Source organism: Nuphar pumila, chromosome 17 (genome assembly GCF_984573655.1).
Source record: "Nuphar pumila chromosome 17, dmNupPumi1.hap1.1, whole genome shotgun sequence".
Classification (NCBI taxonomy): domain Eukaryota; kingdom Viridiplantae; phylum Streptophyta; class Magnoliopsida; order Nymphaeales; family Nymphaeaceae; genus Nuphar; species Nuphar pumila.
In genome coordinates, this window is record NC_143265.1 from 72,635,103 (window position 1) to 72,707,191 (window position 72,089).

At 37.7% G+C, this 72,089-nt stretch overlaps 1 protein-coding gene across 4 annotated transcripts; it reads right to left on the bottom strand.

Moving 5' to 3' along the window:
* Positions 1–31,603: 31,603 nt before the first annotated feature.
* On the bottom strand, positions 31,604–37,174 carry LOC149812200 (patatin-like protein 2). 4 transcript variants are annotated; one of them, XM_089993394.1, is made up of 7 exons: positions 36,968–37,174; positions 35,899–36,080; positions 35,590–35,776; positions 34,637–34,798; positions 34,213–34,515; positions 32,351–32,422; positions 31,604–32,077 (listed from the first exon to the last, which is right to left on the bottom strand). In XM_089993394.1, the coding sequence occupies exons 1-7, from the start codon at positions 37,100–37,102 to the stop codon at positions 32,069–32,071; spliced, it is 1,050 nt and encodes a 349-aa protein (XP_089849520.1). In that variant the 5' UTR covers positions 37,103–37,174; the 3' UTR covers positions 31,604–32,068. The 4 variants fall into 4 exon arrangements, with proteins under 4 accessions (XP_089849520.1, XP_089849517.1, XP_089849519.1 ...); XM_089993391.1 differs by having other exon boundaries at positions 32,250–32,422; XM_089993395.1 differs by lacking the exon at positions 31,604–32,077 and adding an exon at positions 33,068–33,126 and having other exon boundaries at positions 32,275–32,422.
* Positions 37,175–72,089: the final 34,915 nt, after the last annotated feature.

Consider the following 72,089-nt stretch of genomic DNA (forward strand, 5'->3'; position numbering starts at 1 on the left):
GCTTGTAACTCTGTATGCAGTGCCCTTACCATCTTCTGAGCCATTATCATGTCAGGAGTTTCCAAGGTTATGGATTACAGAAGGGCTTGGGCCCTCACTATATAGGTTTAAAATAATAGGGGTTGTTTTGATCATTGAGACGAGTGCTAGGGAAACATGACCTTTGAAAAATGTGCGAGAAGAAGTACGGTAAACAGTACTGGTCAGGCCGAATATGCATTCGACCGGGTAAACAACACACAAAGCAGACACGTCCTAGGACAACTATTGAATAATTGGGTTGGTCAAACCCTCCCGAAAGCATTTAGGTTGCACCAAAATATGAATACAGACTTGGTGCAAGCTAAAAAAAAAATTCAGCCACACGACTACAAAATCGTTGGGACTGTCCTCCAGCTCCAAAAGACACAAAAAATGTCCTGGGGGACGCAATCACATTTATCCTCAGGATTCGACATAGATCAGTGTTGAGACTAATCTAAACACCACTCATGATAAAAAAATTGATGCAACTGAATAAAATAAGATTCAAAAAATAAATATGGGTGTCAAAACAAACTTGTATAAAAACCATAAAGGGTGTGGGCTCTTGCTGCATCATAAAAAAAATGACTGGATGACATGGTTCTCGAGATCGATGCATGAAAACTGAGAAGGTTGCATAGGATCCGAGGGTGATGTTCTGATATCACTATTAGGATTCGAACTCCCATGAAGATCAATCTTGCATATCCGAGTTCATTGACGGGGCACAACTTGAGAGAGATGTGTGCATGCACTGCAAAAGGGTTGGGAATGGCCTGGGCAGTGGGCGGGTTCACTGCAACAACAAACATGAAGGAGGAGGCATGTTCGGTAGGTAGGACATGCTATTGGCAGTGGTAGGCATGAGGTCGAGCATATGTCTCAGGGAAGGGGACATAGTCATGGCTCAACTAGCACTAAGAGGGAGAGAGGTGTGTCCCCGGGCTGAGGCATGGTGTGGAAGGCGGATGGCATAGGCGACAGTAGGAAGGGAGAAAAGCATTTCGTACTGACCGATGACAAACGTAAAAGGCAAACGTGTAAGGAAGAAGAAATGTTTCCTCAAGGAGCAATCACACACACGAACAAGAACTAAGAAAAGAGAAAATTCAATAATCTTCATTGAAAATAAATTAAACATGATACACCTATATGTAGATTTACAAGAGGACAAAATAGTAAAATACACATGCACAATCTCACCCTAGATGGGAGTCTAGGGTGGGCATCCCATCAGAGTTGCAACCTAGATAGGAGTTCAGATTGAACAAGTTTTCTCAGAATTGATCCAGGGTCTGGGTATCTTAACTAGTGAGATCGAGGGTTGGGGCAGAGCCGGAGCAAGAAAGGGTCTGTAACATAGTGGAATCAAGTAGCATCATGAAATAAAATGCAATGCATAGGATAAACAAGCATACATAAAAGTAAAAAAATATGTAGAAAGAGATAATGCCAAAAAAAATGTGCTTACCAGAAAAAAGAATGTCAAGATAACATAAATAGGTAAAATAAGAAGCAATTATATTTACAGGTAAAATATGAGGTTCATATGTTATATTGGCAAAGTTTGTCTGTAATTGCATGGTTCCTCACATTTGCAGATCTCCTAGAGGTTCATATCCTAAAGGGAGTTTCACATGGTTCCTCATGAATTTTGTATTATATATGCGAAACTCATAGAGTATTTGTGAAATTAAGCAAGTTTTAATGTATTTGCATGACATACATGTGAATTTCTATATTTTGCATGGGTGTTGTGAAGCATACCAGGGTACAACAGTTTAAGGAAAAAAAATTTGCATGGGGGTTACAAAACATAGAAGATGCACATGTTTGATGTGCGAATCTATTTTGTTAGGATAAAAACTAGCCATATTCACATTTAGTTTATGCAAAATTCAGGATTTCTGTGGAAACATCATGCGAATACAGTTTTTAGTGAGAGGTTAATTACAAGATCCAAAGAATAGTGTTGTATCACACAAAACTCAAAAGTAAAACACTACAAGAAAAATGTTAATTAGCGACAGAAATTGGTGACGGATTATTTCCATCGCAAAGTTGAGACTGATTAGCGAGAGAAAAGTAGTCGTCGCTAAAATTGAAATTTGTTGCAGAATTAGCGACACAAACATTCTGTCTCAAACTCCATCGCTAATTAGCGACAGAAAAGTTTTGTGTCAAACTCCATTGCAACTTAGCGACGGATTAGCGACAAATTTTTTTGTCACTACGGAAGTCGCTACTTAGCGACAGATTTTGACACAAAACTTTTCCGTCGCTAATCCATCGCTATTTTTTGATATAAGCCCGCCTAAAGCACGAAATTTACTCTCTCTGATTTCCCCCAAATCGAGTTCTCAGTCAGAGAACCCTAACCCTCCGCCTTTGCCTCCGTCGGCCGACCCCTTAGCAGACGGCGGCCCCTTTGCCTCCACTGGCCCTCCCTGCATCTGGCTATCTGCAGCCGGCAGCCCAGACAGAATCCACCCCATCGCTGCTTTCTTCTCTGAGCCCCGATCCTCTCCTCACCGGAGGTCACCACGTGGCTGCTCCCTTCCCTTCCCTGAGCCCCGCCGCTTCTCCCTTCCATTTGCAGCTAGCGACACCCTCCACCTTCTGGCCTGCCTCAGTTGTCTCTCTCTCTCTCTCTCTCAGTATTCCGCTGTCTTCCTCTTCGTCTCTGTTGCCTTTGCCTTCGTCGTCCGACCCCTTAGCACATGGCAGCCCCTTTGCCTTCGCCGGCCCTTCCTGCATCTGGCTACCTGTCGTCGGCCGACAGGCACAACCCCTTCCTCTTTGTTTCCTTCTGTTTTTTGGCCGACAGACAGAGGCTACCTATCCTCTTTTTTTTTCTGGCTGACAGGCAGGGGCTGCGCCCCAGCTTGTCTCCCTTTTTTGACCGCCAAGCAGGGGCACCCCTGCCAGTTTTTCCTATCGGCAGGGGAGACACCCCCTGATGCCTTTGACAAAGAACGAGGCACACCTCCCTCATCCCTTTCGGCAAGGGCTTTGCCCCTATACTGCCTGGGTGTTTTTGGCATGCAGGGGCAAGGCCCTTGCCCCACCAGTTCCTTTTTTTTCGCCAAAGAGGGGTCGATTTCCCTTCCTGCCTTCTTTTTCTTGGGTTTTAAGGGAATGACTCAACCCCTCCTATTTTTCCTTCTTCGTAAGGGAGGGGCCGAGACCCCCTCCCTATTACTTGGGTTACGAGGGAGGGGTTCAGCCCCGACTGCGCCTCCCCTCTCACTGTTGCCCTCGTCCCTCTTCGCCGTATATAAATGTGCATTGCAATATATAAATATGCATTGCAAGTACATAGCTGAGCTAATTGCATGATGCTTAGTGCTAAGCATCACATGCGGCAAAAAATGCAATGCAAAAAGAAATAAGAAAAAAATGCAAAGGCAAAAGCAATGTAAATCGAGTAAATACCCATGGTGAATAAGTGATGCAAGAGCATCACATGTTATTTACTTTCTTGGATACAACACTTTTCTGTTCACATACTCACTTAGTTGTGGATATCTAAGTCTGCTTTGCTGGAGTTTAGAGATCATGTTGAGCATGATTTGAATATATGAAAATAGAAGTGCTCTTATTTTTGTAGTTTGGAGTCCATGCTAGTCATGGTAGTAGTTAACGAGATATTGGAGTGTGTTTGCTACAGGTACATGTTTGACATTATTATGATATGAATGATTGAATGTATTGCAATGTTAGACATGATTGTATCCTTGCTTGCATAAAGTTATTTTGAATTAATTATGACTTTCATGTAAAATTGTATTATGAAAACATGCTTAAATTGAATGTATCATGTTTATGAATGTGATTTCATCTTTCTAAATATCTTTGTGATATATATATATATATATATATATATATATATATATATATATATATATATATATATATATATATATATATGTGTGTGTGTGTGTGTGTGTGTGTGTGTGTGTCGTGTATCATGTATCCATGCTTGCATGGAGTTATTTTCAAATTTAATATGCCTTTCATGTGAAATTGTATTATAAAAATATGCTTAAATTGAATGTATCATGTTTATGAATGTGATTTCATCTTTCTAAATATCTTTGTGATGTATATATATATATATGTGTGTGTGTGTGTGTGTGTGTGTGTGTGTGTGTGTGTGTGTGTGAATCTTGTATCCATGCTTGCATGAAGTTATTTTTCAATTAATTGTGCCCTCCATGTAAAATTGTATTATAAAAATATGCTTAAATTGAATGTATTGTGTTTATGAATATGATTTCATCTTTCTAAATATCTTTGTGATATATATATTCAACAATGCAAGATAAATTAGATATTTTTTTCATCATAACATTCTTATGATTCTCTTTTAACTGGTTAGGATAATATTTGTAACATCATAGGACAAAATGACTGCAAATCATGAATAAATATACCATAAGATAATTGACAATGAGGTATCGCTTGAATATATGGATGGTGTTGACAATTTTATTGAATTTGCAATGGCAAGTATCAGTACATTGGATTCCATCAGTCGGATCAGGTGCCCCTGCACGATGTGTAAGAACAATCGATTTGTAGAACCTCATGACGTTAGACATCACCTATACATGAAGGGTTTTGTGAGTGATTATCAGAATTAGACGCTTCATGGTAAAAAAATTTAGAACAATTTTGACGCAAGGGTGGATGTGGTGCACAATAATCTGTATGTGAATTTGATATATGATGTCGCAAAACTAGAACTGGGTTCTATTATGGGTCCTAGTAATGTACCAACTTGGGTAGATGAAGAAGCAGCAAACGATGTAGCTAGTAGATTTTATGACTTACTTAGAGATGCTGATGAGTCACTTTGAAATGGTTGCGAGAGTCATACTATCTTGTCTGCAGTTTTTCAACTACTGAATTTGAAGTCCGAGTATAATTTGAGTCAATCATGTTTTGATTGTCTGTGCTCTATTGTGAAGAGTATGTTGCCCAAAGATGAGAAATTGTCACAAAATTTCTATCATGCAAAGGGTATGGTCAACGCTCTAGGTATGTGGTATCAAGAGATAGATGCTTGTCTAAATCATTGCATGTTGTATTTCAAAGATCAAGAAAATAGCAGATCATGTCCATCACGTAGGCATTATCGGTTCAAGTCAAACACAAGAGATAATGGTAGCACGAGGTCAAAAGAAGTGTCATACAAGTCACTCCGCTACTTCCCTCTCACCCCTAGATTGCAATGATTGTATATGTCTTCGAGGATAGCTAAACACATGAGATAGCATGCAAATAAAGTTCAACATAATGAAGGCAAGATCACACATCATGTTGACACAGAAGCTTGAAAGCACTTTGATCATACTCATCAGACCTTCGCAATAGAAGTGAGAAATGTTAGGCTCAGTTTATTTACAGATGGATTTAATCCATTTGGGGGTAGATCAACTTCATACTCGTGTTGTCCAGTATTTGTCACCCCATACAACCTTCCTCCAAGCTTGTGTATGAAACATTAAAATCTTTTCTTGTCCCTATTGATCCCTGGTTCGACCTCTCTGGGCCAAAATCTTGATGTATATTTAAGGTCATTGATTGATGAACTGAAAATACTGGGGGATGACGGTGTTCTCACGTACGATGCCCACAAAAAACAAAACGTCAATATGAATGTTGTTGTTCTATAGACAATCAGTGACTTCCCTGCATATGGTATGTTATTTGGTTGGAGCACACATGGGAGGTTGACATATCCGTACTGCATGAAGGATAAAAAATCTTTTATATTGATGCATGAAAAGTGGTCGTGCTAGTTTGATTATCACCGTAGATTTCTACCCCGCCACCATCCGTTCCGACAATAAAATAATGTGTTTCGAGCAGGCACAACTGAAATGGAAGGTCCACCTACATGGTTGTCTCACATAGAGATTTTAAGGCGACTATGATACTTTCCATATGAACTGACAGATGCCTGTAGCTTGACGCCCTTCCTTAAATTTGAGAAGGATCACAATTGAACAAAGAAATCTATATTTTGGGAACTACCATACTGGCCGACCTTATTGATACGACATAATTTGGATGTGGTGCATGTGGAGAAAAATGTGTTTGATAATGTGTTCAATACGATAATGAATGTCAAAGGAAAAATGAAGGATAATCCAAAGGTATGTATGGATTTAAAAGTAATATGTAATAGACCAAAATTGGAACTCAAAGAGTACAATGGCAAAGTACTGAAACTAAAGGCAAGGTACGTGCTTGAACCAAATCAAGTAAAGCAGGTATGTCAATGGTTAAGACATTTGAGATTTTCAGATGGATACGTTTCTAATATTGCTTGGGTTGTGAAGATAGAGGAGGGATAATTATATGGGTTGAAGAGCTATGATTGTCATGTCATTATGCAACGGTTGATTCCACTAGCATTCCATGATATGTTAGACAAACCTATATGGGGGGTATTATCCGAGTTGAGTAGATTTTTTAGAATATTGTGTGCATCGAAAGTTATAGTAACTGAGGTAAAGAATCTCAAGAATTTTGTCATCACTACTATTTATCGGCTAAAGAAGATATTTTTGCCAGCATTTTTTGATGTTATGGAACATGTGATCATAGATTTGCCATATGAACTTAGAGTTGGTGGTCCTGTGCAATATCGTGGATGTACCCATTTGAAAAGTATATATATTTTTTATATTTTTCTCTTCAATGCTATTAGAAATTTATTATATTACAAGATGTATATTGTTGATAGATGCATGTTTGACCTCAAAAAAAAAGGTTCAGAATAAAGCAAGAGTGGAGGGTTCTATTTGTGAGGCATACACTTTAGAAGAGATTTCAAATTTCTCATTTATTTACTTTGAAACTCATATTCCAACATGTTACACTTGCCCACCTTGTAATGATGATGGAGAACAATTTGTTGTAGCTGACAAACTGTCGATATTTCAACCACTTGGGCATGCCTTTGGCAGTTGTCGGTCAAGACTCTTGGAAGATCGAGAGCAAGATATAGCACAAATTTATATCCTTTTTAATTGCTCAGTGATCAACCCCTACATCGAGTAAGTATACTTAATATGTAACACTAAGTTCTATACGTGCGTACATGGTTCGGTAACATAAATATTTATTAAGTGCAGACGATTTGATCTGGAGTTGCGAAGAGAACTTCCACATCTCACTGATTCAGAAGTATAGAAACAACGTGAAAATAAGTTTGTGACATGGTTGAAAGAGTTGGTAAGGACGATGACATACATTCTTTCTGCCAGCATGGGTAATTGCAGCATGGATGACTGCAACTGGTGAACCAAAAAAGGGTCGTGTGTTCGAGTTTGAGAGTAACATGGACACCACACCAGTCGTTGGCTCCTACAGTCAAAGCTCTCAGAGTTCTCTTGCCAGCATCAACTCTCAGTGTCCGATTGACCCTGCTAATTCTTGGGATGGTGTCCTCCAGCTTGTTAAGGACACAATGTGTGACTTTTTACATGAAGTCATTTCCGACGTTGTCCGTAATGAGTTGTGCAACTTTTTTTTAGACAGAAGAACTTCGTCTGCAGGTGCCTGTCAGGTATGAAAGTTTCATGTTAATTGTTTCATGTCGTTAAATTTTAAGCTAGTATATGCATGATTTCATCATATATGAGCATGATTTCATCATTATGAAAGTTTTTTACTGCATTATAACACATATATGTATGATTGAATCACTATGAAAGTTTTTGGACAACCTTAGAACACATATAAGCACGATTTCATCACTATGAAAGTTTTTTTACTGCATTATAACACATATATGCATGATTGAATCACTATGAAAGTTTTTTGACAACCTTAGACCATATATAAGCATGATTTCATCACTATGAAAGTCTTTTGACAACATTAGAACACATATAAGCATGATTTCATCACTATGAAAGTTTTTTGACTGCCTTATAACATATATATGCATGATTGAATCACTATGAAAGTTTTTTGACAACCTTAGAACACATATATGCATGATTGAATCACTATGAAAGTTTTTTTATAACCTTAGAACACATATATAAGCATGATTTCATCACTATGAACTTGTTTGACTACCTTAGACCATATACAATCATGATTTCATCACTATGAAAGTTTTTTGACAACATTAGAACACATATAAACATGATTTCATCACTATGAAGGTTTTTTGACTGCCTTATAACACATATATGCATGATTGTGATACATAACACATTTGTTTGACACCTTATAAACCATATATGCTTGCTTGAATCACTATGACATTTTTTTGACAACCTTAGAACACATATCTTCATGATTGAATCCCTATGATTTTTTTTGTCAGCCTTAGAACACATATATAAATTTTGTTAATGTCCTTCACTTTATTACTAGCTAGTCTATGTGTCATTCATCCATGTTACTTTGATTGCCTTAGATTAGGTGCATTTCATATAATTTATTTCATTATATTTTGTTTATCAATACTAACCTTTCGGTTCTCTTGTAGGATGCTGGAGATAATCAGTGTAGAAGAGCTGATGGAGGCATGGATGAAAGGGTAGATCGAGACAATGAAGAGGATGATGCTCAGAATCTTGGCGATGATTAGATTCATGTGTTGAATTTGTTGCACCTTGTTGTTCTAAACGAAACCCTTTGTATATGTTCACTTGTAAATAATTAGAACTTGGCAAAGATTATAGTGGATCATTACATTTTTTCCCTTTGTAACTTATGTTAAATTTGTTTCACCTGCTTTGTATATATACTTTTTATGTGTACTTTATTTTTTATACACAGGATATATAAATTGTATGACGAGAAATTTTTTCTCGATATTTATATTTCAAACAATTTTTTTTTTAAATTTTTACGATGGATAATATCCATCGCCAATTAGTATCAGCCTCTAATTTAGTGACGGATATTTATCCATCGCAAAACTGAATCGGCCGATATTTTGCGATGGATTGTAATCCATCGCTACAATAGCGACGGATGTGTATCTGTCGCAAAACCAAATCTCTGTGGATTAGCGACGGCCTCACGATGGATCATGGCATTCACTAATCCGTCGCAAATTAGCGATGGAAGTAGCGACATATATGTTTCATCGCTAATTAGCGATTAGGAAATTGCGATGAAAGTTATCCGTCGCTAAACTGTTTAGCGACGGATTTGTGATGGATTAGCGACGGATTACGTCCATCGCTAATCCACGTATTTCTTGTAGTGAAAGCACATATTTAAAAGAAAATTCACATATTTGCATATTTGAGAAGAAATCTGCATATCTGGAGGAAATTCGTTTGTGCGAAGGGTAAAAATATCCTTTTATAGCTGGACATTTGTGAATTTGGACATGGGATGGATTTTGAAATTTGTGGAGCATTTCAGAAAACACATCATTTTTATCGTATAGTATGATCATTTTTATTTTTTAAAAACAGCGTATTGAGTATCCATCACGTGTGCACGATGGATGCTCAGTGCGAATGTGTTTTTATTAAGCACGAAAACCATTAAGCAGCACTACCACTCACTCACTATATATATATATATATATATATATATATATATATATATATATATATATATATATATATATATATATATATATATATATATATATATATATATATAGTAAGAGAGAGAGAGAGATGGTGGACATGATGCCATATAGTGATACGCACTATAGTTTGTATATATAGATCTAGCCACCAAATATTAGGACCATACAACTGCCTCAAAAATAGTTTATTAATTTCTATGTTAGAAGGTTTTACCATGTCCATAATACTACAAGACTCGATTCTTGACACTCCGAAAAAACACTGGCTCACTTTTGTTAAGATAAGGATGATTTAAAATACAACATGCTGAACATTCTAAAGATTAGCTTTTCCTTTTGGAGAGATTAGATCTATGTAACGCTGGACCACAAATATATATATGGAGAGAGAGAGAGAGAGATGACATTCACCACTAACAGCAGACATCAGAGTAAGATAAGACACGGAACATCGACGGATCAACAAGAATTTCAAAAGAAGGCGAAAAGCAAAGGCCTCGTTAATGCCTTGCTTTCTTTGACGTTGGTGAAAGGGAGATGTATCACCATACTTTATTCCTACCTTAAGACTCACGCCACTTCCTGCTTTTAGAAACATTATAACGTTTATGCCGTTCTACATGGACTGTGTTGGGGCCCACTGCGACACTGTTAATGGAGATTGATGGTGCTCCGGTTGATCCCTTCTTGTCGTGAGAAACACTATCTACAAATTTTCTGCCTACAAATTTTCTGCCTACAAATTGGTGTTTTCAACTATACTTTTTGAAAGCTTTTCCTAATGTGGAAAGCGCCACGCTTCGCCCAAATAGGAGAAACATAGGAATTATGCTTCCTGTTAGTAGGAAGCGCTTCTTATATAATGGGAAAACTTCAAAAAAAATAAAAAAATTGTCGGCCAGAGACCACCGATGGTGAAAAAACAAGTTGTTGGCTGGTAAAATGGCCGGGTGGTACCAGTCCGGCAATGGACCAGCTGAAAAATGGCTGGACTCAAATCACATCTTTAGGGTACATGGTGGGGGGTATGGGAGAGAGAAAAGAGGGAGTTGAGGGTGTGAAGACGGGGCGATAAACCACGTTACAAAGCTGGGGTTCTCCTTTTTTCACTTAGCCAGGTTTGGACCTGAGTAGTCACTTGGGGATGTGGGAAGCGGGAAGCAAAAGTGAAAAGCGAGGCACTTCCAAAAGTTTAAGAAGCGGAAAGTGCGGGATGACTTACAAGTGAATCAGTAATCATCTCGAAAGCGACTTAGGAAGCGAACCGGAAGCGACCTAAGAAGTGAACCGGAAGTGATGTCCTTTTTGAAGAAATCATAGTTTTGAAAAGATTTTTAAATGAAAAGCATGTGAAAACCAGACATCAAATAATAAAAACCGGTTCTCACTAGTGGTAGAGACCGGATCAAACTCAGGGAACGGGAATACTTTGTATTTCAAACAAGCAACTAAACTATTCTTCATTGCCAAAATGAAAAGTACGAGGAAAGTTAAGCTACTTAATTAACTATTACAATGAATGAATACCCTACGCAAAGGGCTTAAAAAGACTTTATTATAAACCTAGAATTAAATTCCTAAATTCTAAAATAAAAGCAAAAAGTCTTTTATATTTGTGCTTTTGTGTCACTCGATCACTTCCGCTTCACTCCTATGCAATCCTACACAAATCAAAAGAACACGAACAACACAAGATACTAATAGGAACTATACTACACAAAGTATGCTAACTAAATGCTAAAACAATGAAAGATAATGTTAAAAAAAATTAAATGACAAGTAAAACTATGTTAAATGCTAATTGTTTCAAATCAGTAAAGTAATCTAAGAACTAACAATTAAGCTAAACAGGTAATAGTTAACACTAACAATTTCAACTAAGCTAAATGACAGCTAACAACTAACAAGTAAATTTTCAATTAACAACTAACAATTCAACTAAGTTAAACAACAGCTAACAACTAACAAGTAAATTCCTAACAGCAAAACACTTAGTTAACAAACAACAAAACAGGAAATCGGATATTGAAAAACACATGAAATTAATGATTTAAAAAAAAGCAAGAAATTGAAATGTAAAACGGGATGTAAAACAGGAAATTATTGAATGAAGAAAATAGGAAAATCAGGAAATGAATTTCAAGAAATGAAAACAACAGAAATCTAACAAATGAACAACAAAAATTTAATGAATGCAAGACATTAATACATGAAAAACAAAAACTTAATGCGATGAAAAACAAAAAGAAAAAAAAACAAAGAAATGAGAATGAAGAAATCGAAAATACAAGAATTCAAGACATGAATGACTAACAGGAAATTAAAAATCAAAGAATGAGCAAGAAATGAAAATTGCGATGAATGAGTATGCAAGGATGTTATGCAAGTTAAATAGTAAAAGCGAAGAACACGATAATGAATGAAAGAAACAACAAAAAAGAAAATTAAATGAAAACAGGAAATATAATGAACTAACAAAGAAGTAAAAAAAAATAGGAAATACATATCATGAATGACATAGAATTTACTAAATGCAAAACAGAAAATCGGATGATGAAAAACAGGAGATCGAATCAATGAAAACAAGAAATGCGATGCTGTAAAAAACACAAACAGAAAATTAAGGAAAGGACAAGAAATCAAAAAATGCAGAACAAGAAATTTGAAACAGCATAATAGGAAATCATATGCATAAAAAAAATAGGGAACCAGATGCATAACAGGAAAAACAACGATTAAAAACAAACAGGAAATCCGATAATGAATCAAAACAGAAAATTACGATGAGTCAAAACAGGAGATCAAATCAATGAATGAAAAGCAAGCAATCGAGAGATAAAAAAAAACATAAACAGAAAAACAAAGAATGAAACAAAACAGAAATATAGGAAATCAATGAATGAATAAACAGGAAATTAGATGCATAAAAAGACATTAGAGCATGCCGAAAACAGAAAATAGCGATGACATGAAAAAACATACAGGAAATTTCAATGAAATTAAATGAAACATGAAGTGCGATGAAACTAGTGCAGAAATCAACATCTGATATATTTTTTCATTTTTTTGAAAACAAAATTAACTATTCTAGAATGTACACAGAAAGAAGATAAGGTAAAGAAGAAGAAAAGAAGAAGAAGAAGAAGAAACATTCACTTACCGTATAGATTGGGTTGGGAAAAAGGTGTTGGAATCCTCCTTCTTGCACCGCCGCCGGATTGCATCACTCCACAAGAAAGAAAAAAGAAGAGAAAAAGAGGGAGAAGGAGAAGAAGAGGCAAGAAAGAGGTGGAGAGGAAGGGGAAGAAGAGAGGGGCTTTGCAAAGGAGAAGACAATCATTTTTCCCCTTTCGTGAAGTTTAAAAATGCATTTGGTAAGTTGTTACACGATTTTTCACCTAAGCTCTCTTATTTTTTTGAAAATTCTATTTAAAACCTCTCCTAAAAAAATTATTTACAAAACACCTCATTTAGATTTTGATTTGAAAAAAATCTAAACTAACTCTATTTTAATTCTAATTTTTTTTTTATTTTTAAAAACTAAACCTACTATATTAATGACAATTGTTAATATATACACTAAATTGCAAAATAAAGCTAATTTTCAAGCATTTTCTATTTTTTTATCATTTTAGCACATTTACTCGAAACTAGCATAAAATTAGGTTTTTAATATGTTTTCTCATGAAATCATGCATATTTTAATATGAAATAAACCCTAAAATATATGCATGATCAAATACCCCCATGCTTATGTTTTGCTAGTCCTCGAGCAAACTAGAAAAATGCAAGAAATACAAACTATCACTAACTCACTTTCGTAGGAATCACAGTTGCATTTAGCATATGCAACAAGTTGTTTCAACCCCTGGGTTACCCCAGTGGACGAGTAAGGTCTCGTGAGGGTTTGCAGTGATGCTACCCACAAACATCTTTGTCATGTATGCATAATATCACATATCTTCACAAGTAGTAGGTAATTAAAGACTTTGTTTTCACAAATATTTCATGTTATTTCAAAATCAAAACATAATTAGAGTCTTTTATATACCACCACAGAAAATGATTTTCTTTCACTTTTCTAAATATCACAATTATTTATGTTTTATTCTTGAAAAATCTAATAAAAACAAGTTATTATTTATTTATCCTCACTCATATGTTTCCTGCACAAATTTTCTCAATCACACTTCTAAGCAGTGAACTTTTTCTTTTTAAGCTCTTTTCTTTTCTTGATTTTCAATTTTTCATGCTTTTTTTTCGCACTTATTTTTATTTTATGGCTTGCGTATGGTCTGCTTTTATGCCCTATGCAATGCTAATATCTTTTATACTTTTTCAATGTATACCAAAAAGATATCAACTAAGATACAAAAGTGACTTCCTTCATTTACCTTTTTGACTTGAGACTCAAACACTTCAACTTGTGTCTGTTCTCTGCTACTAAGGATCACAAAGTTTTCCACTCTCTTTTTTAAAATGAAACTCAAATACTTCAACTTACGTCTAAATCCCATATACTAAGGATTGTGAAATTATCCAAATAACCTACCGCATGCTCTTTTTACTTTTGAGCTCGTTTTTGCACTTTTGTTCATTTGCTTAGTTTTTTAAAAATAAAACTGTGCATATTCATATTTGTGATTCAAAATAAACTCTAACATGTATCTATCATCATTTCTTTGAAATCCATATAAACAACCATAATTTCTAAATCCATGTCAGAAAAAATTTTGTGGGGCTTAAAAATCCTCTAAAAGCATTAGATTTGAAATAACATTCATATAAGTTCAAACTCTTTCTTTAAAAATCTACTTTTCGTGAAAGATATGAAAAATGTGCAAGAACATAGACAGAAATATCAAGATGTGCAAAGTATACCCTCCTCCATGCTTGAATGACACTGTCCCAGTGACACTCCCCCATGCTTATATGAAACTACGCGAATGCACATGAGACACAATAAATGAAGAAAAAGAGTAGAAACAACCTGACATGAAATATAAATGCACATGCAATGAATGAAATATATACATGACATGACATGAAAACTCATAAATGAAATAAAAAACAAAAACCTAAGAAAATCTACAAATCCTAAAAGAAAATCTAGTAATATACAACATATGGGTTGCCTCCCATAAAGTGCTAAGTTTCACGTCCCCAGCCAGACATATCCCTGAAAAAAAATCCTTCATCATCCATGAGATCAATGGACATGAAGTCCTGCTCAATCGGGCTCTCTATGAAAAAGAGTGTCATCTGTGACACTACGCACTGTGTTCCCGCCCACTCGACCCCTAAAAGTAATATCATGAGTATCGCTACAGGAAGAACAGAGGTTAGTCTCCTCTAGGAGACTACTCTCAAAAGGAGAGTCTTGGACCAATCGACTATCGATATATGCAACCTCAAACAAGTGGTGGTCATGATCCTGCTTGACTAGGTCAAGCATCTTTTGCATCTGCACCTCTTGCTTGCTAAAAGCAATCGGCGGTCTGAATGCCTGGGAGACTAAGGCTCGGTGTGGTGGACTGATGGTGTGGTTTCGTCATCTCGGGTTATATGAAGGTGCAAATGAATTATGCATGGGTCTAGCAAAACCTTGGGCAACATTCATCTGCTTCTGAACGAATTCAGGATATAGCGATGCTGCCGGACACTAAAAAACACAGTGTGCAGGGCTAGTGCATAGCTCGCACACTCTTCCTACTGGACTTCGCAAAGAATTTACTAGGAATTGATCTAATTTTCTAGACAACAGGTCAACCTTGGTTTGCAAATCTCTCTTGGACCCTACTTCAAAAATCTCAACTTTCCTAGGACCACTAGGCACATATGTGATCCTATCGAGCCATGAAGACAAGGTATGATGCATCGTGTTTTCACTCAAGGTCTCAAATAAAGACCAAGCCTCGTCCTCACTCTTGAGTATAAAAGTGCCCACACATGATGAATCAACCATTTGACGGCTCTTCTCAATAAGACCATCATAGAAATATTGCACCAGTTGCCAGCGAGGCACCTGATGGTGGGGACACTTGCGCAGAAGATCTTTTATCCTCTCCCAAGTCTCGTGAACTATTTTTCTCTCTATTTGTGAAAAGTTGGTGATGGCCTTTCGATACTGGTTTCGTCTTACCAATTGGGTAATATTTCTTTAAAAACTCCCTTTGCATATGTTTCCAAGTGGTAATTTGAACCATATCTAACGCCTTCATCCAATGCGTGGCTTTATCCTTCAGAGATAAGGGGAATAAGGTCAACTTCATAGCATCGTCTTTAAAATTATTAATTCGCATTGTCGAGCAAATCTCAAGGAATTCGTCAAGATGACGATATGGGTCTTCATTACTAAAGCCATAAAATGAAGGTAGTATCTGGATCACACTGGCCTTAATCTCAAAGTGGTTCGCTCTTACATCATGTCTCATGATGCAGGAGGCGGGAGTATAGGTGTTGGGCATGAAATACTCCCTAAGGGGATGAATCATCTGTTGTTCCTCAGCCATGGTTGCAACTCTATGCGCTCTCCTGATAAGGGACTCGGGGTCCTCGATTGGCTTGACAAGCTCAGAGTCAAGCGAGCGTCACCCTTGCATACACCATGAGGTAGACCAGTGCAACAACCGTCCTAATTTGGGTTTTTTTACCTAACTAATGCCCTAGCGGCCAAACCACGCAAACCACAAAGCGAGTAAACAAAAACAAAGTTAAAAAGCGAGAAACAAACAAACACCACGCAGTTGCACACAACAAGGATTATGCAAAAAATGCAATCTATGTGCACGATATCAATCATACACAGTCACTTCTAAGGGGATCCTAGTGGGTGGGTTGTGCAGAAAAGTAAGCTTGTCTCTATGGTATGCACATACGTGGTTCTAAGCCTAAATGTGAAAAGCAAACTAAACAATCCTAATTAATCAACTAAACAATCCTAATTAAAGAACTGAATTAAACTAACAACCTAGAATACAAACACAATGCAATAAAGTGAATACTCGTATTTCACCGTTCTCCGGCAACGGCGCCAAAAAATTTGATGTCCTTTTTGAAGAAATTATAGTTTTGAAAAGATTTTTAAATGAAAAGCATGTGAAAACCATACATCAAATAATAAAAACTGGTTCTCACTAGTGGTAGAGACCGTGTCAAACTCAAGGAACGGGGATACTTTGTATTTCAAACAAGCAACTAAACTATTCTTCATTGCCAAAATGAAAAGTACGAGGAAAGTTAAGCTACTTAATTAACTATTACAATGAATGAATACCCTACGCAAAGGGCTTAAAAAGACTTTATTATAAACCTAGAATTAAATTCCTAAATTCTAAAATAAAAGCAAAAAGTCTTTTATATTTGTGCTTTTGTGTCACTCGATCACTTCCGCTTCACTCCTATGCAATCCTACACAAATCAAAAGAACACGAACAACACAAGATACTAATAGGAACTATACTACACAAAGTATGCTAACTAAATGCTAAAACAATGAAAGATAATGTGAAAAAAAATTAAATGACAAGTAAAACTATGTTAAATGCTAATTGTTTCAAATCAATAAAGTAATTTAACAACTAACAATTAAGCTAAACAAATACTAGCTAACACTAACAATTTCAACTAAGCTAAATGACGGCTAACAACTAACAAGTAAATTTTCAATTAACAACTAACAATTCAACTAAGCTAAATAACAGCTAACAGCTAACAACTAACAAGTAAATTCCTAACAACAAAACACTTAGTTAACAAACAACAAAACAGGAAATCGGATATTGAAAAACATAGAAAATTAATGATTTAAAAAAAAACAAGAAATTGAAATGTAAAACAGGATGTAAAACATGAAATTATTGAATGAAGAAAACATGAAAATCAGGAAATGAATTTCAGGAAATGAATTTCAGGAAATGAATTTCAGGAAATGAATTTCAGGAAATGAAAAAAACAGAAATCTAACAAATGAACAACAAAAATTTAATGAATGCAAGACATCAATGCATGAAAAACAGAAACTTAATGTGATGAAAAACAGAAAGAAAGAAAAAAACAAAGAAATGAGAATGAAGAAATCGAAAATACAAGAATTCAAGACATGAATGACTAATAGGAAATTAAAAATCAAAGAATGAGCAAGAAATGAAAATTACGATGAATGAGTATGCAAGGATGTTGTGCAGATTAAACAGTAAAAGTGGAAAACATGATAATGAATGAAAGAAATAGAAAAAAAAAGAAATTAAATGAAACCAGGAAATACAAAGAATTAACAAAGAACTAACAAAGAAGTAAAAAAAACATGAAATACAGATCATGAATGATATAGAATTTACTAAATGCAAAACAGAAAATCGGATGATGAAAAACAAGACATCAAATCAATGAAAACAGTAAATGTGATGTTGTAAAAAAAACAAATAGAAATTTAAGAAAAGAACAAGAAATCAAAAAATACAGAACAAGAAATTCGAAACAGCAGAATAGGAAATCATATGCATAAAAAAAATAGGGAACCAGATGCATAACATGAAAATTAAGGAATAAAAACAAACAGAAAATCTGATAATGAATCAAAACAGAAAATTACGATGAGTCAAAATAGGAGATCAAATCAATGAATGAAAAACAAGCAATCGAGAGATAAAAAAAACAAAAATAGAAAAACAAAGAATGAAACAAAACAAAAATACAGGAAATAAATGAATGAATAAACAGGAAATCAGATCCATAAAAAGACATTAGAGCATGCCAAAAACAGAAATTAGCGATGGCATGAAAAAACATACAGGAAATTTCAATAAAATGAAATGAAATAGGAAGTGCGATGAAACTAGTGCAGAAATCAACATCCAATATATTTTTTCATTTTTTTGAAAAAATATTAACTATTCTAGAATGTACACAGAAAGAAGAAGAGGTAGATAAGAAGAAAAGAAGAAGAAGAGGAAGAGGAAGAGGAAGAAGAAGAAGAAGAAGAAGAAGAAGAAGAAGAATAAGAAGAAACATTCACTTACCGTATAGATTGGGTTGGGAAAAAGAGGTTGGAATCCTCCTTCTTGCGTCGCCGCCGGATTGCATAACTCCACCGAAAAGAGGAAAGAGGAGAAAAAGAGGGATAAGGAGAAGAACAGGCAAGAAAGAGGTGGAGAGGAAGGGGAAGAAGAGAGAGGATTTGCAAGGGAGAAGGCAACCATTTCCCCCCTTTCGTGAAGTTTAAAAACGCATTTGGTAAGTTGTTACACAAATTTTCACCTAAGCTCTCTTATTTTTTAAAAATTCTATTTAAAGCCTTTCCTAAAAAAAATTATTTACAAAACACCTCTTTTTTACTATGTTTTGAAAAAAAAAATCTAAACTAACTCTTTTTTAATTCTATTTTTTTCATTATTTTTAAAAACTAAACCTACTATATTAATGCCAATTGTTAATATATACACTAAATTGTAAAATAAAACTATTTTTTAAGCATTTTCTATTTTTTTATCATTTTAGCATATTTACTCGAAACTAGCATAAAATGGGTTTTTAATATGTTTTCTCATGAAATCATGCATATTTTAATATAAAATAAACCCTAAAATATATGCATGATCAAGTTACAAAGCTGGGGTTTTCCTTTTTTCACTTAGCCAGGATTAAACCAGAGTAGTCACTTGGGGATGCGGGAGCGGGAAGTGAAAGTGAAAAGCGAGGCACTTCCAAAAGTTTAAGAAGCGGAAAGTGCGGGATGACTTACAAGTGAATCAGGAATCATCTCGAAAGCGACTTAGGAAGCGAACCGGAAGCGACCTAAGAAGTGACCTAGAAAGCGAGGGGGAAGCGAAAAAAGTAAGAAAAATAAAAAAACACAAACAATGGAAAAAATAAAGAGAAGCGAGGGAGAAACAAGCTTCCCATTTAGGGGAAGCACGCTTCCTAATTTTTTTTTTGCGCTTCCCAGCATATTTTAAAAGTACCACATTTCGCACTTCTGAAATGCGCTTCCCCATGTACTATAGCGCTTTTGCTAACCCTGGTTTGGACCCTTTCTAGGTTTTTAACCAGGTTTTGGGGAGTTACCCAAGCACACCAAAAACTGAGTTTTCAAGTTTTAGGTTGAAAACCCAGTTAACATCCAAAACCCAATTGAAAATTGGGTTTTTAGTGTCATCCAAACGGTACCAGATTACTTCCTTAAAATCGAGTCTTCGGCCTGGCCACTCGTTTGTGGGTGATATGCGGTAGCAATTTTGTAGAACACCGAGTACTTCCTTAAAAGGGAAGCCATGTGGATGTTCTTAAAGTGTTTACCCCCATCACTAATAATCACAGGAGGCACACCAAACTTGATAAAAATATTGTGCTTAGTAAACTTAAGCACCACTTTGTGGTCTTTGGTTTTGGTGGCCACCGCTTCTACCCACTTTGAGACGTAGTCCACTGCTGATAAGATATATAAATTGCCAAATGACTATGAAAATGAGCCTATAAAGTTGATTCCCCACACATCAAATATCTCTACAATCAGAATGAGAACCAATGGCATCATGTTTTGCTTTGACAAATTGCCCATCAGTTGGCAGCGGACACATTTCTTGCAGAACTTCCCAACATCTTTATGCAGTGTTGGCCAATGGCCAATAAAATCCAGACTACAAAGCCTTAGCAGTCGTCTTGCGACAACTAAAATGGTCGCCACATGCTTACAAATGGCAAAAACTCAAGATCGATTCCACCTTCTCCTCTGGTACACATCTGCGAATCACTTGCTCTACACATGCTCTAAATAACTCTAGGTCCTCCCAGAAATAATACTTTGCCTGAACCTTAAAGCGTTGTATCTCGCTTTTAGACCAATGCTCAGGTACAGATTGAATCACTAGATAATTTATAATGTGTGCAAACCAAGGAACACGTGTGCTCTAGACAGCCAACAACTAATTATCAGGGAAAGTCTTGCCTATAGGCATACTATTCACAGTGGACTCAACTGTCAGACGAGACAAGTGATCTGCCACAACATTCTCATTCCCACTCTTGTCTCGAATCTCAAAATCAAACTTCTGGAGTAGCAGAACCCACCTAATGAGCCTGGGCTTGGTGTCCTTCTTGGATAACAGGTATTTGAGTGTTGCATGATCCAAGAAGACAATGACCATGGATCCTAGCAGGTAGGACTTAATATGCGATTACATGAAGGGAAGATGCAAACTTCGAATGGCTGGGGACTTGCATCACTACATGCGGCATTATTTTGTTCCAGGTGATAATCCATTGAACATTCAACACTTACTTGTCAATGAGTGTGGTGGTGCATTTTTTCATCCCACCCATGTCTTCTCTAAATTCAAGAAATTTTGTGGAACCACCTATGAGAGCAAGGTTGCTTATCCTTCTTATGAAGATTCTAGTAGGGTGAGACTTCTATTTTGGTTTATCTGAACTCTGTCAAGTGCTTTACAAATGGTATTTATTTTGTTCCCTTATCTTGACTATTATGTAATGTGGCCTTTTTTTACTAGATTGCCTTGGGTAACATATTGAAATTCCGGAAAAGAACTGACAATTTGATGTCATTGGTGGTGTTATTTATTTTATATTGGTGTTTTCCATGTTCCCACAGGTGATTTTCCCCATTAGTTTTTATTGTTTTAACTGCATCTGAAATATTTTTTTGCCCTTGTTTAGAAGCGTAAGGTTTCTGTATGAGTGTTTGCATTGTGTGCATGTGGATGCGTGTATTCTTATTCTTTTAAAAGCTTTCCAATACAGTTTGTGATTGGCTCTCCCTACTTGATATGATCATTTGACATAGAGTTTAGTGATAGGAAAACACACCTGCTGTAAATACACTACAGACTTCTGTAGGTTATCGTTATACAATGAGATTATGTGCATCCTTGTTCATATGAGAATGACATCTTTGTGCATCTCTTTTCAAGTTTGTGAAATAAATGGATAAACATGTCTTAAATAGGTTAGTCAAGAGTTTGGTTAAAAAATTCGCAAAGATAATGTTGTATTTGTTGGAAGAAAGCACCTAAAATACAAATTCATTTAGTACGACTAGTTTTATTTTTTATAACTGAAAATGCCCCTCAAGAAGGTTTTATAAGGGGAAGCATGAATGCTTTCTCACAGGAATAGTGCTGCCCATATCATGGAAATGAACTTCCCCCTTTGCTGTGGAAGTGTGGTGTTTTATGCATTTGAAGCATGATAGTGGTAGCTGCAACTTTTTTTTTATGTAAGATGAAAATTGCTGTTATGCAAATTGAATAATTCCTTTTCATTATTAGAAAATTTTACAAATACCTGCCTAACATTTGATCTAACTGCAAATACCCACCTAATGTTTGAGATTTTACAAATCAGTGTTTGGTTAACAAAATAAGTCTCAAATAGGCTCTCAACTTAACTCTAAAATATCAACCTTTGTTAAACCATGGTTGGTTTATGTTAAAAGATCATCTTGCCTTTATTTTAATCCTTGCCAAATCTCTCTACCTTTCATGTTTTGACCCCCTAGTGGAAGACTGGAATTTTACCCGAGATCAACTGCTCTCGCCTCGCCTGAATATGAGACGGAGATGTCACACCCTTTAATAGAAGATCCCAATCTTCTCATTAGGCTTTTCTGCGTAGATGAAGATGTCGAACTCAGGTGAGAAGATTAGGGCTTCAGCAATGTTGAAGCCCTTGAGGAGGCCAATGAGCCAGCAAAGGACACGATAGCTGGACCATCGACTCCTTGGGTGGGGGTAGCTTCTTGTAGCATTGGGAGAGGGACAGAGTGCTCACTGGAGTCCAACTCTACCTTTGAGTCCGGTGGTTGAGGGTTTGAGCTTTGTTGGGGTGGTGGCCTATTGGAAGCCTAGCAATTGATTCAAAGAGATGAAAACAAAGGAACAAAGCAAAGATCTTGGACACATGAAAACCCTGACCCCTACCTCAGATTGAAGCTCGTCTTGTTTGTTTAGGGATTTGTTCTACAATGGTGCATGAAAAAAGGGGAGGAGAAACCCTAGAACACCAGAGATCCTATGGTGGAACTTGTGTCATAGGGTGTGGGATAAAAGGAATCATGCTGTTGATGGTGGAAAATGAAGCCAAAGAGGGAGAGCACCATGTGGGATGAAGGGAATGTGGTGGAGAATGATGAGAGAGAGAGTCGTTCTAACATTATGTAAGGGTAAAATTGTCTTTTGACATGACCCACCCAACCATACTTTGACTTAGGTTAATGCTTTAAAGTTAAGACAAGCACCCGTTTGAGAATTAGTTTCTTAACTCAACGTCCATTTGTAAAATCTCAAATGTTGGGTCGTTTTTTTTAATTAAGTTAAACGTCAGGTGGGTATTTGTAAATTTTTCTTATTATTATTATGCAGAAACCATATTTAAGAGGTTTGGGGTTATATTTAACCTCCAAATCTGACTTGCAAATATCTCTCTCTCTCTCTCTCTCTCTCTCTCATCACCATCTAGATTGTGGCTGTTTTGCTCTTATGTTTCTCTTTTGTTTCACTCTCATCCAATATTTTGTTGGATGTATTTTGGTATTGTTGAATGGTGAATGCTCTCTCTCTCTCTTTTTGCTGTCATGCTTTTGCATTGTTTACTTTGTTTATTATCTCATCGCCATTTTGGAAGCAATAGGCCTTCTTTCTCCCATCCTAGTTATATCTGCATCATAATTTCTGATTGTCTTTCATGCAAGCCTTTGTGATATCCTCCCTTCTAGTACAATGAAAAACAGTGTAACATGAACACTTCTAAAAGGGGCAACGCATCCGTGTCGCATACCCCATCGACACTTGGACACGGCTTCTTTTTGTGTTAACTGAAAACAACCACACTAAGGTCCATTTTTTCCTAAAGTAGATTTCATTAACCCTAACCAAGTCTCAGTTTTATCTATATTATATACAACACACATACTCATGTGCACACTCACACACACGTGTATATATATATATATATATATATATATATATATATATATATATATATATATATATATATATATATATATATATACACACACGTGTGTGTTGTATATCAGCTTCCTTTTGTATTAGGTGAAGACAACTACACTGAGGACTATTTTTTTTCTAAAGTAGATTCTATTAACCCTAACCAAGTCTCAGTTTTATATATATATATATATATATATATATATATATATATATATATACTCAACCCTGCTGCCAAGTTTTTTGAAATTGCTGTGTCGGGACACCCGCACCTATGTGACATAGATGAAAAACTTTCTGGCAGCTTCATTGCTTATACAGGGCCATTTATGTGCTTTTTATGCTCTCTCTACTATTTTAAGAGTATATTAGTTTTTTGGTAATTGTACTTGCCAGATGAAATTTCTGTCAATCAGAAATATTTTTCAGCATATATATATAAGTCTCATCATGGTTGCAGATTGAATCATTAACTTAAACATCTTGTGTCTTTAGATAGGTCTCTATGAGGATATTGATATGATTGGTGTACTTCATATGATTGTTTTTTATGTGCCTTATTTTTCTTCTGTGCCTTTTCTAATAATATGGAGGGTAAAGTGTTTATGTTCCAGGGTATGATATATAATTGAAAGCCATCATGGTTAGGATGTAACATGAATCATGCCGAGATTGAGTTTGAGTCTGACATCCCGACTAGCTACCAGTGAGGTTTTCTTTTTGTTTCACTACAGTGCCTAGTGGTCTGGGCATCATTGAGAGTGTATGGTTCATAGTCTGACCAACATTGTAGAATTGAGGTGTTCCACATGGGGTTGCTACGTCCATAGATGACTATGACCGGTATAACCAACCTAGCATTATAGTTTGGTGTGAGTGAGTGTTTGATTGAGAGAGTTGAAAAAAAATTTAAAATATACAAATCTTGTATGCTGTGTGAAAAATCAAACTCAGACTAGGGGCTTAAAGTTCACTACAGTTGTAAGTTAAAGTCATTATCTACTTATAAATATTCTTTACTGAGTTTTAGACTCACTTCTTGTATAATTACAACTATAGGTTCCAGAGACACTAGCATAGGCAGAATGTGATCGGCTACTCCGACTTTGTAGCAGAGTACTTGTTTGTTTACTTTCATTGAATAATTACGTAATCATTATTTTTGCATGTTACGAATGATGAACTTTGAGAAAGAAATTGAGTTATTAGAAAAAAAAATTAGCCTTGTTTTCACTTTGTGAACTCTTTATGCTTTCACTTTAAGAAGTAATATCAACCGGACTTGGACTCTTGAGGTCCCGGATCAAGGTGTTACAAGAAAAGCCTAAAGAACCATAGGAACAATTTCATATCATCCCTGGCTCTCTCATCTACAAAGCAATCAACAATAGAAACGCTAAGCCTTAGATAAAAATGAGCAAGCAATAAAGTTATCCTTCTGTAAAACAAAACACAAAGTTCCTTCCCCTAATTTAAAGAGAAAAGGAGCATATGTAATAAGGCAGTCACTAAAGATCTCCAAAAAAAACCTAAATCCAGGAAAAGAACCACAAAATCAAGCTAAAACCTTCTTAATTAGTAAATCCACTCCTCAAAACACAAAAAAAACAAGATTTTGATCAGAAAAAAAGAAACATTAAACCGTTATCATTCGTTCAGTTCAGAATCGATGAGGGATTTGGAAGCGAGGAGGAGCAGCGATCGATGCAGGAGAACAACTCACTGCCGAAGGTGTCGTTGGCCTAGATGTAGCGATCGTGAAAGAAGCAGTGCCTGGAGTCAGCTGCCTCCGGCAACTTCTCCATCATCCTCCGGGTGACGCCCTCTCATTTTCGGTGACTGCGCTGAACTCCACCAGCACCACACTCCCCCTCGCCACCACCACGTAGAGGATCACCATTTTCCAACTGAGAGAGAGAGAGAGAGAAAGAGAGAGATCCTCACTCTCGGTGGGGATCGGAGCAGAGGAAGATCAAGAAGATCTCATTGAGAGATTTGCAGATATCGAGAAGAAGATGTGGAAGAGGCAGAAGAGATTCAGATTAGTTTATTTTTATATTAAAAAAGAAGAAGAAAAGGGCGTATACCCTACAGGATGCAAGAAAAGGTCGATCGGGTAAGAAGGTGTGTTGGATTGAAAGAGGGGTGACACCCTTGTTTTACATTTTAGTGACAGTTTTGATCGTCACTGCGACTAAAACTCAACAGTGAGTGTAAAGCGTCATTATTTCTACATTTTGTTGTAGTGTGTGCATAGTTATTATTGTTGTGTTTGCCTCCTATAATCGGAATAGAGCCCACTAGAATTTCTACCCTTGTTTTACATTTTAGTGACAGTTTTGACTGTCACTGCGACTAAAACTCAACAGTGAGTGTAAAGCGCCATTATTTTCTACATTTTGTTGTAGTGTGTGCATAGTTATTATTGTTGTGTTTGCCTACTAGAATTTCCTATTGATCTGGCTGTCTAACAAAGTGTATTTTATTGTCTGTTTGTGTCTCAGATGCATGCCTGCGTGATTTGATTTCATCCCGGCTATCCATAGCCTTGAATTTGCATAGGATTAGGTTTGGATCATTTTCATTGAATCTTTCACAGCGTCTGTAGGCATTTAGATGTTTGAAGTTTAGACATATCTTTCGCAGACCCAATCCGCAATCCTCGCATCCGCCATAGACAAACAATCAAGGAGCTTTTGGGCCCCAAGAAACCGTCTTGACTTCACGTCCGTCCATTCAAAGTCCAAATGTTTCTTTCTTTCTTCCAATTTCCCTGTCTTCTGATTTTGACTCTTGGAATTTACCCTCCAACCTTTCGTCCATGAAGAAGAAAGGAAAACTCAGTGTCTTCCTAAGGGGCAGCTCGTGCATGACCAGAATAGGGATGCCCCGTATGAATCTTCTTGTGTCTAAGTAGTGCAGAGAACTGCCATTTTTTTTATTGGAAAGTTGGGGTTAGGCATACCCCTATCAGGTTACAATGTGATCAAAATCACATATCAACTAGAGAGGGGAACCGGTAAAGAGGCTTGTCTTTCCACACCATGTCTCTGTCTAGGCAATTAAGCCAAGCTAGGCTGCATCCACAAAAGTTTCATTGGTAAAGAGAAACCAGCAATGCACATGGCTGAACCACAAAAAGAGTATCATGCGGCAATATCTCTCTCTCTTTCTCTCTCTCTCTCTCGCCTTTTATCGGATGATTGCCAAGGTGTTGGCTAATAGGTTGAAGGTTGTGGCTAACCAAATATTTTTGAACTCTCAGTTCGCTTTTATTCACAATAAGAGGATTCACCATTCATTCATCTTGACCTCTAAAGTAATTCACTCCTTACATCTTAGTAGTCAGCCCTACTTTTCTTTTAAATTAGATTTTCATAAAGCCTTTGATTTTGTGCATTGACTTTTCTTATTTCAAATATTATCCAATATTCTGGGTGGATGAGGGAATTGATCTCTAATGCTCAGGCCATGATTAAGATTAACGACATTAAAGGTGTCCAGATCAAGTTGGGGCATGGATTACGACAAGGTTGCCCTCTCGCGCCTTTGTTGTTTAATGTCATTGCTGAGGGTCTCGTGGTATTGCTCAAGTGTGCTGCAGAGAAGTGCCTAATAGATCCTTTAGATGTTTCGAGTTTCTCTGACCATATCCTTATTTATGCTGAAGATATGATTATTTTTGGGCGAGCAAACATGCAGCAGATGTTTAGATTCAAACTTATTCTCCAGTTCTTTCTTTCCTTTCTAGGCTTTCCATAAATGATAGCAAATGTTCTCTTACTATGTTCAATGTTGAGTCTTTTATGCTTGCAGCAGGTCAACGGATTTTTAATTGCGCTATCTCTGAGTTGTCGATGACGTATTTGGGTATGTTGTTACAAGTGAAGCGCCTCTCTTCCGCTGTTTGGGCTCCAACTATTCAAAAAGTAAAAAATAAGCTTTTTGCGTGGCAGACGTCTTATCTCTCCATCGCTGGTTGTCTGACTTTAACCATACATGTTCTTTCTTCTATTCTTGAATTCTTCATGTCAATGTTCGTGATGCTTGTGGGTGTGGAGAAATAAATCTGTCGTTTAATGGTGGATTTTCTTTGGTTTGGGTGTGAACTCCAGAGTAAGCGCCATTTGGTTGGTTGGCGAACGGTGGTGTTACCTAGGCGTATGTCTAGCTTAGGTGTTTTTGCTTCAAAACAGAGGAGTATTGCTCTTGTGGCCAAGCAATGTTGGATGTCCCATCATCCAGATTCTCCATGCTCTAGTTTGCTTCATGCTAAATATGGTGCTCCTGATTTATCTCTTTTTCGTCATGGAACCCGGGGGTTGGCGATCTCGCACTTGCGAAGCATGTGGCTGAGATCCTTATCATTCTTCAGAGATCAAATTGGAGATACGGGAAATTACAATCAGTAGTTGCAATGGGTGATTACACCAAATGGTGTGTTCCTCACTAACAAAGTGTATAGATCGTTGCTCCCCCCGGGGGCAGATTGGTTCCCTGAGTATGTGTTATGGGCTAAGAGCTCTTCCCCAAGATCTTGGGTTTTGGGTTGGTTAATTTTACATGATAGGATTCAGACACACGGTTATTTAAAGAAGTTGAGCTTTCAGTTTCCTAGCTAGTGTGTGCTTTGTCAAGCTACTGAAGAAACTACTTCTCATTTATTCTGGTCTTGCCCAATCTTTGTAGCCCTATTTAATAAGACGTGGAGATCTCCGAACGTAATTGTCAAAGAGGAGTTTTTTGCGCTCGATCTGCTCCTGGGCCCTAATGAAATTAAACGTTGCAAGCAGTGAAGACTAATCAGGAAGACGTGGTTGCTTACTACTTGGTAGTTTGTTTGGATGGCACGCAATGATGCTACTTTTCGTCAAATTTCGATCGTCCTTAATTATCTTGTCCATAAAATCTTAGTTGATGTATATGCAATTCTACGTATGCATCTTAGAGACCTCTCATTCTCTCTTAACAATGAGTGACGGATCCTGGTTGAGCTTGGCTTTGTTGTCTGTTGTTATTTGTTTGTAGTTTCTTTTTCTTTAGCTATTTTTTGTTTTGTTCTTTATATTGTTCGATTCATGGGTTCAACATTTTGTTGATCTTCACGAGTGGTAATGTTGATCTCTCTCTCACACACCCATCAGAGAATCCAGTGATCGAACAAAGTTCTTTGCAAGCTACTTGTCCTTTTGAAGTCTCTTATTAAATGACGTCTCCATTTAATGAGAGGGTGGTGTATGTTCCCCCCCGATGATTCACTGAATCCCACGTCTATGTTCGGGGCTTTGAATGAGCACCACGTATACAAGCACATGAGATTCGTATTCCCGTGTATGTTGACATAACTTTGCATCGGACTCTGGTGTTGTTGCAAAGACTTAAGTACCCTTTCTTGCTATTCTTCTCATAAAGTGATGGTTTGAGAAAATGACAAAAATGCCCTTTATTCAAAAAAGAAAAAACAAACATTTCAAAAAAAGGACAAACATGTCCTTCATCCAGAAAGTCGAGGATGATGTTGACTCTTCAAAGTCTTCTTCTTCTTTCTCCGTTCAAAAAAAGGACAAATATGTCCTCCATCCAGAAAGTCGAGGATGATGTTGACTCTCCAAAGTCTTATTCTTCTTTCTCCGCAAAACACTGTAAAACCCTCTCTCTCTCTCTCTAGAGAAGAAATCAAGGGAGGCAAAGAGTTCTCCCTGTAGAAGGCCATGAACATCAACTCTCTCACTCTCTCTCCCTTCTCTCTCTACTTCTGTGCACATCCAACAGACGATCATACATTGCTCCATCAAACACCGACTGACCTGCACACTGACTGTAGCATCGTTCAACTTGAAGAGTTGTGGAGTCTGATTCAGAGTTTTTACCCTTACAGAAGGGGGTCTGAGGGCTCCTCCCAGCGTGGGTAGCATCATTCAACTTGATTCATTGTGGAGCCTGATTTAGAGTTTTTGCCCTTACAGGAGGGGGGTTCGGGGGCTCCCCCCCCCCCCCCCCCCCCCGGCGCGGATCCCGCTAATCGCCCATGGCGGGGGGCTCGGGGGAGCAGTGCCCTCCGGACCAAATTTTTTTGGGGCCTTCCAACAACGATTTGTAGTGTTATCGGGATTTCCTACAGCAATTTGTAGTATTTTTGGGTCTCCAACGAGCCCCACAATGATTTATAGTGTTATTCAGCTTTTCAACAACGATTTGTTGTGTCTTCCGCAAATCGTTATAGCGATTTATAGTGTTTTTGGATCTCACTATAGCGATTTGTAGTGTCTTCCGCAAATCGCTATAGTGATTTATAGTGTTTTTGAATCTCACTATAGCGATTTGAGTGTCTTCCACAAATCGCTATAGCGATTTATAGTGTTATTCAGTAAGCAAATCGCTGTAAATCACTACCCGAATTAGAACCAACTTGTCAGGGTCATATCTCCCTAACCGGAGGTCATATTCCAAATCCGTAAAAAATAGTGTGTTTGTTATTGAGTCTAGTTTATTCATGTAAATTTTAAGCAATTTATATTGTCATTTCATTCCCCATTTTAACTAAAAACCAAACCTTTATTATTTTGTGTTATTTGAGTTGCAAAACACCATTCTCGCTTGACATCCACATCTTGATTCTGGCATGCTCCATGTTGGATTTTTTATTGATTTCTTCCAACCTTGCTTGGAACAAACATATGTCTTTCTCACAACGACACTCTGTGCATTTTTTTACCACGACACCCGGGACCCGTGTCGGGGGGGGGGGCCTGGACCGCCCTCCTGTAAGGGAAAAAACTCTAAATCAGGCTCCACAACAAATCAAGTTGAACGATGCTACCCACGTTGGTTGGAGCCCCAAAACCCTTCTCTTTTAAGGGCAAAAACTCTGAATCAGGCTCCACAACGAATCAAGTTGAACGATGCTATCCACGTTGGGAGGAGCCCCCAAACCCTCCTCCTATAAGGGCAAAAACTCTAAATCAAGCTCCATAACTCATCAAGTTGAATGATGCTACCCACGCTGAGAGGAGCCCTCAGACCCCCCTTCTGTAAGGGTAAAAACTCTGAATCAGACTCCATAACTCTTCAAGTTGAATGATGCTATCAACGCTGGAAGGAGCCCTCAGACCCCCATTTCTGTAAGGGTAAAAACTCTAAATCAAACTCCACAACTCTTCAAATTGAATGATGCTAACCACGCTAAGAAGAGCTCCCAAACCCCTCTCCTGTAAGGGTAAAAACTCTGAATCAGGATCTACAACTCATTTAGTATAATGATGCTACCCACGCTGGGATGAGCCCCCAAACCCTTCTCTTGTAAGGGTAAAAACTCTAAATCAGGCTCCACAACAGTCAATGTGCAGGTCAGTCGGTGCTTGATGGAGCAATGTAGGATCTTCTGCTGAATGTGCAAAGAAGCAGAAATAGAAGGGAGTGAGAGAGTGAGAGGGTTGATGTTCATGGCCTCCTCCAGGGGAGATTTCTTTCTCGGATAATCCTGCAGTGCAGAGACTGGGTCTTAAATAATCATCTTCAGGGCACTTAAGTCTTTACAACCACTCCTTTTCAAGAATCGTCATTTTTTTTGCACCAATGGAAGAGAGGGTACTTAAGTCTTTGCAATGACATTAAACTCCAACGCTAATTAATGCTGACAAACATGGGGATACGAGACGCACATGCTTACATATGTGGTGCTCTTTGGGACCCCCGAACATGAGATGTAGCTAACTGCCCTGTTCGGGGGGGGGCATATAACCTGCTTCGTCATTTAACTGCAGGGTCTGCCTAACAAAGTTCTTTGAAAGTTACTTGTCCTGTCGAAGTCTCTTATTAAATGACGTCTCCATTTGACAATTAAAAAATAAAAAGCTTTGTAAGGTGCCCTGTTCTTTTGAAGGAGGTGTGGGTCCCCCTTTTGAAGGAGGGAGAAGGTGTGAGATGTGGCAGTCTGTCTGTCACTGACAAAAGTACTTGCCGACCTCTCTCTCCACTGACTAAAGCACCTGAATATCTCTCTCTAAGCTACCATTAAGTGTGTTGATTGGCAAGAAGTAAACTGTCTTTATTACATCACTTTATCATACATAGTAATCCAAATGTTTGCGTATTATTGGAGATTGTTCCCTCGATAATCGGCTTTTCAGAACCTTTACTGTAAGCAACACCACACCTTTGACACATTTAAACTCGGTTCCTTTTCAGGACCCACTCCTACATGTGATGCATTAAAAATCTTTGTAGTTATCACATTTTTACGATGTGGACAGGTAGCTGCAGCTACCACAACTTTGGCCACCTACGTACCTTATTGTAATCCTATCCCTTTCTTATTCCATCTAACACAGTCAGATGCAAGACAAACGTATCATTCTCAAGCTAAAAGAAAAAAAATCTGTGGTCCACTGAGACTGCACGACGGTAATAACATCATTTTCAGAGTTAGTTGTGTTTGAAATGCATTGAGCGAGTGTTTGGTGATCTTTGGAGACGAAGATTCCTTTCCTCGGATAACAACTTAGCAAACCTGCAAAGGGCAAAGCGCCCCAAGAAACAAATATCAAAATCGATATCCAAGAGACTCAAACTTGGTTTCTCTATAACTTATAAATTTGATCTGCTCCACGCGTATTGAATGAAAAATTAACTCATTTGTGGCTCAAATGAACCCGTCATCTGAAGTTTCTACAGTGTCTTACTTGATGAGGGCTTCTTCATTGGTGCCTTCATCCACAGGTTCAAAGAGACCTGTCTCCAGGTTCACCCTGGAAACTGGCCTTTTCAAGAGTTGTTCTCCTACCTTCACAAGATTGGAAAGGTTTTCCTCGGTTGCAGTGTCCACAGAAGCTAGAGTCCCAATCAACCTATCGTCCTGTATCACATTATATTAAAAAAATGGCATCGATTATTACAGTATAATACTCGTGTGTGTATACGGATAAAAGTGATGAATGAAGCGGAAGTAGGAAGCATAGGGTCGTCAAGCAATTATGCAAATTAGTGCATGACAAACGATTGGAGGTGTTGCACCCATTGAAAATAAGATGCGAGAGAATCGTTTACGGTGGTTTGGACATATTCGGCGAAGGCCTAATGATGCTCCAGTTAGAAGGTTGGAGAAATGGGAAAATATATTAGTTAAAAGAGGTCGGAGTAGGCCTAGGAAGACTTGGATGGAGATGATAGGAAAGGATATGAATGCTTTGAACCTCACCGAGGACATGGCATTGGATAGAAATGATTGGAGGAAAAGGATTCATGTGGAAGACCCAAAATGAATTTCTTTTTTGGTTCATATTGCTGACCCCAATTGTTTTGGGATGAAGGCGTAGTTGTTGTTGTTGTTGTAGTGCATGACAAACGAAAAGAAAATGCATAGAAAACATGAAGTGCAAATGGAAGCAAATGAAAAATGACGTAAAGACAAGTACAAAATGATATAGTATAAAACAAACAAGCTTTTTTTTTTAAGGGCGTGCTGGGGTTAGTCCGGCCCCTATCAGTTATACAACGATACCATTGGGATTCGAACTTGCAACTTCCCAACACAAGGTGACTTGCAGTAGCTGCATCTACCTGTCCCGAAACAGTTAAAAAAAAAAAATTAAAAGCCAAAGTCCTAGCCCAGCCCTGACTGCAGCAAATAGTTTGATTTGTCCATATGAAATAGATTTTTATTAATAATTGTAGCTATTTTTTATTTTATCTCAAAAAAAAAAATCTGGGGGGCGCTGCACATCCCCCCACCCCCCACCCACATGAATCCTAGCTACGCCACTGCCTACCTGACAAATAGAGCCCTGTTGGCATAAACAAACAAGCTTATTATAAAGAAATTCTCATTTTTCAATATTGAAAAAAGTAGAAAGTGAAGGGAAAGCGAGTGAGAGGGAAATGTTAAGAAAGCAATTGGAGTACCAATTAGGGAAGCGGGTTTTCCAAAGCTTACCCTCAGTTCGGAAAATAAAGCTTCCTTATCTAGCCAGAAGCTTCTGGTAACTACTCTCTCTCTCTCTCTCTCTCTCTCTCTCTCTCTCTCTATATATATATATATATATATATATATATATATATATATATATATATATATATATATATATATATATATATATATATATGTGTGTGTTTGTTGGTGGGAACTTGCAAAATAAAATATTGAAAATGCATATAGACAGTGCACGAGAGAGAGCAGCATTCAACTAATTTAAGGCCCTGTTTGGAATCTGGTAGCTTGTATGAGCGTTTATGCATTTGGTGGTCCATCCCAGCTGTCAGATTTCATTCTTTAGTGTAAGCACAAACAAGAAAAAGCCACACTTCCCATCCCAAATGCATAAAGGCCCATCCCAGCTGTCAGATTTCAAACGGGACCGCCAAGGTGGTTTGACCAAGATTTTACATCGGACCACCAAATGCATAAACGCTCATACAAGCTACCAGATTCCAAACAGGGCCTTAAATTAGTTGAATGCTGCTCTCTCTCGTGCACTGTCTATATGCATTTTCAATATTTTATTTTGCAAGTTCCCACCAACAAACACACTCATATATATATATATATATATATATATATATATATATATATATATATATATATATATATATATATATATAAGATATGTATATATATATTCCTTCATATAATTACATAAGATATCTCACCTGAATTCTGAGATAGTTTTGTTCTGATCGAAGAGCCTGGAAAACTACAGAAATGTGGAGGTCTACCATGTCTGCACTGGCTTGAGTGAACACATCAACGAGGGGAACGCCCCCATGGTTATAGAGCCAATCTATGACACCCCACTTCTTCGCTGCCTTTGCACTATATTTTTCTTCACTCTTTGATGAACCTGTCCCCAGCGAGATAACCAGAAACCTACCATAATCCATGGGCTTAATTGGGAAGAAGTCCGGGTTGCCAATGAAAATCTCTTTAGTGATATCCCCAATAGCTAATAAAGCCTTTGAAAACAAAACAGATGGAGCTATAAGTTACTTAATCTTCTTGGGATTAAACTTTGGAATTTATTTTTCTTTTAATAGCAAAAAATTCTCAGAATTGTTAAAACTGGGAAATTATTACAGGATTGTTAGCTGCTACTCCACCATCTGCGAGATCGTAGCGTTTGATTCTCCCTTCAGAGTCTTTTGTTTCAAAGTAATAAGCAGGGAGATACGTTGGTGCTGCAGATGTGCCGATGCATATGTCAGAGAGGAGGGCGTCCTTGGAGATATTGTTTTTCACCTGCAAGAATAAGCATAAGCACCATAAAAAGAAAAAATTTCAACTCTAGTGTTCATAAGTTAGCACATAGAAGTCTCATGTCTTAGAGTTGTTCTTTATATTACAAGAAAAACTAGTGCAAGTGCTAAATAGACAGGCAGTCAAGGTTCTATTCTCATGGGCGTTGCCCCTCTACCCATGCCAATGCGCAGCATAGGCCCCGGGAGCAGAGGTCTTACCCTCGGAGTTTTATGTTGCGGGCACGACGATCATAGGTATGGCAGGCTAAGCCAGCGCGACTAGGTCTTTGTTCGGGGTGCAGTTTCTTTGGGTTATAAATTAAAAAAAGAAGTGCTAATTAAATAGACTTTTAGATCAAACATTTTTTATGTGCAGGTAGGATTTTATAAAGTAGGAAATTTCAGAACCATTGATGTTAAGATCCTTGTAAAATCCTACCTACACGTCAAAAAAAGTTTGCTCCAAGAGACTATTTGTAGGTTTTCAATCATGCTTGGAGATAGGATTTACCAAAACATCTCTACATGCAGATTTTGAAAGGAAGGACAGGTGGATGAACCATCCCCCCTCCTTCTTCTTCTCTCTCTCTTATATATATATACACAAACACGGGAAACGCTTTCCAAGTTTGAACAACAAATGCTCTGACGAAGCTAAGTAGAACACAAAACTAAAATCACACATGCACACACATACTCACACGCATGCACACCAACACTTTATGAAAAACCAAAGAAATAGGAAGAATACAAAGAATACAAGATGATAAGAAAAGGTAGTTGAAGAGAGACCTCATATGTGGAGAACACAACAGGCTGGAGTAACCTGATGTCGAAAGTAGGAATGACCACATTAGTCAATGTTTCATGCAGCTTCCTTTTCCCGAGTGTTTCCTTTATAATCCTATGTAAATTCTTGCCGCTATATTTTGGCCCTCTGATTGCCCTATACAACTTAATTAATGAAGCAAATCGACCTCTGAGACCAAAATAATAAGAAGAATGTTTGTCAATGTAAATTTAAAACTACTTAAAGCAAAATACAATGAATATGTAATGAAAAGAAAAAAGAAAACAAAATGAAAAGAGTAGGGTGATAACCTTGGCTGGGGGAAGATTTTAGGGCAGTTCTCAAGATAGAAGGGCACAATATCTTTAGCAGCAAACAGTGGGCGTTTTCTTTCATCTGGTGCAGTTAACATGGCTGTCACTAGACCTCCTGTACTTGTCCCTGCTATAATATCAAAGTAATCTGCTATCCTTACCTCTGGTCCATCTAACTCCTGAAATATATGTTATTCACACCAAGTAGTAAGAGAAAACAAAAATAATAATAATAATAATAGATGGTTGTTACTGAGCTTGGTAGTAAGCTTCACACACACACACACACACACACACACACACACACACACACACACACACACACACACATATATATATATATATATATATATATACACACACACACACACTATTGAGCTGGAAATCATATGTTCAAGCTTTATTGACTCAATCTAACCATATGGATGTGTTCAACACAGTTTGCTTGCTAACAAACCTTGGATTATGTTATTTTGATCTAAAAATATGATTTTTTGAGTTATAAAATTTTAGTATATTGTGGGCTGTTGATTTTTGAAGCCCTTAAAAAACCTGCTTACATGTCACAGTGACATGATTCAAAATGCATTTTCCACTAAAAAACCCGTATAGATCACATCTATAAAGTCCGATCTACAAAAGAAAATCTAAAACATATGAAAAGAAGGTGATTATATATATATATATATAGAGAGAGAGAGAGAGAGAGAGAGTCATCATCATGCTGTTAGTACTTCCATTAATAGCAAGTTTTGAACATTCTCTTTTCTTTCTCTGTTAATCAATCTATTTGCTTGATCTGGTGTAGTTTTTTTTTTCTTTTTTGAGACAAAAATATCAGATTTCATAACGATATGTAGGAAAAATTACGATATGCTTTAGTTATTACATGAAAGGAAATGGCAGGCTGCTGCATGTGTTCACTTTTTAGATGCATATATTAGAGTTTTATTTACTAATAGAATGAACTAAGATACAAAGTAAAGGCTAATGAATTAAAGGTATGCACTGCTTCTTGGATTGCCTGCAAAGAATTAACAGTTGGTGGGATTCTTTTCTGCCCTACCTGTAGTTGTTTCTCAAGAAATGCAAGGATTGTGCCTGGTATAATGCCTCTGATACCGCCGCCATCAATACTGAGAATTGTGATGAGGTTACCGTAAGTTGGTGGCTGGATCTGCACAACTGACCTACCCCCCATCGCTATGCTGGACAAGATCTAAAGATAGCAAGAAGTATATCTGGATTGAATTCAAGAAATCTAAAGAGGGCAACGAGTATATCAGGTTTGAATTCATTATGTAAGGAGAAATGGCTATATATACACAATGAAATCATGTTGCATTTATTTGGATGATAGTGGAGGTATAGCCGCTGTGAATTTAACAAGAAAAGAGGATAATTTAGTGTTCTGGTTGCTATAATGACATGATAAGAACATTTAGTACATTTATGAGCTGCCAAGCTATACCAGAATTCTCTTGGTATTAGACCTATTAAATTCTGCACTTTCATAAAAGGTAAATTATGTTGAAATTTCAATCTTATAAGTAATATGATGCAGATTTTACTATCTGGTACTGACTAAATAACAATAGCCCTAGGTGAAGACTCCTCTTCTTTGAGATATAGCAATGGTAAACGAGCTGAGCAAGTGAAGTTTGAGGTGTTCAAGCTTGCCTTATTCTTCAAGTGGCTCTAGCCGAGCTCGAGCACATGCTCACATGACAAGCTGAGCTTGAGCTGGCTTGTTTACAAAAAATGAATGCATTGATTGAAAGAGCTTGAAGTGCATAAAATTTGAACTCTGTAGACCGATAGAACCAAGCTTGGGCTGCCTCATTTAGCAAAATTATATTTTTTAAAGCTAAAAGCAGTAAGGTTTTATCTCCAAACCTATTTCTTACAAGCCAAACACTTCAACCATTTGTTCCACATTATACTATGTAAAGTAAAATATATCTAAAATACACGTATTACTACTTCGCAAGCCTCTACAAGTGCAGTCGATTCACACACACCTATATTCCTTTTTTTAGAGTTCAAATGAGTTTTTTTGCAAGCCGAACACAAGGGAAACCATAAGTTTCTCTCTGATCTCCCAGCCTAGGTATAACAAATAGTGGTCGTAGCTCAAGTATCTTTATTATTGACTCAAGTCATCATAATTAGGACCACATCCTGGTTCGCAAACTTTATCTAATAAATAACCTATGTAAAATATACAGTCTCTTGTTGGACACGGTTAAGTTAGGGAGACATAGACGCTTGGCTTTATAACTACCATTCAACTGCAAATGGTAGTGCACGTGCATGATTGGTCGAGATGATTGATATGCTTGAGATGATCACAACATTTTTTTTTGAGAAAGGCAAACATTCTCATTTTATGAATATTTTCCAAGACATACAAATATAACTGTTAAGATGAGAAGAATTTCAGATTCTACCAGATGAGATATCCCTCAGGAAGAGATGCTGGTGATCACTCGTACCATAGGTGAAGGCCAACGAGGTGGAGAGTATAAGCACTTCTATCCTTCTTAAACTCCTCCAACAAGTTACTTGGAGTTCACATTAACATCTCAATTTTGGTCCTTTTAGGCCTGTGCACCTTCTTATCGCTCTCGAGCACTATTGATAGGGGCATGAAAGAAATGCTTTTGCAAATTTGGGCATCATGAAGCGTCTGTGCAAAGGTATAACTAGCCACCCTAGTCGATGGTCTGAAGACCATGTTCGAAGGTAATGAAGAAAGGTCATGAAAATGATCCCTGCTGCAAACCTTAGCCACTATTAGGACCTTTTGCCTCTTAATATGACAAAAGCCTGAAGATGAAAAAGGTTACCAAAGAAGAGTTCTTCAATGTTCTCTTCTATGGTGTGATGCACAATTGTAGAGGAAGGAGAAATTGGGCTACCAATGTCTCGAGCTTCATCTTCCCTCTCCGAAACAGAGTGACCAACAAACTAAACAACAGAAAAAACATGTTTCCTAAGACGTGAAGTGGTTCTAAGAGCAACAACATCCTCAGTTGGCCGCAGGGGAGGGGACAGAGCAACAACCTCTACCTTATCCTGACATTCCGCAAGAGTCTTAAAAGAATTATGATTTTCAGATGAGACTTTCGAGACCCATACCTTTTTGGCTTTGCACTTCTACTGTTGCCACCCTTTGCTAGGACCAGGTGCATTAGAAGTTGGATCCTTGTGAGCACAATTTGCAATGGCATGCTATCTATCCTAACACACCTTACAAATATGTGTGCCCTATTTAGCTTCAATATGACTCATAGAACCTGCCTAAGACAATGGGGATCAAATGAGAGATCTCAGAGTTAGATTGAACTTGGGCAAAGGTCCTATCATCAACAACAACCAACTTTTCCTCTAACACATCTGCTATCAAGTTGAAGACATCGTTGCATAAATAAGCTGAAGGAAGACCATGCACTCTAAGCAATATAGGGATAGACCTTGATCCCTGAAACTTTGGCATGCCGCGTCCATCACAAGTTTCCATAAGTAGAGTGCGACCAGCAACCTTCTACAATCTTCTTCACAAAACCACAAAAAATATCGGGTCAACATGGAGCATCTATCGCTTATAAAGCTCATAAACTTAAAAATTTCATTTTATTGCCCTGGTGTTCCACTTACAAAACAGACAATATCCGAAAAACTTTTTCTTCTCATCAAAAAATGATTGAGGAAGAAGAATAGTGTGCTTCCAATCAACGATTGAGGGCCAGAGAAGGATCTAATTAAGCAAAATATGGCGATAGCATGAACAACCTAATGAACATCTATTGTAGGGGTGGATTGCCATCAACTGGGGACCCTACTACATGGTCCTCCAACAACACTTATGAGTGTTCAACCACAGTCATGAACAATACCATGCTATTTGCTGATGCCACCAGAGGGTCGCTGAAAAACCCTAGTGGAACCCGGATCTAACACCAGACCCAGTAGTGTGGTGCCTAGACTGCGAAGGCCACACATAACCCCCTGGATGGCCCTGCCTACTGAATGCAAGACCTGTAGATCAATGCAACACTCAACAAGAAGCGCAGGGGTTCCCACAGCGGGAACGAGGCCTGAGAGAGCGACCCGGCACTGAGGATGACCCAACCCACCAGATAGGGAATCTTGAGAGACGTCAAGACACCTCTAAGTCTGGCCAGTAGCCCTAAAACTGACATAGTTAGAGACCTTGGGAGAAGAGCTGAATGTCAAACCACAGAGGCTCAGGCACCTCAAGCAGGGTCCTCGATAGCACTTGGTCTGTCTCCACCAGAAGGGTGCAGAGAAGGTGTGTAGAGCCTCGCATTAGGAGAGGCATTGCATATGGTACAGGAGGGGTAGTGAGTCAGCGCCTCCCCCGAGACAATGCCTCGGATCGGGTCGAGGGACAGCGGTGATGACGATGTTGTGGAGTCCTCTAGTGACTCACCAGCGAAACCCCCGTCAAGATGTGCAGTTGGCCATGCTGCTATATTAGGGTAACCCTGCTCATCCACGATGATACAATGGGGGCAAAAAAACCCATGCCAAGGATGCCCTGGTCCTCCATGCCCAACACCATGGTAAGCCCGATCATTTTTGAAGATGGAAATCCCATGCCCTAGATTGTCCCCTTTGAGATCCCCGCAATGCTTGGGGTGCCATGGCAGAAGTGGAGATGGTGGCACAGGTCAGGTATAGGAAGAGGTGGTGGAGCAGGGCAGATGATGATGGTGGTGTAAGGTAGGTTTCATGGAGGTGGAATTGGTGGCACAGGTTAAGTGCAGGTCAGGTGGAGGCGGAGGTGGTGGTGCAGGTCAAGAGGAGGTGCAGGCTTGAGAGGCAATGGTGTTGGTGCAGTTTGAGTAGTGGTCTGGTGGAGGTGGAATGGTTCCTTATCACCGTTGTGAGAGGGAAATTATGGGGGCCTTCCCAGGATTTTGAATGAGTGGGGAGAGTGGGGGACTCTAAGGGACCTCACAACCCCCTCCACTCCCATCATTTTCTCTAGAAAAAAAACAAAGAAGAGGTAATGCAGAGAGAGAACGAGTTGAAGGATTAGAAAAAGAAATCGAGAGAAAGAGGGAGGTGGGAGTCATCGGCCTTTCAAATTTTAACCATGTGTTCTTTCATATATAGACTAATAGACCTTAAAATTTTAGTCATACATCCTGAGTATTCTGAGAGATGTAATTTTTATAAAATATTTTATCTCTGCAGACTCACTATAAGGACAAAAATTCTATGCCAACTTGCTGAAAGCATATCTCCCAATCAACAACTCATCCGAGTCTAGGTTTTGATCTAGGACTCCTTTCATATCTATAGAATATCTCCACAAATTTTTAGGATTTATGGGTTCACAGTTTGGGAGAAACAAATTTTTCTTTTTGAATGGTCTGATTAAAATACATAAAACATAATATAAATTTTCCAAAATCAACCACGAAACTTCAAGAAAACCATTCAATGATTTCTAATCCATCAAGAACACATCAAATCCATTTCTACAAATATTTAATATGCTACAAATACAAAAATCCAGTACATGACATGATATAACATTTAAAATTAATTGTTTTTTACAAAAAATAAGTTTGCTCTATACTACAAATAAAAATCATTTTTACGAAAAGTTTTGTGCCAATACATGTGGTTATTGTATATGGCCAAGGTATAGACCTTGCATCAGACCCAACACAAAAAAATGAGGCAAAATGCGAGTATAATTGACTAATATGGTCAATCATCAAAAAAATCGCAGATAAGAAAACTTACCTATGCAACGATGACCTCCACAAGGGTTGGCCAGTCCTCCTTCTCTCTTGTTTTCTCTCTCCCAATGTTGGTCTCTTTCTCTCTAAAAAATGTGAGTAGGAAAAAAGGAGACTCGACCTCTTAAATAGAAGAGGTTGGGGTTTCCTTTTCTTATCCAAACTCCTATGTGACGCCCCTTCATAAGAGTTTTTAAAAAAGCATCATTTCCTAATATCCTAACATTCACTACAAGAAAAATGCTAATTAGCGACGGAACTTTACGAAGGATTTTTTCCATCGCAACGTTGCGATGGATTAGCGAGAGCAAACCATCTGTCGCTAATTTCGTAAATATTTATGACATTAGCGACGGAAAACATTCTGTCGCCAAATCCATCGCTAAGTAGCAACGGATTCACGACCAAAGTTTTATGTCACAAAACCTGTCGTACTTAGCGACGGATGTAGCGACGAATTATTTTTTATCGCTAGTTAGCGATGAAAACATTCGGTTGCCCATCCGTCGCTAAATGTCGATGTAAAATGCTCTAGGGCACGAATTCATTTTTTTTTTGCTCTCACCCGCGCCGCTCTCTCTCTCTCTCTCACTCATGCCGCTCTCCATCGACCGCCACCTCCCTCTCTCCGGCTACCACCCCCTCCCTCTCTCTGTCGAAACGCTAGGCTGCCAGTGAATCGACGACCCCCAACGAAGGTCACACCCCTGTCTGGAGGATGACCCACGACAGAAACCCCAGCAAAGGTAAGGGTTAGCATTTTTTTTTTTCATCAGGGTTGATCCCTCCACCGGCAATCGATCATGGTTGTCGGTCACCAACTTGGGAAGTTGGCCCTGATGATCAGTCGATAGCGATGACGACCACCGTCAGCCACCACCGACCTCCCGGCGGAAGCAAAAGGGAAGAAATCCCCTTTTGATGTTGTAAAAACAGAGTTGTCGCCTTCTCAGTTGCAGAAGATGGCTCCGACGAGACCGATGGCGGCAGCGATCAGTTGCAGAAGATGGCTCTGCCTTTTGTTTAGTTTTTTTCCCTTTTTTTGGTTTCAAGGTTGGGTTTTATTTTGACTCCTGTATTGGGTGGCTGTTAGGGGTTGTGCCGAGAAGAGAGGTGTGGAGTTTGTTCCTGAGTCTAAGGCTGATAGGTGGTTGTGGTGGTAGAATTACTGACGATTTGCATAAGGTAAGAAGCCTGATCATGATTTATTTACATGGGGATTTCTCGTAGGTTTTGGTTTCTCGTCTCTGTTTTATGATTTTTCATTGGTGTGCATGGCTTTTTAGTCTTGTCTCATCCTGATTTACTCGTATGTTTATTAATTGCTAGATATTGATTGTTTTGTGCTTCTATGTCTCTTCTTCTTTCTTTTTTTTTCTTTTGCCCCTTTTTTGTGAGACGTTTCCCATGTTTGATCCAGAAATTGAGTGCTACATGATGATTTTTTGTTGGCTTATTTGCATTTCTTTGTGGTGGTTGTCACTTTGTGGAGACTGTTTCATGCCTGGTTATCCCTGTCAAATTTTTTACCATCGCACGTTGATGTGTTGTGAAGTGGTGAACTGTAGATATAACAAGGCTTGGCGAGCTTTGAAGTTGTATGGTTCGTCAATATGGAATGGAAATTTTAACTTGGATCAAAGATATTCTTTGATCAGTTTTTGAGAGTTTTATTGTTTTTCCCTGTTTAATGTGATGTTCCACAATTCATTGTAAACTGTTACCTTTGGACACACTGGCTTGGTCCTCAATTATAGTCCAGCCTTTTTCATGAATTGTGAACTGCATCTTCAATCATGTATGAAACGATCTTGCTTAACGGTAGCATTTTCACAGGGATTTTTCAAAAAGATATCCTAAAAATATGCTACTAATTTTTTGTATTACTAAGTTCGGACTTGTTTAATGTTATGATGATGTTCAAACGGCATTCTTATGAAAGTATCCTCACACAACATCAAAATTTTATGATATTTAAATTATTCTTCATTGAATGGTTGACTGGTTCTTGTTTTGATAAAGTATTACAAGAACCAAGGGCCCGATATAGTATGTTGGTTTGCTTGTGAATCCTATTCAATATTTAGTTTATAGCTTTGAGCTCTAGATAAGTTGTTGGTGCACGATTATGTAAATCAGAGAACAAAAATGATAGAATCACATATAAGGTTCTTTTACTGCCTTAGAACATATATGAGCATGATAGAATCACATATAAAGTTTTTTTACTGCCTTAGAACACATATGAGCATGATAGAATCATATATAAGGTTTTTTTACTGCCTTAGAACACATATGAGCATGATAGAATCACATATAAAGTTTTTTTACTGTCTTAGAACACATATGAGTATGATATTTTTTTACTGCCTTAGAACACATATGAGCATGATAGAATCACATATAAAAATTTTTTACTGCCTTAGAATACATATGAGCACGATAGAATCACATATAAGGTTTTTTTACTGCCTTAGAACACATTTGAGCATGATAGAATCACATATAAAGTTTTTACTGCCTTATAACACATTTGAGCATGACAGAATCACATATAAAGTTTTTTTACTGCCTTGGAACACATATGAGCATGATAGAATCACTTATAAGGTTTTTTTACCGTCTTAGAACACATATGAGCATGATAGAATCACATATAAAGTTTTTTTACTGCGTTAGAACACATATGAGCATGATAGAATCACATATAAGGTTTTTTAATGCCTTAGAATACATTTGAGCATGATAGAATCACATATAAAGTTTTTTTACTGCCTTAGAACACATATGAGCATGATTGAATTAATATGCAATTTTTGACTGTTTTATAACACATATGAGCATTTTAATTTGTTTATATTTTGTTTATAAATATTAGCAGTTTGGTTCTCTTGTAGGATGCTGGAGATAATCAGCGTAGAGGAGCTGACAGAGGTATGGAAGGAGGGGTAGATCGAGAAAATGAAGAGGATGACGCCCCGGATCTTGACAATGATTAGTGTCATGTATTTAATTTGTTTGACGTACTTGTAATTAATTATAACTTGGCAAAGACTATATTTTACTGTTTAACTTAGAACTTGTGTTAATTTTGTTTCACTTGTATATGTATTTTGTTTTTTATAAGCAGGTTATATGAACTGTATTACGAGAATTTTTTCTCGAGTTTCATAATTCAATTTTTTTTTTTAAAATTAGTGACGGATTGTATCTGTCGCCAAGATGTCGCCAATTTCTATCTGGCAATGGTTTGCGACGAACTTTAACCCATCGCTAATCTGCCGACCAAAAGTTAGCAACAGATTATATCTGGATATACTCCATCGCTAATGAGCGACAGCTTAGCGACAAAGTAAAGTCATCGCTAATCCGTTGCTAAATAGCGACAGATAAATTTCATCACAATTTAGCGACTAAGATTATGCGACAGACTCCAGTCATCGCGAATCCCTCACTAAACACGTTAGCGACGGAATTTGCCACGGTTTAGCAGCAGATAGCGTCTGTCGCTAATACACTTTTTTCTTGTAGTGATTTACCTATTGTCACTAGTTTTTTTTTTTAATTTGGACTCCTCAAGTGGTCCCATGCATGGACTATGGATTTTCTCTATTAGGATCCAACGTATTATACTAACAATTTTATTAAATAAATAATGATTAATTATAATGAGCCTACACCTACAAATTTTTAAAATAAAAGTATTCACATAAAAATCTTATTAATTCAAGAAAAAAATTCATTAATTAAAATTTTTGGGTTTTAGAAAATGCATAGTATTACATTCATACCCCTTAAAAGAATTTTGTTCACAAAATTAGAACTTACTAAATAGGTATAGATATCGCTCATGCATATCATTCTTAGGTTCTCAGGTGCAGTCTTTCAATCTGTGATATTGTCAACGCACTTTCACCAACGAAATTGATCTACCACAAAGCATCTTTTCTCTACGATCCATAATCTCTACCAGTCTCTCATTCGTCGTCAAATACTCGTGTACATCAACCGCTTTATACAAAATGATATGTGAGGGGTCTAATACATACTTTCTTAACATCGAGATGTGAAAAACATTGTGGATGTGAGAATAGTACGGTGGAAGTGTCACTCGATAAATTGATTCTTCAATCATTTCTAGGATTTTAAAGGGACCCACATATTGAGGACTGAGCTTCCCCTCCTTACTGAATCTGAAAATGTTGTTTGATAATCATACCCGAACGAAAACATAATCTCCTATGGTAAAGTTGAGTTCTCTATACCTCTGATCTGCATAGCTTTTTTGTCTACTCTGCGCTGCAATAAGACAATGTCAAATCAGTTGCACATGATCTGTGTAGTGCTGGATCACTACTAAGGATTTTATCACTAACTTCATTCTAGCATACAAGAGATTTGCAAGGCCTGCCATATATGACTTTATATGGAGCCATAACAATGTTGGTATAATAGTTATTATTATTGAAAAACTTTGCAAGCTTCACATGCTTGTTTCGTTCTCATGCTCAATCTAACGTGCATGTTTTCAACATATCCTCGAGAATCTTTATGGTTCTTGCTAACTATCCATATGTTTGGGGATGAAAAGTCATACTAAACTTCAGTTTGGTACCTAAAGCCTTCTATAGTTGATTCCAAAATCATGTTGTAAAATGAGGATCTCTATCGGACAATAAAGGGTATTTCATGTAATCTATCTCATCTATATATAATTATGTCACACTTTCTGAAGTCTGATTGGTAGAAAATGTGCACTCTTAGTCAGACTATCCACTACCACCCAAATTGTGTCATGCTGGCGATAGGTTTTGGTTAGTCCCACGACAAAATCCATTGTAATATTATTTCATTTCTATTTTGAAATCTCCAATGGTTGTAGTAGCCCTCCAGTCCTCTGATGCTTAATCTTCACCTTCTGGCAAGTAAGGTATCTGAATACGAAATCCGTCATATCTCGCTTCATTTCACCATCCGCACGGACTAAAGAAGACTTTCAAGCTAAAGAATCATTTATAAAAATACAAATACAAATAGATAAATATATTAAATAAATAAACACACATATAATTGGTTAGAGTTTACTACAGTTGATTATAAATACAATTGACTTAGCAAAACAATGTTTTTTTTTTTGGTTTTTTGGTCACATCTAACACCATAGATATGATCTATATGTTTTATTTAGTGGGAACCAGCTTTTGTATGCCGAAATCCGACCTATATACAAGTTTTTTTTGGCAATCTAAAAATCAACATCGATGAATGTATCAAATTTCCTTGACTCATAAAAACATGGTTCTTCATCAAAAAACATTATCCAAGTATTGATTCCTACTAAATCGAGCATGTTGAATGCATCTATGAAGTTAGATTGAGTGAAAACAACTTGCATCATGAGATCTCAACTTGATTGGAAGTACAATCGATTGTAGCATATATATGTATAGGCTTTTAGGCTATGGCAGCTCTGGTTTTAATGTTGTTTTGTGATAACGCCTAATATTTTTGTCATAGTTATTTATGTTTTTTTTTTATCATTTTTGATGTTTTTTCAATCTTTTTTCATATTGTTTTTAATTTTTTTTAAGAACCTTTTCATGATGTATCTTACCATTAGATATGAAATGGTATGATACACCCATATCTTAGACCCTTCTGGTATGTTTTTTACAAAATTGATAAAAAAACCTTTTAAATCTAATGCATGGTATCTACTAAGAGATCATATCTGCACAGCCAATTCTACAAAGTATTTCAATGGGCATATATGTAAATTAGTGGGACTACTAGAGAGTATAGTATTTTGCTCAAATCTTAATACTTTAATATACAAACAAGTTTACAGGTGGAGCTCTATTTGCTCAATCTGACCCCATAGATGCATCCGACATGGTTTGTTTTTCATGAAACATGCTTGGGTCACACTTTTAAATATAAAACCCTTAATTTTTTTAATCATAAAAAATTGAGTGCATTGTAGATCATTTATTTTGAAGCTCTTAAAAGCTATTTATGCATTACAATCACATGCAAACAAAGAACATTGGAAAACTTGTGTTGTCTACCAAGTAGATTCCCTAACACTTGACCAATATATATTGTGGTACCATCAATAGTTCCCACATTGTCCATCTGAAACTCAAAGTTGTATGTGTGTTGTGCTTAATTTGACCCTGTAGATGTGTTATTATCGCTTGTTAACTCAAAACATGTTTTGGATCAAACAATTTCAATAAAGGAAACTATTTTTTTTTGTAAAATTTTCGTGCAATTGATTAATGGATTTCTTCTTTTTTTTGTAAAATTTTGGTGCAATTGATTATTGGATTTCTTATTTTTTGATTTTTTTTTTGTTTGATAGGCAAGCCAGGGTTAGGCAGACCCATTTCTTATTTCTTGATGGACCTGCCTAAACATTAAAATGTCTTAATCCAAAACATGTTTTCACTAAATAAACTGTACTCATATCTATAAGGTCTAATTTAGAGAGCATGGAATAAACTGCCCCAAAATTTATGGGGCTATATTGGTACTAATGAAGGCAAGGAACTATTGAGCTGAAAATTATAGGTGCAAGATGTCTAGACTCAAATGTGACTTCATAGATGTGTTTAACATGTTTTGCTAATGATAGAACTTTTGATCGTGTTTTTTTTATATAAAAATATGATTGTTTAGGTTGTGAGATTTTGGTACATTGTGGGCCATTGGTTTTTGAACTCTTGAAAAACTTGCTTACATATCACAATATTCGTGATTTTAAAAGCATTTCCTACTAAATAAACAGACATATATACGGCCAATCTACATAAAAAATTCTAAAAAATATGAAAAGATGGTGATTTCTGCTCGGTAGTCTCGTACCTTCATTAGTACCAAATGTTTACACATATGTATATGTATATATTTATTTATTTATTTATTTATTCATATATATTGACCAAATAAAATCACAATATTATGAATTTATCATGTCTTTAAAGATTTATTGAAGTTATGAACTCTAGAATATCGTAATAAACTTTAAAAAATACTCTAAAATGGAAATATTCCACTAATATCATGATATTTTAGGAGAAATTCAGTTATTTTATTTGTAATTTGCTAGTTATTGATATTTATTTCAAGATCCCAATATTTTCTTGAGAAAAACCACTTTATGTTCTCTCAAGAAAACACTTGCCAGTATTATTAGAGTTCGATCTTGCTGATATTGGTGCCTATATATATACATGTCTAGATTAAGACAAGGATACTTTTGTGCATTTATGCTTTTTAATTTTTTGACTGCCCAATGTAAACCATTTTATGGATTTTCAAGGGAAGTAAATCATTTCAGGGTATCATCATACCTTGTATGAATGGTATCAGTCAATGGAAATCGATCCCTTCCCTGACCCAATGTGATCGTCGCAAAATTTTTCCTCTCTTGTGGTTTCTCTCTCTTCCTTCTCTTTTCCTTTCAAACCTCTATTTCCTCTTTTTTGAAGAGAGAAAATAAAAGAAAGAAAAGAAGAGAAAAGAGAAAAGAAAAGAAAAGAAGAGAGAAGAGGTACTCTTTTGCGGGGTCTCACTTGACCTTAATTTTGAAAATATTTGAGAAAATAACTCGCCTCCATTTTGAAATATTTGCGGGAAAACTGGGAGACGAGATCCGCTCGTCGGTACGAGGTTCGACTGTTCCTGACATCTTTACCAGAGGTAATCGAACCAAGGATCGAATTCATGCCTTTTTGCTTTGCTAAAAGATTATCTAAGAATTTATTCTAAGTCCAAATGCACAAAGAATCATGCTTGTGCGATGCAAAGATGTATGCTCTTTTTGAAAATGAATTGGAAATCTCCAAATGATTCTCATAAATAGAGTGAAGAAATGGTTTCTAACTTAGAATTTAAGATTTAAAGTTCTAAGTTTTTGGAATAATCAGAGCTTGGAAAAAAAGTAAATCTGAACTTCGAAAGGAATATTTTTGAAATTGAGATAAAAGGAGAAGAAAAGGAAACTTCAAAGTCATAAATGGACTTTGAATTTTAGAATTTTGAACCTGGATTTAATGTTTGAAATGGAATTGAATTCTAGTTTTGAAGTTTGAAAAATAAAATGTGGGAAATCTAAATAGAATTGGGATTGATTTGAAAGTTGAAATTTCAAGATGGAATTTGAATCCAAAGTTTGGATTTTAAATTGAAATCAAAATTGAATTCTGGATTTAGAATCTGAAAATGGGAATTGGATTTGAAATTTGGGATGAAATAGAATTGGATTCTATAACCTAAATGGAATTGGATCTGAAGTTTGAGATCCAAGGTAGAATTGGGTTCTGGATCCTAGAATGGATTTGGATCTGAAATCTGGGATCCAAAGTAGAATTGGGTTCTAGATCCTAGAATGGATTTAGATCTGAAGTCTGAGATCCAAAGTAGAATTGGGTTCTGGATCCTAAAATGGATTTGGATCTAAAATCTGAGATCCAAAGTAGAAATTGAATTCTGGATCCTAAAATGGAGTTGGATCCGAAGTCTGGGGTCCGAAAGTGGACATTGTACTTGGAAATCAGGATCCAAGTTGGGATTCAGGATCTTAACTTTGGATTTTGGATTTTGAAAGTCCAAATGGGGCTTTGAAGATGGATCTGGGTTTTTAAAAACCCAGTTTGAATTTATGAAAGGTCAAGCTTTGAGATTCAGGATCAATCTCAAACTTTGATTTTTTATTCTGAAGGTAGGAAGATAAACTTGGTTTTGTATTTGAAGATGAATCAGAAACTTCAAAGTTAAATTGAACTTTGAAATTGAATTTTGAATGAAATTATAAATTTGAAGTTTTAAAAATGATTTTGGAATTTCAAAGTCAAATTGGACTCTAAGATAGAATTTGAATCTTGAAAATGAGATAGAATTGAATTTGAATCTATGAATAAGATTTGATCTGAGAAATGAAGAAAAGAATCATTTGGAATTTTGAAAAGAAAATTTTGAAAATATGATGCAATTCTATCCTAAATGATGAATGAATTTAAAGAATTTGAATTTGGATTTTGAAAAAGTTATTCCATTCTTTAAATGAATTAAAATAAGATTGAAGATATCATACATCATTGACTATGGTCATTGAATATATTACATAATAATCTATATTTAAATTCAGGTGAATAATAAAACATATTTTGGTGCTTTTATAGAGTTTAAAATGAAATTAACTCTCAATATACCCTGACTATGACCATTGGTATATATATTGAATTAATTTTAAATTAAATTCTGATAAAAGAAGAGAATATTTGAAAATATGATGATTTTTTAAAAGGATCCAGTGGGGATCCAATGTTATTTTATAAAAGATAAGAACACTAAGTCTTGTTTACATCCTGACTATGGCCATTGATGTAAATCATCAACTTATGATTAATTACCTCTTACGAAATGGTGCATGTGCCATTCGTGTTGCCATTTGTGAGAATTTGAGAAATAAAGGCAACAAAAATGCATGAAAACAAGCAATTCATGATTTTTACAATGCTCATTCATTCTACCTCTAAGCTAGAAATGTAAAATTTCTCCTCAATATCTAAGTTGTTACAATCTTGGAATTTGAAGTAATAACATCTTTAGTCTAAGAAAGCAATACAAGTTTTCCATGACTTCCCTGCAAAGAAATGAGTTAGCACATTTATAGAAGAAAATATTTTCTTGAAAGCAAAATTGTATGTGATTGTACTGATCCCAAGGCAAGATGTTATGTTCATACTGAATGAGAAAGTCATATACAATGGGTGAAGCCAAGAGCTAGGATGGTCCAAGATGAATCAACCTAAAATCTGATAGTTCCTGATGACCCATCATAGGAAAGAAGGGACACAGTGGTTTATTGTGAACCACTGTAAAATATGGCAGCTATGGTAGTTCTTGATGAACTACCATAGAGGAAAGGGGATACAGTGGTTCAATGTGAACCACTGTGAAAACACAATAGTTATGGTAATTCATCATTAAACTACCCTAAAGGAAAAGAAGGCACAATGGTTCGTTATGAACCACTGTGAAAACACAGCCACTGTGGTAGTCCATTATTGAACTACCATAGAGGAAAAAGAAGTCACAGTGGTTCATTACGAACCACTGTGAAAACACAGCAAGGTGCTGAGCATGGGTACTGCTTGTGATTTTCATAGGTTGTTACATATGCACATATCAGCATAGGAGGAGGGGTATGCTGGAAATAGTAGAGGGCTGGAGTGTGAGTGATGGAATGCTTATACAAAAAAAATTGATAATGGAGATGTATGCATACTAATGAAATGGAATTATTGTTAAAGAATGTTATACAAGTGCTATATAACTGAATCATTATTCATGGAAATTTAAAGCAACAGTATGCATGAAATTTAGACATATCAACTAGGTGTCAATCAATGAATTGAGGCAGTGACCCAAATGTATATGCATATCTTGCAGAGAATGTTCAAATGCATAAGTGAGAAAAATAGAAGCTTTACAAAAACATACACATTGGAGCATACAGGGATGAATTGGGATATGAATTCTTGACAGGATACCGCATGTTATAGGGGAAGACTCATGTGCATGGAAATTGAGATATTTGACGCAGAGGATAGTGTGTGATTCAGTGCATAATGAAAACTAAAGATGATAAAAATAAGTATTTCATTAAGCTAAAGAGACTTACCTGTCTTGTTGAATTTGAACTTTTATCATCTAAGATTTTATTATATGAAGTTCTTGGAAAACCGAGATAACCAAAGAATTACCTCATTCGATATTAACAACCAAGCCTCCAGTATTCACAAGAAATCCCTTTGACGTTTGAGCTATCTTTCTTAGAACTGAAACATGGACCTCCTTTGGAACAGGTTTAGATTCTCTCAGTTATCATACACTCAATTACGTGACTGAATTCCCACAAGACCATACCATCATCAGGAGCTTTTGAACTAGAGCAGACTTTCAAGACATTACCAGGCAGTTGCTATAATGTCCGTGCTAATGATTTTTGCTGCTCTCAAAAACATATAATGACACACTCTGCAATCTACTGATTGTTTGGGCATTCTGGAACTGCATTATCAGCCATGATCATAAGCAGTTTTTTTTATATATATACCTCCACCCCAGGAGCTAACTGGACATCATTGTTGCTGCTGGTTGCTTATGCCAGATATGATGCAAGTAGTGCTTAATGAAGATGAATTGATATGGTAGGGAGGATGAGATTATACTGAATATGAAGATGTAACCACATGAAGTGCAATGTGGATGTTAATATCACTATGGAGTGAGTGTGAATAGTATTATTTGCAGGGAGAAGCCTAAACGATATATATGTTGTGTGGTGGGCATAATGTTTTAATGCACCGATTTATGAAATCAATCAAAAACCATTATGATGTGTAGTATCCAGAAAGTCAGATGTCATAAATTCTGAGAAAGAAGACCACCGATCTTAGGTATCTGCGCAACTCAAAAGATAAACCCAACTTATTAGTAAAAACAAACAATCAGTGTAAGAGTATGAAATCAGGCTCGCAATTTAGGGGCCAAAAGAACAGGAAAGAAGAAAAAAAAATTCTAAAGCTCTTCTCATCATAGTATTCTGAATCACTGATAATACATGAGCGGCTGGGCTGTGGTTATATTCTGAAACCCATCGTCATAAATTGCTTGACTGCCCCAGCACCCATTCTTATTGTTGCTTGCTTCAGAGCATGCTGACCTAAACTCTATATGAATGTCTAGCCAGATCCCACTTTGGACAGTGCTGACTGCCTCTCATATGAATTTTGCAGTAGAGAACATGGGAAAAGGAGCAGAGAAAATAACATGGGTAGTGTACAGAAGAACACAGGAAACAAAAGCATTTACACGCATAGTGAAATTCTATGCCATTTGCTTAAAATAGTTATGATAATGTGTGGGAAACTATAGATATTGTGTGGCAGATAATAGGTATATCTATATGTTATAAAGGAAAAATGTAACAACCTGTGAGTTACCGTGACTGTCTTATATTAGTCACAAATTTCCTGGTAATCCAAGACTTTTGACACACTGTTTAGCATGAAAATTCAGCATTTCTTCTAACTCTGTTGTCACCTGTAAGTTAGTGGACATATTAGATAACGATTTTTGCCTTATGACAGATAGAGGTAGTGCACCTATCTAACATGTATTCAGTGATACAATGAAATGTTAATAAATGTAGACAAAGTACAAGATTTTAATACAACAAAGAATTTCAAGAAGATATAAGTATTAAAGAAAGAAAACAAAACTGTGTAAATTCACAAGGGGAAGTTAGAATCGAATACCAGATTTCACTTGAAGAAGTGAAAGGAGCCTAATATGCTTAGATGGTTACTATGGCAATTGATGCTGAGGCATAATTGGGTGCTTCTTGGATAATCTCACCAATCGAAGAATCGAAGCCTTAACTCGATTGAGCCTAAACAAAGTGTTTTACTGCTTTTAAATTAGGTATGTGAATCAATGCTCATTTGCTCAGAATTAGCAACCTCATGAACCCCCTGCAGAACTTCTGTCATCACCATAATCTCCTGCTGAAGGGCGACTCCACCTAAAAAAAAACACTTTGAATACCCTTGTGCATAACGATCTCAAAACCTTTGTTAATCTAAGGAAATGTTTTGTGTTGATCTTCATCGACATTTACATTACTCCTTGCATAAAGAACAAAATAGATGGCTCCACAGAGATCCATTTATAATCAGTCGGACTGCATTCTGATTGACTAAGATTATGTATAAGAACACTACCCATCATGCAATGCATAAATGAAGACAACCATTATACTGAACAACCATAGGTTCGATTTCAGCAACCAGAGGGATATTACACTAAACAACCAAATAGCAGACACACTGATAATTTGATTCCACTAAGCCAAATCATATCAGAAATCTTCGATGTGAGTCAATCATACAACCAATTGGGCCATATAAATGGGTTCACATAACGGATTAATCTTAGCAGATCTGTTGTTCACAGTGAATGGGATTCAATGAACCGAATGGAACAAAAAGTCTCATACCTATACCTATAAAAACGTGACATGCAACAACAAGAGATGGGGTGATCAGATGATAACATGAATGCATACAAAACGAAAGAGACAGAAGGTAGATAAGATTCAGATATACAACTATAATATAATGGAAATAAGGTGTTGTGAAACAAGCAAGTTCAAAAGCAGAGGAAACATATGCTTGAAAAAAGAAAGAATCACGAAAATGTTAGAAAAATATGGAGTAAACGCGACAGAATGAGATATCAGCACTGATCTGAAACTAGAGAGAGTTTGCAGATCCGGTGCTCAATTAACCATGATGAATATAAACGAATATTGATGAAAAAGATGAGCACTGATGCCGAACATGTGTCCACAAAATGACGATGTGAATATCTGTTAAAACAATGAAACCTCGCAAATGGTGGATGCAATATGTAGAGAAAGGAGAAATACAGGGGTGATGAAAAATTGGGAAAACAATTGAAAGGAAAACGAAAAGGGAATAATAAAAAAAATGAGAGGCATAAGCACAAAACGCAACAAAAAAAAATAACTAATGCAGAAGCCGAAATAAATGACAGATTTATACAAAACATACGAGAAATTAAAAGGAATTTAGAAATGAAAAAGAAACAACAACAAAAATGTGGGAATCGGACGTTCTGTTAATTTTGCACAGCATATGTAGGTCGATGTTTGCTATATGCAAGATCGATGCTACTTGGGTGCTTCAATGGGGCCAAACAAAAAGAAAATGAAAGAAATTATAAGCAAATCCAGAGAAAATGAAAGAGGAAGAGGGGTAGCTACTCACCTGTGGCTACAAAGAAAAAGAAATCGACCTCCTTCTGATCGCTTTGTGTTACAGGAGCAGAAAGGAGCTTTCCTTCTGCATGCCACTGCCGAAGAATGATCTGTGGTTTTCTTTGCAAGGAGAATCTGATTTTTCTTTTGTGTACTACTGCAAAAGAATGCTCCGTGACTGCTCGACAGGGGATGAAGCTAATGGATGGTGGATGTGCCTCGAAAATCGATCGATGGTGCTGCAATCACTCTGACGCTTCATAGACCTTCCGTTGGTTGAAGAGAAAAAATGCCAGAGGAAAAAAAAAAGGGAGGTTCGATGAAGCTGGTTACTGCAAGATTCATCGGCTTCCTTCGATCAAACGGGGAAAACCAAGGGAATAGGAAGGAAGAGCTGGAAGAGGAAGGAGGAAGATGTGGATCGTGAAGAAGCAGAAAGGGGAAGGGTGAAAGCGGATGGCTCGAATGGGGCTTCCTGCGTGTCCTTTTAAGGAGGAAGAGAAGGTTCGAGAGGTATTCGGTTGGCAATGGAGGAGAGAGAGAGAGAGAGGCGAGAGTGAGGAGGGCGGCGTGTGATGGCCTGTGAATGGAAGCCGAGAAGGGGGGTGGCTTACTTACGAAGGGTTTTTAAAACCCTAAACAAGAGTTTTGCAAAGGACCCCCCTTCGATTTTCAAGTTTTCACAAAAAAGGGGCTCCCGAGGTTTTTAGAAAAAAAATGATTTTCAAAGCTTAAACTCATTTGTTTTTCTCGTAATTTTTCCAATTTTTTTGGTTTTTGTGTTATTTTTCCATTTTTTTGCATTTTTTAGAATAAAGTTCTAAAAGTTTTACGAGAAGACAAAGATTAAAACTATTTTTTTGTGTTTTTACAAAAATATTTACAAAAGGAAATTTTTCTGAGAATTAAAAGCTATTTTGAGAAAATTTCTTCAAAAAGTGGGTTTACATCTGGATTTTTTTGGAAATATTTGAAGTTTTACAACCTCGAACTAGAAAATATAAGGTCGTGGATCCAAGAGGATGTCGGATGAGCTGCCCGAGTCATTCAAAACCATTTCGGGTATTCTTGTAATTTTAATTTGAAAATTGGACAACAAGGCTCAGATTTGGGTTTAAAACACCGGGTTCGGCTTCGAAATTAAGTTTAAAGTGGAATTTTGATCCCGAAAATCCGAAGATCAACTGAAAATTAGCTTTGATTTTCTTAGAAAATGGAACCAGGGGCAAAAAGGTCATTTTTACAAAACTTTGAAAATTTTGAGATGTTCACACCCAATTGGGCTTAGAAAGCGCATAGAGCAATGGACTTTTGGATTCTCCCCTGCCTGAATAAAGAACCTCATCTTTGCCTTTGATGTGCTAGAGGTGAACCATGTTTCATGATTCTCAATAGAAGTTTTCTCGAGCTCAATTTTCAAAAATTTCGCAGCTAATAAGTGTTTCAGGTTGTGGCTGTCACGAGATATAGCATCTGCAAGGAAGGGATTGAGTCCATATCGCGAGGTCAGACAATTGTATAATATGCTTTTGTCTTCCTATTCTGGATCCTCTCAACTCCTGTGGTCTCACTTGTGTTTGGGAGCTGCTTGTATGTGTGCATCAATTGGCTGCATGTCCATTTTGATGAGGCTTTCTCATCGCTCCGAGTCACAAATTACAAGACCCTCATGCGCTTTCATGTTACCAAAGATGGTGATCATAATGTGTATATCAGGGTTACTTAACATAGGGCATGGGAAACTTTGGAAGCGTGAAATGTGATGCTTTTGAAATTCGCTAGGAAGCACCAAAAAAATTGGGAAGCACACCTCCCCTTCGCTTTTCTTTTCTTTTTCATTTTTTTGTGTTTTCATTTTTTTTTCTTTTTTTTTCGATTTCTTCTCACTTCTTAGGATGCTTTGGTTTGCTTCCTAGGTCACTTCTGATTTGCTTCCTAGTTCACTTCTGATTCGCTTCTGAGACGATTCTTGATCCATTTTTAAGTTGTCACGTGCTTTTCGCTTCTTAAAATTTTAAAAATGCCTTTCCGCTTCAACTTCTCTCTCCCGCTTCCCCGACTGGCAACTCTGGTGTACACACTTGCCATTGACAAGGTAAAACCTCTAAGTTTGTTTTTCATCTTTAATTTCTTCGTTTGATTGACATTTTTAGTAAGCCTTTAAATGATATATTCTATGTGAATTACACATACACAGGTTCCAAAGGAATGGAAGTTAGATCCCTTGTGGCATGGTGAACCTAAACATACATTGTCTCACCAAAGTAACTTCCAGAGCAAATGGTGTGTAGCTGCAGCTAACCAGGATCCACTTAGCACTGTCAGCACTGTAGACCATTTTGTGATAAAACAAACATGTTCGGACCGCAGCTGATGAAAGTGTGTTGGATATGATATTTGTATCTTTAGCTGGAAGCTTCTGTAAAACAGTGGAACAGATCCACTCTCTATTGATGAAGGACAGACTTTCACATCGTTCTGATTTCAATCAAATGATAACCAATGACTTGGCATTAAAATTTCAAAAAATGACCATACTATACAACCAAAATGATGCATTTTCCGAAAACCTTACAAATTTAAAAAATTAACCTGTGTTCAAAACCGCAAATTTGGATTGTAAAAGGTCCCTTTCATCCTTCGCACATGCTAATTTCCTCTGATATGTGAACTTTTTATTCAAATACTCAAATATGTGAATTTCCTTCAGTATTTGCATATTTTCTATCAAATGTACGAATTTTCTCACATTTGTCAATGTCCTGGCCTTCGCATACGAATGTCCTCACACATTTGTGAGGATGTCTTTCTGCTTGTGCCTCTTATGCAATTTTCAATAAAAAGAGTTTGTTGGAAAAAAATGACACTTCAAAAATGCGTAGCGACACTTCAAAAGCGCCACTAAAGCCTTTAGTGCCACTTGAAAAGCCCAATGAGCATTTAGTGACACTTCAAAAGCACGGTCTTTCGTGTTGTTTCAAAAGTGTGTATTTGGGAGGGAAATTGCAAAATACAATACTGATATTTACATATTTTGGGAGAAAAAATGCATATTTGAGAGAACATTTGCATATTCTTATATTTTGAGAGGAAATTCGCAAATGTATGAGAAAAAAAATCGCATAATTAAGAGGAAATTTGCAAATAATGGAGGAAATTCACACATGGGAAAGGTGAAAAGGTTTTCTTACAACTGAAAAGTTACAGTTTTGGGTACGGGCAGATTTTTAAAAAAATGTAGGGTTTTTGATAAATGCATTATTTTTGTACTGTCATTTTTCATTAAAATTTTATAATCAAGAAAATGAATTGACCAATATTTATAGAAAGATATGATGAGTGCCTTGTGACAGGTAAACTTTTGTATCATGATATTACAGAATGAATGCATTCATGGGCTGATTTGGGGTTCTTAATTTAGGGCTTTAATTTGATTTGTTGTTTTTATTTGATTTGGGGTTCTTTATGATTTGGTATTATCTAGTTTGCATTTTCTCTACTAAAACAATTGAATATTGATGTTTTTAGTAGTTTGACATTCCTGAAAAATGGCCCAATGTGGGATACTCTTAAGATCTATGAAACATTAGATCTGATCTCTAAGGTTTGTGGAGTGTGGAATAAAAATGCACAGTGCAATCTCATTGAAAGATCAATCCCTCGGTTAAAACTCAAGACAGGTTTAATATGCTAACTAGATCGGCCTCACAAGTTGCAATAGCTAAATAATAGATGGACTTGGGACTAGTTTGGAAGTTTATAAACCAGACTTGAGTCTAATCTAAGATCTGATTAAGATTTGAGAATTGTACATGAAAATTATTAAACAATCAAAATTTTATCTAATTAAGTAGATCTATTTTCCACCATTAGACCTTGATGGCATCTGGTTTTGTTTTTACCTGGTCTGGTTAGGTCTGAATCTCATTGTTAATCAACTAAATAGTTTCAGATTCGGTAAGAAATCTGACCCAATTTGACCTTTGACATCCTTGCCCATTATATTTAACCTATTAACAATGTAAGTTATAAAAGTAAGACATCAAAAGTAAACATTGTAAGGATAAAAAAAAGTAATTTTGTTCAAAAATTGATTGGCTTATCCCTAAAAGGTCCTCCTGTTAAGGGTAAAACTATCATTTAACTGACCTGAGTTTCCCTCAACGTTATTGATGCCAGTTAATGTCAGGGGCTATTATGGATAGGTTAAACATAAGGTAGGGACAAATTTGGTATTAGAGATAAAGCAGCGATGGATTTGAGATTAGCCTATAAGGGAGGAATGATTTTGGGAAAAACCCTTAAAATTTTGGTTTTTTTTCTAAAAAAAAATGCTCAAAATCAGAAAAAGGAAAAAATGTATGAACATATAGAAACAAGTAAATGACGACTTATAGAGTCCAATCAAATTCTAAAATATAGAATAAAATAGCCAACAAATAGCATAATTATTATTACAACCAAAAAATAAAAAAATGAGTCAATTTTCAATAAAATCAGTGAAGAAACAATGTGAGTGGGATGGAATGGTTTTTTTTTTTGGTCTCGTCGTTATACCTATCGCTAAAACCACCAAGAGTGACCAACGGGTGTCGCTTTCTGCATTGCCTGGTTGTAGGTTCTTTTTATCTGCACTGGGTGAATCTGGAGGGGTGCAGCTGAAACAACACAAAATGGCACTGCATGCGTCAAGGAACTTAACTAGAAGAATGGGCACCCTGCTATGATGAGTAGTAGGGATGACCCTTTGCCTTCAACAAAACGACTGTCGGCAAGGGTTATCTTGGCTCCCACCATGATAAAGAACGTAGCGAATAGCTGTTCTAGCATGGATGACTCACTCACTCATTTTCTTGCTTTATGTATGATAAAATAAAAGGATGTTGGGATATCGACTCTTCAGTGTCGCCGACTTCTGAAAAACGGTGGCCCTGCGTAAAGACAGAAAACACAGAGCAAAAATACAGGGGATGCATACCTGATCCAGCCATTGACGGACTGTTGTGGTTACCGAAGATGGAGGTCACCAGAGGTTCTCTGCTCAGCCGGACTGCAGCTACCACAAGTGCAAGCTTCTTCAGGCAGCTGGTGAGTAGACCTGTATTTCCTTTCACAGGGTCACTCATGATACCCTGTATTTATAAAGCATAGGGTGGGAACGGTTTGTGTAACCGTTCTCCCTTATTGTATGCTGATTTATCGGATGGATCATCCCTAATGTGGGGATGTATCCACATCGTGGATAACCACCACGTCAATCGTGGTGGTTAATCCAACATTCTCCCACTTGATCCGACGATAAATCTTTTAACCAAAAAACCTTATGGGAATAACTTGATGAATAGATTGGCCTTTATAATCTATTCTATAGATCCTGAGTTGAATCTTCAATCCTTATGAGATCAACAATAATCATAATGAGAATCAAGAACTGAAAGTGATCACTTTATTTATATGCATATGTTAAAAAGAGTTTAACAATCCCATCCTCATTACATGTTCGGAATATAATCCCAGTGATAACCCTTTAGTAAGAGGATCAACGATCATCTCTTTGGTACCATAACAATATGCACTAAATGATTCTCCATCATTTCTTTAACAACAAAATACTTCAATTTCATATGCTTGCATGACGTAGTACTTTTGTTGTTAGAAAAGGACACCACAACTTCATTATCACAGTAGACTTTCAGTGGCTTTCCAATGGAATCGACCACCTTTAACTGTGATATGAAGTTCTTTAACCATATAGCCTGCGAAGTAGTCTCGTACAATGCTATGAATTCTGCTTCCATGGTGTGGGCAGCAGTGGTCGTATGCTTTCCACTCCTCCAAGAGATCTCACCCCCAGCAAGTAAGAAGACGTACCCAGTAGTAGACTTTCTACTATCAAGGCATCTTCCTAAATCCGCATCTGAGTAGCCAATGACCTCAAGGTGATCAACTTTATGATATGTCAACATATAGTCTTTTGTCCCTTGCAAGTACCGCAAGACTTTCTTGGCAGCCTTCCAATGGGGTAAACCTGGGTTAGATTGAAATCTGCCAAGTACCCCTACTGCAAAAGAAATATCTGGTCGAGAACATGTTTGCGCGTACTGCAAGCAGCAAAAACTGATGCATATGAATAAGCACTCATCTGTGCTTTGTCAATATCGTTCTGTGGACAATCCTTTAGGCTCAACTTGTCACCTTTTGATATGGGTGTAAAAACAGGAGAATAATTCTCCATCCCATATCGCTTTAACACCTTATTTATATAGGATCTCTGGGAGTGGCTTAGAACACATTTTGCTCTGTCTCGACGGATCTCAATGCCAAGAACATAAGCAGCCTCACTCATATCTTTCATATTAAAATGTGATGCAAGAAACTGTTTTGTCTCTAAGAGCAACTTTATATCGTTGGTTGCAAGTAAAATGTCATCCACATACAACATCAATATAATAAACTTACTCTCACTTTCCTTAAGGTATATACATTGATCAATAATGTTTTCTGTAAACGCGAAAGTCACAATGACTTGAGAAAATTTAATATATCATTGTTGAGAGACCTGTTTGAGTCCATATATTGATTTGTTAAGCTTGCAAACCAAACGATCATCTTCAGAGAAACCAAGAGGTTGTTCCATGTATACCTCTTTATTCAGATCCCTGTTGAGGAATGTTGTTTTCACATTCATATAATGTAGCTCTAAGTCATAATGAGTGACGAGAGCCAAAATTATTCTCATTGTCTCCTTAGTTGAGACAGGAGAAAATGTCTCATTATAGTCAATGCTCTCCATCTAGGTGAATCCTTTAGCAACCAATCTTACTTTATGTCTCTCTATGTTACCTTTGGAGTCCTTCTTGGTATTAAAGACTCATTTACACCCTACGAGCTTTACTCCTTTAGGTAACATGACAAGATCCTACACTTGATTTTTAACCATAGAGTCTAACTCTTCTTTTATGGCTTCTATCTAGTGCGAAGATTGTTTGTTTTCAACAACTTCCATAAAAGTCAACGGGTCATCATCCATATCTATGAAATCACCAGGCTCCTGAAGGTACACCACATAATCAGGATGTATGGCAGATCTCCTAATCCTTGTAGATCTCCAAACAGGTCATTCTTTAGGCTCAGATTGAACCTGATCATCCTGTTTGTACTCTTTCGCATTGTCCGCAATAGGTTCACTTTGAATTTGTGCATTAACAATTAAATGATCAACCACACCATCATTAGGAATAACAATGTTGTATCATTCGATATTTTCCTTAACAGGTGATAAAACTGGATCATGTACTTCCTCAAAACCAAGGCTTTTAAGTGCACTTAATCCTACTAAACCATCTTCTAGGAATTTTGCCTTATCCGTTTCAACAATCTGTGGTGAGTGAGATGGGCAAAAAAACATGTACCCTTCTGATCTTTCTGGATAACCAATGAAATATCCACTGGTTGTTCTTGGATCAAAGGCTCTAATGTGGGGGTTATACAATTTAGCCTCTGCAGGACATCTCCATATGTGCATATAAGACAATGATGGTTTTCTACCTGTCCACAACTTGTAAGGAGTTTTAGGTACAGATTTCGTAGGAACCTTATTCAAAATATGCACAGCAGTCCTTAAAGCTTCACCCCACAACTTTATGGAAAGTGTTGAATAATTCAACATAGCTCTGACCATTTTTTTAAGCGTACGATTTCTTCTTTTAGCTGCATCATTCTGATAGACACTACCAGACATGGTATATTGAAGCACAATGCCTTCCTCTTTGAGAAATCGTGCTAATGGTCCTTCCCTTTGCCCCATCTCAGTAAATCTATCATAATATTCGTCACCTCTATCAGACCTGACTATCTTAATAACCTTATTGGTTTGTTTCTCTACTTTTTTTTTAAATTCCTTAAACATCTGAAAACATCAGATTTTTCAAAGATCAAGTAGAGATACATATACAGAGAATAGTCATAAAAAAATATGACAAAATATTTTTCACTTGTGTAACAGGGGGAAAAGGGTCTACATACATCCGTATGGACTATCTCCAATATCTCACTGTTGCGTTTAGCACCTTCTTTATATGTGTTTGTATGCTTAGCCTTTATGCAATCAACACATGGGTCATTGTCGATAAAATTCAGAGATTTCAAGATCCCTTCATTTACAAGTCTCTTTATTCTCTTTTCAGAGATATGACTCAACCTTCGATGCCAAAGCATGCCAGATTTATCATTTGTCAAGCTACGTTTATTTTCAACCAATGCGTATTCAAAAGTCAGAGACTCCTGAGTTTGGATCTTCACATTCAATCTATATAAACCATCATAAACTGATACAGAACCAATTTCAATTGAATTTTTATAAATGAACAATTTAGAATTTTTAAACTTAAAACAATATCTAAATTTATCTAACTTCGAAATTGAAATTAAGTTTCTATTATATGATGGAGTATAAAAGATATCATGAAGATCTAAAACTACGCCTGTATCTAGAGTAATCCTGCAGGTTCCAACACCCTTCACATGTGAACGCATCTTGTTTCCCGAATAGATGCTCTTCTCATGCATTGTTGGTTCCCTTCTGCTCAGGAACAACTGTAGACAGTTGGAAATATGAACAGTAGCACCAGAATTAATCCACCAGCTATTTTCAGGAATTTATAATAAATTACATTCATGAGAAACAAATGACAAATTACCTCTCTTTTCCAATCACTTTTGGTGCTTTATGCAATCTGCCTTCCTGTGTCCCTTCTTCTTGCAAAAGAAGCACCTTATAGGAGTAGAGTCAGATTGCTTGTCTTGGGATGACTTATCCCTAGTTGGCTTCTTCCTCGCATTTCTCTTAAGTGTATTCTTCCTTGGTCCTACCTTAGATGTATGAGAAGTCATATGTGCACTCTGCACCTTCTCCCCTTTCAACCTCTCTTCTTCTTCAACACAGTTGGACATGAGTTCATTGAACGTCAATTCATCATTATGTGTATTGTAAGAGATTTTGAAAGGTCTGTATTCCAAAGGTAAGGATGTTAGAACTAAATGCACTAAGAAAGAATCAGAGATAGTGAGCTTCATGTCATTTAGCTGAGACGCTATGTTCCTCATCTCCAAAATATGCTAGCGAATGTTTCCCCCTCCAGTATATTTCATAGATATGAGTTTTGACATCAAGGTACTGGTTCTGGCCTTTTTTGAACTCACAAATTATGCTTCATTGACACTCATAAATTCTCTCACTGTTCTGTATTGTGAGATAGCACTACGAATATTCTTAACTACTATAGATTGCAAAAGCAACAAGCTAAGCCTATTTGAGCGCTCTCACTTCTCAAAAGCAATCTTTTGATCAACAGTGCTCTAATCAGTGAGAGTAGCAGGTTCTTTTATCCTTAGGGCCAGATCTAAATTCATATACCCTAATGTAAAAAGAACAATTTCTTTCCAATCACTAAAGTTAGATCCATCAAGAAAAGGTATTGAGTTAGTGTCATCTAAAATCACAGAACTAGAAAATATATGACAAAAGACACGTATCAAGAAGCATTCGTATGAGACTAAAACTTTAATGAAAAAAGCAAAAGAATAAAGGCCCTTAATATGCTTATTTCCTGGCGAGTGAAGGGGGTCATTGAAGTCCTACTTTGGTAAGAGCTCCGGCACGCGAAACCACTTCGCCTACCGACCATATTCGATAAAACTAAGGTTCTTATGAAGTTAGACCATCGACATAAGGTATCTTTGGATACACATGTATGATGTATCTCGACACATTTACCTTATTCTACCCTACTTAAATTTCATACATGATAAAACTAGCTTTGGGTTGTTTATCGTTTCATGAATCTAAGTATAATAGTAATATTGGCTAAAACCATATGATAGTATAATATTTTGACAATATATGTGTATTCAGTTACTTTGGTGACATGAATTCACTAAATTATCTAGCTATCCATAATGCTAATACTATACATACATCATTCACGCATGCAAAATTACAAATAATTGCATGAACAATAACCCAAGCCAAGCTTAAATGGGTAAAACCCTGGGTCCTTAAGCATGAACCAGTTTAAAAGCACTATAAACTGGTCTGAAACAGTCCTCAACCAGTCATCCAAGGGTCTGAACCGGTTCTAAACCTTATGAACCGATGTCAAGTATGAACAAAAGTTCATAAAAATCTTATAACCGTATGCCAAAATCCTTGTATTTTCTTATATTTAAGAAAACAGGGTCTTAGCATCTCAGAACCGGTGAGAAACTGGAAGGAACCGATCAAAAACGGCTCTGAACCAGTCCCAAAAAGGGGGCGGATCAGTCCCTGATCCGGTTCAGGCCAAATAGTGCCTAGACCCTACTGGATCCGGGTCGGACCCGGTATAAACTGGAGTCGGGTTAGACCCGGGGTTAACAGGAGTCGGGTCAGACCCAGGGTTAATCGGAGCCGGGTCAGACCCGGTTTTAACCGGATCTGGGTCGGACCCGAGGTGTATCCGGATCCGGGTCATACACGGTATTAACTAGATCCGGGTCAGATCTGGGGTGAATTGGATCTAGGTCAGACCCGGTATAAACCTGATCCGGGGCGGACCCGAATTGTATCCGGATCTGGGTCAGACCCGGTATAACCAGATCTGGGTTTAATCCGAGAAAGAACTGGATCCGGGTCTGACCCGGTATGACTTGATCCGGGTAGACCCGGTATGAACTGGATCTGGGTCCGAACAAGCACCGGACCGGATCCGATTTCACCCGGTTAAAAAAACAAGTTTTGTAAAACTTAAAAACCTGATTTTTCTGAAAAAGAGGGGTTTTCCAGTTTTTCTGAGAAAACTCGAGGGTTTTCCCTCTGAATTTGCCGGCTACCCATGCCGCACATCAACGACCCACGTCGTCATCGCACTGTCGATGCATCTCCGGCAAACCACATTGGAGCCCCAGTAGCGACGTACCATCGACAAAAAACTTGCCGCCCGGCACAGCCTGCCACCCTGAAAAAGAACGACAGAGTCCCCTGGATGTTGTACGTCGTCGAATGGTCCTTGACACTGGCGAATCGGTCGTCGAAGGCCTCTATTTCCCGGCGATACATGGAAAAAATGAAAAAAGGGGGTTTCTTCTGCCCTGGATGCCACATAATGCCGGATGGTCGGCGGTGGTGAAAGCAGCCGACAAAGGCTGCCTCCTCTCAATGATGCATCCATGGCGTTCTGCAAGCGGTCGGCTAGAAGAAAACCCCGCAGCCCGACGACCACAGGTAAAAGACCGAAGCAAATTTTTTTTTTGTCTGTCGCCCAACGGCTACAGCCGTCGATGCCGGTGACCAGCTGCAGCATCGCCCCATGGCGACCTGCATTGCTGGACGACCAGAAAAAACACACCCTGCAGCGGAAGCGGGGTGTGGGCCCATAACCCATTGTTGGGATATCGACTGTCCGATGTCGTCGACTCCTGAAAAGTAATGGCCCTGCGTAAAGATAGAAAACATAGAGCAAAAATATAGGAGACGCATACCTGATCCGGCCATTGGCAGACTGTTGTGGTTACCGGAGATGGAGGTTGCCGAAGGTTCTCTGCTCAGCCGGGCTGCAGGTACCACAAACGCAAGCTTCCTCAGGCAGCCGATGAGTAGACCTGTATTTCCCTTCATAGGGTCACTCATGATACCCTGTATTTATAAAGCATAGGGTGGGAACGGTTTGCGTAACCATTCTCCCTTATCGTATGCTGATTTATCGAATGGATCATCTTTGATGCGGGGATGTATCTACATTGTGGATAACCACCATGTCAATCATGGTGGTTAATCCAACAAAGGAATCTCTCCTGCCTAAGGTGTACGAGTGTCAAGTATAGTCTACTATGCAATATGTAGTAAAGAGAACGAAACACCCATTATCGGGTCGGAAAGGCCCTTACAAGAAAACAAAAGCTTGCCCATAAAAAAACAGTTTAGAGGCTAAAATAAACCTAAAAGTGTCCATTTTTCAGGACGTCCAAAGCCTGAAAGGTCAATCTATTGGATTAACCACCATAATTTACGTGGTGGTTATCCACAATGTGGATACATCCCCACATCAGGGATGATCCACTATGATAAACCAACATAGGATAAGGGGGAACGGTTACGCAAACTGTTCTCACCCTATGCTTTATAAATAGAGGGTATCATGAGCGACCCTCATAAGGTGATAAGGTATGAAACAAAAGTGTAATGAATTCGCATCCAGCAGGGAATAGATCTACTCACCGGCTGCCTAAGGAAGCCTGCACATGTGGTGGTTGCAGCTCGACTGAGCAAAGAACTCCCTTTGTCCTCAACTGCCATCACCTTCCTCTGCTCCAGCCGACCTCCATCTTCGGTAACCATAGCTCGACAATGGCCAGATCAGGTATAAAGTGTCTCCTATATTTTATTCTACTTAACACAGTGTGCTCTGTGTTTTCTTTGTCTCAGCGCAAACCACCGGCATCAGGGGAGATGGCGACGCCGGACGAACCCAACATAATCTACTTCAGATTCCTATTTGAGCATGCAACGTTGTCTAAGCTTTCAGTGGATCGTATCAAGAGCAATTCTCTTTTGTTTGAAGCTTCTATTAAAGGTTCCTTCTTTTTGCTCGAGCCAAACACGCCTTCAAGCAATCAGCAACCAACAACCGCTCACAAAAACCCCATTTTGAACCTTTCTTAAGGAAATCTTTTGCCATAATCAACTCCCTAAAAGAGATATTATTTGCTAGAGGTTGGTCGGTTTCACCCTACACAAAACGATTTAAATCTGTCTAATTGTCTCCTTACTTGAGCCACACATCCGACATTTGCTTGCTAAATGAAAACCCCTTGATTTTAAAAACAAATTTGTTTTGACATTGCCCTGCAAAATTAGCCATGCGAAGGTGGAACGAGTAGGGATGGCAGTGGACCGGGGCGGGGGACAAGGTCTCCACCCCCCGCCCCGTTTCGAAATCTGAACCTTCATCCCCGCCTCCATCCTCGCATGGGGATGGATTTTAACCTCCACCCCGCCTCCATCCCCGCTTCATGTCCTCCATCCCCAGTCCAAACGGGGGTGAGGCGGGGCAGGGCCCCGTTTTCCCTCTATTTATAGTCATTCCTTAAAGGATTGGGGACGGGGCGGGGCAGGGAAAGGCATGGATTGAGACGGGGATGGGGCAGGGTGGGGAAAAGCGTAAGTCCATCCTCGCACTGGGATAGATTTTAACTTTCATCCCCGCCCCCATCCCCGTTTCATGCCCTTCATCCCCGGCCCAAACGGGGCAGGCGGGGCGGGGCTCCGTTGTCCCCCGGTCCACTGCCATCCCTATGAACGAGGATGGTCACCCTAAAGGTCCCCCTTAAGCATGAGACATACCGCATCTAGATATATAAATCTCTAGAGCAGGATTTTACTGAAAATTGTCCATCTAAGGAAAGCCTCCAAGTGATTTTGTCCTCTCGGTCCCTTAAGAGTAATTTGGGAAGAGAGAGAGAGAAACAAAAGATTGGTGTTGAAAAAGAGCCTCTGTTGAAGGGGATCTACGATATTGGAAGCACCACCCTCATTTTTTGACCATACAGCAGCAACTGAATTGTTAGTTGCAGCCACCACTCGAAATAGGTTTGGGAAGTGAACATCCTCCACCCAAACATCTCACCAAAAAACTTGTAGAACACCCATCTCATAATTCCATCTTAATGAATTCCAGAAAAACCCACAAAACTGTTATGATACACTTGTAAAAACCTGATCCGTTTTTCCATCTTGTGTCCTTTACCCATTGGCAAGGACACCATTCAGCCCATATTTTTCCTTTAGACATTTTGCCACTATGCTTTCTTCCATGCAAATGACCCACTATGCTATCCATTTGACCCTGAATCCCTATTGCTCCAAGCATCTAAATAAAAAAAGACCATTTGATGAAGTTGAATGCCTTGCATAGGTCAATCTTAAGAAAGAAAAAACTTTTTGTTTTGATGTGTGAATAGAATGAATAGTATCATGGGGTAAAATTCTAAAAGCTGCCCAATTTGCTTTTTGCTGGATCGACCACCATTCATTCATTCAACATAGAGGTTGAGAGATTATCTTTTATTCGTCCATTAAAAAATATGGGTTGGATCCAGGAGCACTCTTATGCACCTCCCACTCGCTGGCCCATGGACCCGATATTGAGCCCTTGGCGGCAGCGTGAAAACAGAGAGAGAGAGCTTCTTTAAGAGATGCCCACCGTGAGGATGGGCATCTGTTTTTCTTTGTTTCTCTTTGGTTGTGGAAGACTTCCATTGCAGCGTGTGAGCCCTCGCCGATTCCTCCCTCCTTGGACGCCCCCGATGTAGCTCGATCTCCATAGAGAAGCGGCCAGGAAGGTAACCAGCCGGTGCCTCCTGAGTGCTGATTCGGTTGCTATTGAGGTGGGTGGGATAACATCAGCTGACATCCCCCAACTGCAGCTAATGGTCTCTCTTTCATTGGCCGAATTTCCCTCTTGGATGAATGTCGGTTGGGGTCTTTCTAACCCTAAACCGTGCATTGATAGATCTGGTGTTCTGTTTCGTCATTGAAACTTTTTTTTCTGTCTGATAGCGTGTTTGCTGATCGTATTGTGTCTTAATCATTGACGTCTAGTGCTGGGACGGTTTAGGAATATCTGTTTTATCGAGCTCTTTATGGATGTCTGTTAACGGTTTGCCTTTGAATCGGATATATGATTGCTGTTGAAAGAAGAACCCCCATTTCTGATATTTATTGTCTTGGTGATTCGTAAATGCGTGGCAGATTTGATTGCTTGTGCGAAATACTGAATATCTGAATGAGATTAAATCTGATTTGTTTTCATCTAGTTGGTGCTTGCTAAATCTCATTTCTATGTTAGACATTATATATAACTGTATTGAATCATTGTTCACGAATTTTTGGTGTGAGAAAATACATACTCTGCCGAATTTTCGTTTATGAGGCGCTCACCACGTGTTCGGTGAAACGCCGCAGTGAGCCCAGGTGTTCCCATTAAACTTGAATTTTCTGCTGCTTACCTAATATATATTTATATCTTGTTTGCCTGTGTTTAAGTCACCGTCTGTGTTCTTTTTGGTGCTCGTATACCCTTTCTTGAAATTCAGCCTGTCATTTTCTTGTATTTTGACTATTGTGTGTGGGCATTTTGGGGGCGTATTGAGTCAGTTTTGTTCCCATTCCCGTGTCCCCGATTAGGTTGCATCAGGTTGGTATCAGAGCTCAGCCTGCCGAGTACAATGCCTCGAAGCGGGTATGGCCTGGTTACGGAACCGGAGTTCCCTGAGGTTGTTTATACCATTATGATTTTCACAGAGGAACCTCGTGAAGAACCACTTCGCGAGATCCACTGTGATCCGATCTTCGACGAGATAGACATAGGAAACAGTGGGGATAGGAGGATAGCCCAGAGAATAGATTCGGTTTGTAAAAGCTACATGAATACATCAGCACCTACCAAGGACCTATCGCTTCTGAAAAAAACACAGCTGGCCCTTGAAAATGTTGTTGCTTCAATTTTTGATGGACCATATGAGTCTGATGATCGCAACTCTCCTGAAGTTCAGCAAGCATTTCTCATTGTTACCTCTGCTGCTGAGAATCAAGCACAGCAGGACGTCTTGGCCTAGTAACTTCTACATGTCAGCAAAGAGTGGACACAGAGTGGTAGAATATATATTTATCTGATCCAGCAGGTTTGGTTCGCATGTTTGAGGATGATTCACCGATGTGGTCGATACTCTCTTATATTCTTTGAGAGAGCCATAAAAAGAAGTGGGATAAACAAAAGTAGCTCGACTTCACAGGGAGATTCTAATTCCTTCCCATTTGCAATGGATGCTGCCTCCTCTTCTGAGGCTGCTTCAGTCTATGCATTCTCTGTGGTCTCAATCTGTTATTCAATCCTTGCCTATAGTTATAAGAACTGCAATGAATATGAGCTGAACAAACCAGGCTATTCTTCTTGGGGAAGCATGTTCTAGAATATTGAAAGATCCACCATTGTTCACAGATGTTGCTGATGTTGACATAAATGGGCTAAAAACCATGCAAATTAGAGAAACTAATATACGGAATTGGCTGAAAATAGTAAGTGAGAGTGGGTATAGTGTCTTAGGCAGTGTTGTTAAAAACGCGCCTCGAGGCGAGGGCCTTTTCGCCTTGAGACGCACTTAAAAAGCGCAAAATCATAAAAGCATACGCCTCATGCGCCTTGAGGTGAGGCGCACATTAAAAAATCGGATGGCCCGGACCCGAGTTCGACCCGGATCCGGGCTCGTATTCTCGAAAGATCGAGAACTTGTGTCTTTAAAAAAGATACATGCGCTTCGGGGTGAGGGAAAGCCCTCGCCCCTTCTCTCTCCACTCCGTCCCCTCTCGTCCCCCGCCACTGCTGTCGCCGGCCACCACTCGTCGCCGGTCATCGCCTCTTCCACCTTATTCTTTCCTCTGCTGAGAAGGCATCAGCGACCCGCCGGCCACCACCGTCTTCTTTTCTTTGTTACGAGGGCGCCATCGACTTACCGCCACTGCC

Bases quoted from the DNA above. Each gene is read 5' to 3' on its own strand.
- LOC149812200 (XM_089993391.1), bottom strand. From the start codon at position 37,102: ATGGGGGGTAGGTCAGTTGTGCAGATCCAGCCACCAACTTACGGTAAC. The intron at 36,081-36,967 runs GTAGGGCAGAAA...CATATATTTCAG, and splicing joins TTCTTGAGAAACAACTACAG to GAGTTAGATGGACCAGAGGT. The intron at 35,777-35,898 runs GTTATCACCCTA...TTTTGGTCTCAG, and splicing joins AAAATCTTCCCCCAGCCAAG to AGGTCGATTTGCTTCATTAA.